The 70,765-nt window shown below is 47.5% G+C and overlaps 1 protein-coding gene and 2 long non-coding RNA genes across 5 annotated transcripts in view; 2 read left to right on the top strand and 1 right to left on the bottom strand.

Annotated features, from left to right (window-relative positions):
• LOC308067460 overlaps positions 1-24,056 on the top strand; it is a 24,583-nt gene extending 527 nt beyond the window's left edge. Inside the window, exons 1-2 of the long non-coding RNA XR_013929625.1 lie at positions 1-4,008; positions 4,048-24,056. The exon at positions 1-4,008 is cut by the window's left edge and continues 527 nt beyond it. This is a non-coding gene — a long non-coding RNA (uncharacterized lncRNA). The remainder of the gene's footprint in view (positions 4,009-4,047) is intronic.
• Positions 24,057-37,722: 13,666 nt separating this feature from the next.
• Positions 37,723-53,282, top strand: LOC308067461. The gene is made up of 2 exons (XR_013929626.1): positions 37,723-41,896; positions 42,337-53,282. It is a non-coding gene; the product is annotated as an uncharacterized lncRNA (long non-coding RNA).
• NR2F2 (nuclear receptor subfamily 2 group F member 2) lies at positions 52,468-67,206 on the bottom strand. 3 transcript variants are annotated; one of them, XM_080396334.1, is made up of 3 exons: positions 65,601-67,206; positions 57,186-57,713; positions 52,468-54,069 (listed from the first exon to the last, which is right to left on the bottom strand). In XM_080396334.1, exons 1-3 carry the CDS (start codon positions 65,641-65,643, stop codon positions 53,795-53,797), a joined length of 846 nt encoding a protein of 281 aa, XP_080252460.1. In that variant the 5' UTR covers positions 65,644-67,206; the 3' UTR covers positions 52,468-53,794. The 3 variants fall into 3 exon arrangements, with proteins under 3 accessions (XP_080252460.1, XP_080252459.1, XP_080252458.1); XM_080396333.1 differs by lacking the exon at positions 65,601-67,206 and adding an exon at positions 60,532-61,129; XM_080396332.1 differs by lacking the exon at positions 65,601-67,206 and adding an exon at positions 59,555-60,127.
• Between the last annotated feature and the right edge of the window lie 3,559 nt (positions 67,207-70,765).

The following is a 70,765-nucleotide window of genomic DNA, read 5'->3' as shown; positions in this document are numbered from 1 at the left end:
AAATGTCACCCTTCCAACCTGTGCCTGTCACCCAGTAGGTCATCTGTTTCTCTTACACCTCCTTCCCCCCCCCCCCAACTTCATCTCCAATTAGGGGATGAGATTATTCATTTGGTGGATTCCCAAAACTGCTTCATTTTTTATTTTGTTAATTAATATTAATAACATTTCTCCCTTTGTATTAATAAAAAGGAGCCCTCATAAACAGTGAGGAGATAAGGAGCAAATTGCAGGCACCTGCAAAACAATGGGATTGGAGAGGGGTAATAAGGCGAGTGGAGATAGAGAGAGCAAGGTTTAGGTCATCCTCTCCACCCATTTAGTTGATGCAGGGTTGAACTCAGCATGGAAGCCTTCAATGTGCTCAGAATATTAGAGTCACCCCTCTTGGCTCCGGCATGGGAATTGGTGACAGAATACAGATGCTGATAGGTGGTGTTAATGGAGGGTCAGGCTTGGACAATAGTATCCATCACTTGCCTCATGGCTCTGCTGTCAGATGGAGTCATTTCTGACTGCTCTATCACCAAGATTTGGGAGAGATTCAATTATTACCTTCAGCTTGGCAGCGGAAGATACAAATCTATGCCCAAAGGACCGGAAAGAGCACACCCCTCTCTCCCAGAGTGGGCTTTTCCCCTTTCTAAAAAAAATTAAAAAACGAAATATCTGTGCCATTCAATGTGCCCCTCTGCTACAAGTTCCTGGAAAAAATCAGCCACCGCATTGCTTGGCCTGAGAGTTGCCGGGCAGTTACACAGTCCCTGTGAAACTTTTGTAGGGAAGGTGATGGAGGAGCCTCTAAACTTTGAAGCCTGTACGGAGAGTTTGTGCCCTTTCCCCCGCCAGGACTTCGGGCTCCGCATCCCTGGCAGAGATAAATCTTGTCTCTGGGTGTCGAGGGGCTGAGCACGACCCACTGCTGAGCCCTGCTTCACGCCGGGCAGGGAGGTTATTTATAAAGTGTCCTCAGTAACTTTAAGAACGGGGCTAAAGAACAAACTTTAATCGCGGAAAAGCTCTCCATTTACCCCTTCCTACTTTTTAAAGGTATTTAAGTGGTGATAGTCGTTTTAAATTCAGTCCGGATTTTATTCCCCGGCTCCCTGTGGCGAACTGATCCACTTCTAAAGAGGAATGGCTTGTTTTCTCTAACACGTTATCCACCTCTTGAGTGGTGCAAATGCTAAGGTGAAACCTGGTGCTTTTCAGCGCTAGTTCTTCAAAACTCTTATTCAAACGCCTCCCTCCCTGCTCGCTGCTCCTCCCGAAGCTTTCAGACACTGTAATTCCTGCAAGATAAATTCTCAGGTAATGGGTTCTGAGAAAAAGCAACAGAGGTTAGGAGTCAACTGCCTCCTCTTTAATAATTCACATGTCATATTTCTTCCACTTTGTCAAGTTGGCTAAAGAAGATGGGCAGGGCTGAGGTAGGCAGACACTTGAGTTTATTATCCGAGGGCTGGGGGGACCCAGGGAAGGGCGATGCCCTCTCTTCCTCTAGAAGAGGGGCAAATCCTGCTGTCTGGCTCCCGGGTTGCCATCTGCTCGCCCATCTTCCAGCGACTTCTCAAAGAAACCCTTGTTCTCCATCAGACGCACTCCTGCCTGGCTTTCCTCATCCTAGGATCGCTCATTCTCCTCTCCTGTTTTACCTTTAAAGATTTTAATCGTCCTTTCCTTCTTTTACCACCATAAAAAAAAAAAAAAAAGACAACTTACAAATACACCTGAGCGAAAGCCCATACTTTTTTTTTTTTTTTTTTTTACCCAATGCAAGGTGATGTGTCTTCCTGAGTTATAATATCCTTTCGCATGGAATATTTCTCTGTTCGTGTTTGTAAGAGTTTCGGGGCTCGCTAGCTCCAATCCAAACAGTTGCGGCTAACCAGAGGGGAGCTGGGGTTATCGGTGGGGTGAGGAAGCCAGGGCTGGGCTGCCTTCCTCCAAAGCACCAGTGCAGTCAAACACCAGCCGCTGCAAACGCCAGCAAAAATTTGTCGCTGAAGTGAAAGATGCAAACAGTTGGCTCTTTCGAAATCTGTCAGCCTTCCTTACGTGACACAGGTCCCCAAAAAGAGTATATAATTGATACATTATAATCCCAGGAGTCCCCGCTAATTTGTCTTTTCATACCGCTTTTAGAAAAACTTCCAGGATTTTCCAGTTTTTCACTGGCTTGCCCTATCCTTAATGCACACTTCCACCACATTCCCCCTAAACCTATCTTCTAGCGTGGGTGCGGAATAATGTCATATACCTGTGAAGGTGTCGGCTGCGTTTTGAAATAAAATAGAAGAAAAGGAGACGAGAAGCGGCTCCCTGAGCCACTCCGCCTGCTCTCGAAGGCTCAGGCACAGGTGAAAACGCGAGTGACAGCAGAGCGGAGAATGCCTTTATTCTTCTGGGAGCTGCCTTTTTCGTCCTCTTACTATATTACGATTTTCCTCATGCTACGGTTTAAAGTAAAACACTTTTTTTCAACAGTCTTTCATTGAAGCAGCAACACATTTTAACTGATCTTTTGCAGTGTAGTCTCTTAAGTCTGGCTCTAAGTCTTATCCAGAAACAGTAAATCTGTCTTATCTGTCAGATTTCGGTAACTTTATACATGAAACGGAAGAGCAAGCAACTTTGGGGGATTTAGCAAAAGGACTTATCAGTGTAAGTAAGGATAAGAGCAAACCCTGAGGCCCATGGGAACTTTGCCCTTGTGATACTGGCCGGGGTTTGTTACATTTTTGGTTAGAGCCTCATGACTTTCACCCTTTCTGCGAGCGTCGTTTCCAGAACCAGGCAGCTCCGGTTCGCTGTGCCGATTGCTCTGGGATTTTGTTGGGGTTTATTTTTCCTTCGGAGGAAACCCCTGATGTTACTGGGGGGTCAACCTTCAAAAATAAATATAAACCCAGAATAAGACCCATAAGCCAAAGAGAAATGCCAGGCGTCAGACAGTGACAGTGACCTGGCCGGCAGGCTAGAGGGGGCCGGCGGGAGCATCATCTGGGGGGGCAAAGAGGCGCGGAGGTGCTGTGCGCTGCGGTTTGTGCCCAGTGCTTCTGCCCTTGGCTCTTCCGATGGAAGCTTGTGTGGCTCACGGCTTGCACAGGGGTGGCAGGCTGGCACAGAGGTCATCCTGGGGCTCCTAAAATACACGCGTGTCCTCATATTGTCTTTGCGATTGTCTCGTTTCTCCCGTCCAGAGGAGGATGAGGGGCTCCCCGGGCGGTGCTCACCTGCCATAAGGCATAACGTTACCCCGGCTGAAACTCTGGCACTTCAAAACTTTTTTATTTTTCCAGACACAAGCACTCTTCCTCCCCCCACCCCCCTAGCCCCCCACTCCCCCCCGGCTCCCGAGATGTGAGTTTATTTTCCCGGTGCCAAACCGCTCCCAGAGACACCCGGCAGGCGCCGAGCGGGGCTCGAAGGGAGAGACTGAGCCTCCTCCATTGGCAATCAGCAATGAAACGCGCTTGAAAAGCTGCCAGGGAGAATTAGGATAGTAGCCTTATCCTGCAAAATCAGATGGTTTACAGTGTCCCTGAGCAGCTGTTAAGCTTGTTGGGTTGTTTATTATTATTATTATTATTATTATTATTATTATTATTCGGCGTATTTTTTTTAACACCTGCGAAGTTTGTCTATGAGGATGCCACTACAGACAGAAGCCCTGAGTACTTGACAGACTCCAGAAAGTCCTTGGCATCCTCCTAACGACGTGGCAGGTCCAAGGACTCAGAGGCGGGAGCGGAGCTGCGAGCGCGGCCCCGCGCAGAGCCTTTCCCCACCCGCTCCGCCGGGCACGGGCAGGCTGTCAGCCCCCCCCCGCGGGCGGCGGTCCCTGCCCTTCCGCCCCCAAAGAGGAAAGAGATGGAGGACTTGGGAGGGGAACCCGACTGCAGCTGGTTCCTCCTGCCTCACGCACAGCCTGCCCTGCGCGGCGCAAGGAGGGAGGGAAGCTCTCTAGACATTCAGACAGCCCCGGTTTAGTAGCGAAAACAGGACGTCTGGTGCTTTCTGCTCCTAGTTTCCCAAGAGGAGGAGGTCTGGTGCTTTCCGCTCCTAGTTTCCCAGGAGGAGCTGGCATTGGTACCCGGGCGCGCTGGCTCTGCCGGGGCAGCAGCCGCCCCGCTCCGCGCAGCGGCCGGCGGAGAATGCGATCGCACCAGGGCTTCTGCTCGCACCGACCACCTGCGGTCATCTTCGCTCTGTCTTCCAAACATCTAGAGCATCCCCCCCACCCCGCCTTGATTCCACTTGCAGTTTCTTCTTACTGAGTTCTCCAAGTCTCTCTGCAACTTGTCATAACCTGTAATAAAATGCCCTTTTCGTCAGGAGTTGAAGTCCAGAGGGCATCAGATCCATTTCCAGCTGACAGCAGAGAAGCGAGGCAGGACAGCGGCGGCAGGATCGCTTTCTGTCTGCCTCCAGGGCTTTAACCATTTCACTGCGAGGCTCCTCGAGGGCAGCCGGACCTCAGTGTCCGGGCTGTGTCCCCCCACCAGTCCCCCCGGGCAGTGCATTGCAGCCTGTCGTGGTCCCCCAGCATCACACTGGGGCTAGGGCTAGGGATCCTGGGCAGCCCCTGCCCTGGCAAAGCCCGCAGATCCCTGCCAGGGAGAGCATTAAACAGCAGGGCATCCTCATATCTCCTTGGCCCAGCCCAGCTATGTGGTGTTGTTGTTGTTATTATTATTATTATTATTATTATTACTATTACTGCTATTACTAATATCATTAGAGTACACTGGAAGAAATGCAACTGCTATGTGCTACACATACCATTATGCATTATATAGAAGGCAACATCAGATGTGATGAATATGTGCTCTTTTTATGTCCATATTCATATGCATTGAGAATAATGCACAACAATAAATATGAACATTTATAAATATGTGCTGTACGTGTATGTATATACATATGCGCATGTATAACCATACTGTATATATATGTGCATGTGTGTTTGCACGCAGAGTAGGTGTATGTACACAGATACAGAAAGACAGGTTTTCCGTGTTACACTACACGAAGCAGTGTGTGTCCTGCCCAGCCTGTTGCCTGTTCCGTGTACAGAGGTGTGTGTAGGACTGCAAAAGTACGCCAGAATATAAGGTGTGTGAGGCCAATGAGCCTTTAAGTGGCTACATGTGATTTTCTATTTTTTTAAAGATCAAGCAAACAAATAACAAACAGGAGCTGGGTTGAAATTAGGACCAGCAAGGTGCTTTGTAACCCCAGTGCTGCCCGGCGTGTCCTGGCAAGGGGTCAGGCTGCGGGCTTGTGACGGGGCTGCGCCTCTGATCAAGTATTTATGGCCACTGCATCTTTGCATAACATTTACTTTGCTTTCTTTAATGGTTTCCTCGACTCCTCTCCCGCTCCTCGCTGCAAACAGCCTCAGTTCAGCCCCAGCCCCTGTGATGATATCAAGAAAGGTTTTTCTTTTTTTTATGGTCAAGCCAAAGCGAGGTCATTCTAATAATACCCAAGGTCACTGGTGGGAGCCACCGAGTCTCCCAGTCATTTTTCATTTGCTTGCAACAGTTAATGACAGTCACAGGGATGGAGCTGGGAGCTGATGGCCATGTGATGTCACCAGCACATGCTAGGGGATTATAAGGGCAGGTACAGGGCAAGGTTGTGGATTAAAAATGATGGGGGAAAAAAATCACTATTAACTGCTTCACTCCAGCAGCTTGGTGGAAAAAAAAAGGGTGCAGACAAAGGAGGGGGATTTTTTCCTCCTCCCACTTCCAAATCAATCCTCCAAAATACCAGCTCAACTGCTCCATTTTTTTCCAGATTTAATGACTCAGCTGGAAAAGGTCTGCAAAATGTGCGAGAGGAGACACCGCTTACTGTACCAGCTGCTGGGCAAGAGGTTGTAAAAGCAACCTCGCAATTACCCGAGGGCGTTCCTCTCCCTCCCATCCAAATCAAAGGCCTCATGCCTTTCCTCCTGCTGCCAAGGGCAAAGCCTGTGGTGACACCAGCAGGAGTCAGACCTAGACAAGTTTTCGGACCTAGACAGGTATGTTGGGGAGGGGTTGTGGTTGTTTTAACTTCTTTCTATTCTAGCTGTCCACTTGGGGGAAAAAAAAAAAAAAGAAGAAAGAAAAGGAAGCAGACCTCCCGGTTAGATCACTCCCTGGTTGAGCTTCGGTGCTCTTTGGCTGGAGGAGCCCTGAGGGAGGTGGGTATTGATTTAACCATGTGCACCAACTGCGAGGTTCACACTGCAAAGTGCCCCTCACACAGCCATGCTCACACTCAGCCATGCCCCTCGCCTCCGAGGAGTCACCCCAGAGATCTCAGTCCTCATGTGTGGCCCATCACTTAAACCCATGTACTGTAACATTACACGCTGGAAAGCCAGGAGTTTCCACCAGCCTGCAGGGACCAGAGAAAGAAGCTACATAAATCAACTAGATTCCAAGGTTTCTTATAATTTAAAAAATATAATTATATTCTGCTCCAAAAGGTGCAGAGGTAAGAAGTTTTTAACCTGTAGGATAACTAATAGTTTGGACAAAGTACTTTTTCTCACTGGCAAACAAACCAAAAGAAAGATAAATTGCATTTTAATATTCACTCAGCCTCTCATCATTGCACTATTTTGTCTTAGTTGTTTCATCTTATTGCATTTATTTATGAAACATGACCTTCCCATAGCCTTTGTGTGTATATTTTTATTCTTTTCTGACATATTAACGGTATAGTGACCATTGGTTTAGTTGTTTATTATTGCCATCATATAACTTTTAAAAAAGGAATTCCATGAAGAAAGTTGGATATCAGTTAAATTTTTTTTCTGATAATGTGGGGTTTTAATCATTCAAGCTACAAGAGTAAAAAAACACCCATTGAAACGCGGCAATCCAGAATAAAACAATTAAGACAGAAAACAGGCTACCCCTAGGCTTGTTTCACAGCCTACAACCATTTATGAAAGTCTCGCTATTGAGGCCAATGGCCTTTGGATCAGCTCCTATTTAAGGCAGAACAGATCAATGGCATGAAGAGACAAATTCAGGCTGATGTAGTTGTCCAAAATACACTGGCACGCATAAAACCTGTACTTTCTGTTTTATGTGCCTGTTGTCTTCCCTTAATGCTCATTCCTGCAAATAACTTTTCCTTCAAATGCTGCATCTCTTTTAGATGAAAAGAGAGAAACAGATGCAGCTGGAGGCTGAATTTTTGAGCCAAATCATGCTGTTGTAAACAGTCGTGGCTGCAGTGAAGGCCTCTGAAGGCTGCTGAGCTATGGCAGTATGATACCTGCTCTGAGACACGTTGTTAAGGATCTTCAGGTGTTACCCGGTATTTACTTCGGCAGTTCTGTCAGAATCAAAGGCTGATTTATGCATTATTTTTTCCCTGAGAAGATACAAACCCACGTGCTGCTCCTCGGATGAGAAGAATGTGGTGCGTTCTTCCTATCTGCCTGTTTTCCACAAAAATGAATAATGTCCCATTTACAATTAGGCCTGACTTGATTTATCGTAGTTAATAGGATTAGAGTGTCAGCCTCTCTCAAGAATATTCAAATGCACGGGAAAAGTGGTACTGAGTTGCTGGTGTCTTTCTTCTCCTCCTGTGATGGGCATAATGACACACCTCCAAACAGAGGGGATTTGTCCAGTGGGAGCAGGCAGATTATCTGTATCTAGTGAAACAAGGCGTGCATGGCAACCTTTGCCAAGGCTCAAAGACAGAACCTACTCACTATAAAATAATTGTGTCACTACCTAACCAAGGCACTCTTCATGTTTCATTTATCTTTTGACTGTAATTGAATGGTTGAAAAGCAAAAAATGTAGACAAATTCCAGCTGTATTGAGATCTGTTTCTTTCTCTGCTACCATGGCCCATCATTAGATAGTTTCCCTCTCTGTACAGAAGGTCAGAGAGTATAAATATAAATTGCATTTTGCATTACTTCTAGATGAGTGAAGCTGTCAAAGCAATAATATAAGCTTTCAGTCCCACATTCTACCACTTCTTTCCCATTTTTTGGCCAGGAGGTCATGTGCAAATTGAACGTGACAGCCCAGACGACATGTCCAACAGACTTATATTGTTAGACTGTTCTGCCATGGCACTCATCACAAATTAAACCCGCATCAGACTTAGAGCTCTTCAGTAGCTGCTAACAGTAGCTCAGACTTCTTGCAAAAAAGTTTGTGTCCACATCAAGCTTATACAAGAATAACAACTCTTTGGGAGGATCTTGTTGAAAATGCAGAAAACAGGAAAAAAATATCACAGGCAGGCAAACCTGAAAGAGCAGATCATAGTAATGCAAAATTTCAGTTGGTTGAAAGCTGGATACATTTATAGTGCATGCATATGTGTGTACTCTTCAATACCGTAAAAACTTACACCTCCATGAAATTTAGGTGAACATTCTATTATCTTATAGTAAGCGATAATTCAGTATTTAGGGGATATTTTTGCTGTCAACATTCAAAAGGGAACAATCCTCTAATTTTCCACCTCTTTTTACACTAAGTTACCTTCATTTCTGTTGGACAAAACACTCTGTATGCCGGTTACTAACACTGATGATTTGGAAATAAATGTATGTTTATGGCATTGAAATATGCCTGGGCAGTCTCCACTAGCAGCTATTTGGATGATGTAGTCTAAATGAATTTGTGAAAATAAATGCTGCTGAGCATTGTATTTTATACTAACTCCAAGCAAAGTTTATCTGCAGAACACCAGAAGGGTGAGACTTCAGCTGGGGTAGAATCAGGTGTCAAAGTAGCTTTAAAAAGTTCTTTGTGCTGTGTACAATGTTGGAGAAAAGTTAATGCTGAATGACAGTGAAACAAGATGGCTCTGGGGACAGAAAAGCAGATTTTGAGCCCTTCACCTTCAGGTATCTAAAAATTCAGCACAGGTTGTGAACGACTGAAAATTCTTAGCATCTGGCAGCGGTATGCTGGCCTATGCTAAAGAGCTGGTTGTCTTAGTCCAAATCTCGGCAGAAAGGAGTTCACATTATAAATGACATTATCTGGCAAATCTTTGCAATAGTCTGAGCAGAGGGGCCAAGAACTAACTTGGCACAGAAACCCACGCCTTCCCTCATCGCAGAAATGTTCTCTCTAGATAAGGACTGAGGCATACATATGGATCAAGAAAAGTCCCTGCCACTCTTGCTCTACAAGCTTTCCATGAATTAACAAGAAGTTCATTTTCAAGGACTATCAGGCTTTTGCCTTTTTTTTCCCTTTCTTTTCTTTTTTTTCAGAAGGACTAAACTTAGAGCGAAGAGTTTGAGTCCCATCTGGTACAAATCGGTAGGGGCTTTGCAGGCTTCAGTAGAGCTACACTGATTTACACCAGATGATGCTATTAGAGGACTGAACTATCCAACAATAATTATAAAAAATGTCTTTGATTATGCATGTGCAACAACTATTTATGTTTACGTTGCAGAGATTTGCATGTAGCACAGTGGGGAGTATTTTATCTCTTCAAAACATTGCACCAGCATAAATAATCCACCGACATTCAAATGAGCAAAGAAATACCCGCTTTTTACCACAAGATGGACCATAAAGGTTTTTTCTTCACATGTCTTTTTCAAACAGATTTGTCAATAATCCTCAAATGCAAAGTTCATTCTAAAGAAAGAAACATGGAAAAAGAAAAAGAAAAAGAAGTTATGTTCTTTTCCAGGTGGTTATATTATAGATTGCTCTGAACAGCAAGTAAGTCTAGGTGCAACCAGATGATCCTGCATTTGAGAGAAGAGGATGGGGGAGCCAGGGGAAAGTACGACATCAAAAATGCCCCATAAAAGGCAGTACCACACCTCATCTGACAGTGTTCAAAGCAAATTGTCAAGGAATATGAACCAGTTCAAATCCAGAGTGAATACTTGAAGCAATTGGAAGCAAACCTATCAAAGGAGGAGATGGAGATAATCATGTGAAAACTGGGAGACATTCTGTTGAAGTACCCGCCTGGAACGGCACAACAGAAATTACCATTGGGGGAATTACACTGACATTTAAGCTTTCAAAATAGAAAATGCTTAAAATATGCAGTAATGTGTTCTACCTTTGACTCACAAGAGGAAAGGGAGATGAAAGCGCAGGTAATATTCCTTTGATGTTGGAACTACATACATAGGTCTCCTGCTTTGACTTCTGGTGGGTTTTTTTTCTATTTGCTAATTGAGCTTTGGTGGTGCTTCGAAGGCATTAAATATCTCAAATGAAGGCATGTTGCCCTACTCCAAATACAGCTTTCCTCTTGAGACCAAGGGAGAAAAGCGTTGCTGGCATTATAAGTTAGATGCCCAGCAGAGAACAGAAAGATGCAGAGACATCATTTTCATGGCCTGGCTCCCTTCATTCACCTTTGCATCATCCTTCAAATGCCCCGAGTGCTGGTGACAGTCGCACAGGTCTGGTATAGCAGCATGGTCATGATTGCAAGGTCATCTGGGCATATATCCTGGGGTGAACTCACTCAGCCCCAACTGAAAAAGCCCCTGGATGTTGCCGGGTGACGGCTGTATCGCTTTTGTACCCAAAGGACCTTGCTGCCTTTGAGAGCGACCTTTGCTTCTGCCAAGAGTGTTGATGCAACAGCAGGAAGTTTAATCAAAACATGAGGAGGAAGCAGAGGCTCCAAGACTTGATAGCTCCATGCTCTCAGCTGTTTCCTTTGTTGAATTCTGGAAGAAAGACTTGAGATAGCAAGGTATTCTTCCATTTACACCCAGAAGAAGTAGATTTTGCCCCACATGGAAAAACATACAGCACTGAACCCACCTGGGTGGTTTGGCAAGGATTCTGGTCTGTTGTCCTACGCAGATCACGTTGCCTCAGTTTCCCTATCAACAGAATGAAGATGTGATAATGATAATTCACCTCTTGGGAGCACTCTGAACAGTAATTAGTGTTTTTATTAGGTCTTCCAAGATGAAATGTGTCACATAAATGGACAGAGTTATTAAACTGAATTTAATTGGCAAGGGCTTAAGAAAAATGTCTATCATAAAAGGCATAAAAGGATACCTTTGAACAAGTGAAGGAGCTAGTGGACTTGATCCTGGCATAAGGATGCCCTTTTGTGTGACAGAACACGGGCTTGGGATGAGGGAAAGAAAGCCATCACACCCGACACTGGGTCCTTCAACTGGAGCCCAACATGAGGACTCATGTCAGGTGTATGCTCAGGATCCATAAGAGACAGAAACTGAGCTGAATTTCTGAAGTAAACAGGGTGAAAGTGAGCTTCTTTAGAAATCCTGCATGCTCAAAGCAATGAAGAATCAAAAAAATCAGGCCCAGGTCCTGGCAGAGGAACTTAACAAGGGGAGCACAGGCTTCGTTGGGAGCTTTCAAACACCACTCAGATGAGGTAACTGTAATTTTCTATCTTGTGGATCTGTTTTTCTCTAAAAGCAGATATCTCTATTTTCATTATTGTTTTGGAGGAAAAATAAGCTACTGTCTTTAAAACCAAGACTTTAATCCTCGCAAACTAGCCAAACCTCCAGGCACACTGCTTACCAGAATTGCCATACAGGAGAAATTTGTCACATTATCACTACAAAATGGGGCCAAATTTTCAAAGATGTCTCTGCAATGATACTCCGAAATCCGGTACTAAGCCATCAGGGGATTTGCATGCACAGTTTGGGTTTCCAACATTACAATAAGAAGTTTAACTCCAAACACAACTGTAGTGCACACGTGCATTGAGAAAAGCCTCTTTTCATTTTCCGGGACAAACAAGAGTAAACTAAAGTGAGACAAATTACTTCTGCTTTGCATGCAGGCTTCCTTTGATTTTTCATGAGAGCTTAGACACCCAGAAGTTATGTTTATAGGACCTAATCAGAAAAAAAAAAAAAAAAAGAAGTTTTAAAAGCTTCTGCTGTTTTAAAATCAATGAATGTTGAGCACTGAAGTCACCCAGTAGGTATTAATTTCATACCCCTGAAATTTATTCTGTTAATGATTGTAAATCTGTCTCTAGGTCTTTTGAGGACATATAGATGTCCAAGATGTCAGGGAATGTAGTGATAGGATGAGGGGCAACGGTTTTAAACTGAAAGAGAGTAGATTTGCCTTAGCTATTAGTAAGAAATTCTTTTCTGTGAGGGTGGCAATGCGCTGGCACAGGCTGCCCAGAGCAGCTGCGGGTGCCCCGTCCCTGGCAGTGCTCAGCGCCAGGCTGGATGGGGCTGGGAGCAGCCTGGGCCAGCGGGAGGTGTCCCTGCCCATGGCGGGGGGTTGGAACGAGGTGAGCTTTAAGGTCCTTTCCAACCCAAACTATGATTCTATGATTAAGATGGATCTGTTCTGAGAGGTTAAGTTCAGTCCTCTCTGTCAGTAGGGAGAGCAAAGGTAGAGCTGGGTAACTCTTGCCTGCAGCATCAGTGGAGGTGGCTGAGAGGCTGTAGTGTACAGATCTGCACAGGACTGAACAGAATCGGACAGTTTCGCTGTGGTTATAGACTTCTCTTCCTTAGCGGCACCAGCTATTTTAGGCTGGCAGACGTATTGAGTGTGCTTCTAAATCTGCTGTTTCTTTTAAAATTGATTTTATTCTCCATCATGATTTAACCAGTTAGGTAAGCAATGTTTCTCTTTCCAATTTTATCATTAACAGGTTTTGTCATGGCTCCCTTTCTTCTACAGTTCATGCATTTGTAAATCAGTAGCTGCTTTAATAATATTTGCAGTTAGTATGTCCCTTCCCTGAACCACATTCACCATACTTACAGCATTCGTTCAAGTACCTGTGTCAAGGCTACTGTGTCAAAGGTTTTCATCTTTTCTCCCTATCTAAAAGAGGAGTTTGGGATGGTCCATTACAGGTACTTGTACCGTACACTTCAGATCATCCATTTAAGTGTACTTCCTAAATTGTCACATTAGTGCAGTCCCAAAGCAGAGTGTATAATCATACAGCAGATGCTAGATGAGATGCTCTTCTGGGGTAAAGTGACATAGCTGTACAGTCTAGCATAGTTCAAGGTAAATTTTTAAGACTGGTCTCTGCTTTCTATTAGTCTAATATGGGTATGCAGTTATTCATGAGTTTATATGTATTTCATCATTTGCTTGCGTATGAATCCATTACATGTATTTTCATGTTATGTGATAAAATACAACGAAAACGGTTGCAAATTTATCAACTGGAATCTTTTTTCTTCTCTTCTTTCTCTCCTCTCTTCCCTTTACCAAATTACTAATAAATTAGTGCTTAGGGAGCCCATTTATGATGCAGAGGAAATGTGTTCAAATCTTCTATTTGTCTTTCTATTTCACTCTGTGAATATCTTCACTGTGGGTCCATTTGTTATTTTTATATGAGCATCTCTGCCTCAGAGGTTTTGACCAGAAAGTCATACCTAGATTTGAGAAGTCTTAAAGTTTAACTGAAATGGATGTAATTTATTTTTAAACATTTATATTTTCCAGTGGAAGAAATACATGCACATATGGGATTCAAGGTAAAATGTCTCAGGGTCTCTTCTGGCAGAAGAGTTTGTTAGGGCTGTGGGTTGGATGAACTGACTACAACCTCTTCCCTCCCCCAGGGATGGCATCTGCGAGGAGGTAGTGCCCAAGGTGAGAAGAGAAATGGCCAGTGCTCCTCAGCCAGGGGAAACTGACACTTTAATCAATTCACAGTCACTGTTTGCTTCCCATGTCATCTCCTCTGATACACAACTTTATACTGTCCTTGCTGGCACCGCCTTTTTTTTTTTTTTTTTTCATGGAAGGCCTGCAATCATTGGCATTATTTTCCGCAGCTCTAAGATCGGTAATATACACATACCATCAGTTTCTTACCCCAAAGCATTTACTGTTCAGATCCTCATTATCAGATATGCTATAACAAACTAGTATTGTTAATAGGATGGTTGAAAGCCAATGACATTTCTTGAATAAAATAATCCGTGATGTATAGCTGTGCGTGAGCAGGAATGGCCAACATTTTTAAAGACTCCTATTCATCCCATTGCTGGAGCAACTCAAAACACCAGCCCAAATTTTAATTTATGCATCAGATCTGTGCTGAGCAAAGGAAGTGCGGAGAAAATGAGGTTGAAGAGATTGATCGCTGTAAATATCTGTTCCTTTGCAGACATTTTGTGAGCAGAGTTCTTCGTCACCCATGTCAGGCTGTTGTTTTGGTGACGCCTGACATAATACAGCCAGCCAAAAATGAATGTGGACATCCTGAACGTTTGCACCACGGCTCATATCCTTGAAGGTCTTTAGGTGTCTACTCATTGTGGTGTGGCAGGGTAGCTCTACACCATCCGGCTGAGTGACACAGCAGTGCCTGAAGCCAGGCTCACCTGGCTCTGCAGGACTCCCCCAAAGAGGGGGCACCAGGTGGTGCAAAGCCACTGTAGTGGATCTGGTGCCATCTGCCCTCCTGGCCATGAGCACGGAGGCTCTTGGATGTGCCAGCAAGTCCTGGCTGCCAGAGCAATCCCTCGATGCCGCTGACAGCTTGTATGAGGGACAGGACTGTGTCCAGATGGCCCCAGATTTTGAGGAACTGCACTGAGAGATCAACACTGAACTTACCCCTCCCACGTCAGCGGTGGCGGCTGAAAGCACTTTCTTCTCCCACATCCCCCATATCCTACTCCCGTTGTCTGCCATCCCTGACAATATCGTCACTGACAATGCCACCCCATCACCATGCGGGCTTGGCAGCCATCCCTGGCTCCCCCTGACCTGCACCGCCTGTCACCTTCCCTCCACCACCCTTCTGAGGTCCAGCCTGGTCTGCTGTGTGCCCCTTTCTCCTCCTTTCTGTGTCTCCTTCCTCACCACAGCCTCCCATCTGTCACCCATCCCAAAAACCCAAGTGACAAATCACTTTTCTCAGCATCCTGTGCCTATCTTCCAGACATCCTTTACACTCAGTTTTTCCATCCTACAGCAAGGTCATACTTCTTAACCTCACTTCCCAGATGCCCATATGCTTTCTTTTTTATATATATTTCTTTCTTACCATATCTCAGTTTCTTTTTCCCCCAGTGATGCCAGCTTGGATCATCTGTTTACCCACATCTTATACAACTGCCTTTCTTCCTCCATTCCCCCTGTCCTCCCTTCATGGCACTCCTTTAGCATGAGTAGCCAATAGTTGTTCTCTCTTATCACTTAAGAAATCTTCCCGAGGTAGGATCTTTAAAAAAATTATCAAAGTCATAACAAATAGGTCAAACGTATCAGGCAATCTCTCTCATATGTTGTCATTTAATTTAAAATGGACACTGGATGCAAAGTATGTAACAACTGTGTAAGGTGATGGTGATGCACCCTTTCCTGCACCATTTGAAATTTATCTTGTAAACACTTCAGACTCCAAGGAGCATTTGCAGTGATGTGGACACCATTTGATATGGCACATGTTATCATGCAAAAAGGACCACCCAAGCAAGTAAAAAAAACCCCAGCCTTCCCTATTTACTAAGATCTGCTTTTATTGGGGATAGGTTTACTAGTAGGACTAAGGAGATTGCATCCCTCTTCCCTCACTAGCAAACAATCCATGGATTCCCAAGAGAGGAAATAGAGCCCCATCTCTCTCATGGTACTATTCATGCCCATTTGTGAAGAAAACCTGCTCTGTGCCACAAAACCAGCCCTTCTCGCTAATTAATCTCTTTGCTCTGGAAAATACAACTGTTGCTTCCCGACTCTTCTTTTGTCTGCCCCAGGCACACCACAAGCTCTTGCTAACCACCTCCCTCCCCTTCTCACCAGTCATCCTGTCTCCAGTGACCACCTATAATCACATCAGGCATCTTGACCCTTATCCCAAAGTTTAGAATAGGCCACTCCATTGTTTTTATTTTTTGCTCTCATCATTCTGTGTTGCCAGTACCATGCACCGGCTGATGGGCAGCTCAGTTTGCTTTGCCAACCAGCTTCTGAACAGAACTTTAGCTGTCTTGATATCGGGAAGCTCACCGGAGCTGCTCTGATGGTTACCCTGTCTGTCACTTACAGAAGACAAAGCCTGTATTTCTTCTACACTATGAAATAATAACTAACTGGAGCTCTGAACCCTGATCAGTAAAAACCCTTCAAATATTTGCAAGTTTTCTACTGTTTGCCTCTCTGTGTTCACTGCTCTTGGCTGAAAACATAATTGCTGAAGTAGGCAGGAAGGAGAAATGACACTAACGCAGTGGCTGGGGCCGCAGCCCTGCTTGGAGTGCTGGATCTGCAGCTAAATCTGCTCTGCAAAATGCAGAGAGGGGTCATGGGATATTTCTAAATGCTGTAGAGGAAAAAGTCACCCTCCTTTTCCCAGGTTTGATCTCCTGAGAAGCACATAAACCCCTCTTTCTGTTTCTCTGTATATTGACACATGTCTCTGTGTGTATGCACACAGACACATGTGCCTGCAAGAAGGTGACTTGTTCCAATTGCAAAGGTTTAAAAGCCAGACATGCTGATTTCTTACCAGGATTTAAGGGTCCAGAGCAAAACAAAAATATCAGAATTAATCAAACTACTTCCAAAGAAAATGTAAACATGCTAGAGATAAGGGAGGCCCAAGGAAATGTTAATACTTTAATATCTAAGCCAACTCTTCTTATTCTATATAGGACAGTGGTCCCCAATCCACAGTCCTCTGATGTTTCCTGTAGCAAAAGAAAATTTTTAAAAAGTTGAAATTGAGACTGGCAGGCAGAGCAAAAATAAAATGTTGCTTGTGGCACATTACTTGGTGTGTGTGAGTATTGTGCCAGGCCAATGACCCTGCAAGAGGCTTGTTCTGCTCATTCACATTCCTCCAAGCAGTAGTTTTCAGCCTTTGGCCAGGAGAGACCTTGTGGTCCATGAGGCAACCTCCAAGTGACCGGGAGAGGTAACACCAACTGGCAGGTCTGCGGTCAGCAAGAAAAATGGCAGAGGCTAGAACACTGAAATGGATTGAAAAATCCTGCCTTATGGGAAGAAATTAATTTAACTCTTTACTTCTAGCTCCATCACTAAGCCAGACCAGGATGAAGCCATCAGACAGGCTGCTAAAAAATACACCCAGAGAGATAATTATGATGATGATGTAAAAACACCCAGAGCACAACCTAAGTTTTATAGGTGAGAAATTCAGCTGCAAGTCTACCTTTTACCCTTTTAATTTTAAATGCAGTCAAGATGCCACAGTTAATAACATAATCTTCTGTGTTTTATGGGGTGTACAGGTAAAGACCAGTTGGTGGGTCAGGCGCGGCTGCTTCAATCCCATCCTCACCGGGAGCCTCAGGAAGCTGAAGCCATTTGCGTGTATCTGGACAGGCACACATGGAGTAAAGAGAAACCAGTTCTGCAAAGGCACCAGAGGATTCCCCTCCCCTCCCTTGTGCTGGTCAGTGATGGAGTTAATAAGAGCAGAGCTAGTTTCATTTGCTACAGGCTGGTTAATGTGATAGTCCCTGATGAAACCCGTGACCATGATGGACCAGAGAATGACATGCAGCTGGGGTCTGCAAGAGGCATGATTTTAACACAAATGAGAAAAGGGATAATCTCCCCCGTCGCTTTCAACTTCCCCTTTTTTCCTTTTGGATACATCTATTAAAAGTGAAAGATTTTTTATGCATATAAGTAGATGCTTGGCTGGCAAAAACCATCACAAGATTTTTGAGAAACTTACAACAATCTTTGGGACCTAGCTGTCACGCTCTTTGTAAAGCATTCAAGTTGGTACCTCATACCAATCTTCTTTCTAATTTAATCCAGAGTAGTTGAGACTGGGCTACATTTAGATCAGTGAAAATCTGGTTGAAGAGCCATCATCAAAGGCAAGGAATAAGAGGAACAAATTACCAAATTACCGAACTTGGTGCAGGCATCTCCTGGAGAAAGGCTGGGCTCTCCGTGAGCATCCTTTTAAAGGCTTATTTTGTGCAGGGGAAGGCTCTCACCTCCCCTAGTACCAGTTCTGTCACAGATTAATAGTCTCTTTCCATAGCAACACCTGACCCTTTCCTCCCCTTGCTGTGATTATACATACATATATACATATATATACATAAAGATATATTCCCTGTCTAGGGAAAGAATGGACAGCTGACAATTTTCTGTGGCATCAGCACAATTTAATGAAAGGAAGGCTTAAAAAAAAAAAAAAGAGACCTGGAATGCTACATCTGAAAAAAAGAAATATGGGGAGTCATGGGATCCGCAACCATGTCAACAGCACAACAAGCTGTTATCAGTAGCTTCAGACAGGGTCCTGCTTCCAGAAGAGACTGTACTATGACAAGTATTGAATAAACATGGGTGACAGCACTTTGGAAACAGGCCACTGCTGGGGCAGCTGTAAGGGATTGTCCAGGAAAAGGCAGTTATCTACTCTGAGGCAATGGACTTCTCGTAGGCAATGCTATGAAGTTGGTCTGCAAGTGCCTGGCTAAAGTCCCAACTATACTCACACCATCTCTGGTCACTGCTTTTCAAATGAAAAGCACATGTTTCGTGTTAGAAGCAGAACCATCTTTCATGGCACATTTCAGGCTGTGGTATGTAGGATGGGTTGGGTGGAGCTCAGCCTCCTGACACGTCTTGTAAGGAGGAAAGTACAAATAAAGGCAAGAGAGAGCTGCACCTAGAAAAAAACATAGTACCCAAGAATGGAGTAAATAGGAATTCTTTCCCAGAAAAATCCAGAAACAATATTGTATTTACAGGAAAAATAAGTTTGCACAAAGAACTGAAGAGTTCAGCTTGCAAGAACTGAATCTGTGCACAAACCCAACTTATAACCAAAGGGGAGAATGTGATCAGGTCCAGGAACATACCCTAAAACCATTCAGAGGCCACACACAGCTGCTAATAAAAACCACATGAATGAAAGGTTAACGGCTCTTGATAAAGCAACCAGCACACAGGAGTGTCACCCAGCACTGAGCAAGACTGCTGCAGATGATGGGTGACGCTGAGATGTTCTCAGTGTGAGAAAGAACAAGTCCTGCATGCCTGGCCCAGCACACTTAAAGGGTAGGGAAGCATTTGGAGGTGAACCCTACAGGACAAGCTCAGGATAAAAACAGATCTCCCAAGCATGTTAACAGAGAAACAAAACAGACTTTTAGCACTGGTATTGCTACTGACTTAAAAAACAATAGCTTGCACAGGAGAACATCATCGTATTTAAGAAATCCAGCACAGAATGGATCCACAGCCTAGAGATAAGGGAGCTTGCAGGTAAATTGAAGGCTGGCAATGACCCAAAACCGCTGAAGAGCGCATGGAAAAGCATTGAGTGCATGCTACTGATACTCCAGTGCTCTGATGTGAAGAAAAGGTATTATCCGGGGAGAAAAAAATCATTCCTAGGGGCCAACAGATTAGGTAGCGTGTTTGTTCCAGCTGTGAGGAGCAGGAGGCAGTCTATCAACATACTAAAATATCTTAGCATCTCTCATTAGAGCTGATGAATTTTTTTCTTTTTTTTCTCTGATGAAACAGATGTCCAATTCATTGTATCTGAAACATTTTATTTCATCCCAGAAGATCCACGCTCCTCACCCTGGCGCAGCCCCCTGCTGAGGCTGGCACCGGAGCTCAGGACCCTGTGAGCTCAGGGACTTGGGGCCGTCGGTCAGGAAGGATTCCTGCACGGCCCCGTAGCAAAGCCAACAGGCATGTTTCAGGGGAGGCTGAAACAAAGGGGTTTGAAATTCCCAATTTGTTAACCTTATGGACCCTCCGAGGCTGCTCACAGCCACAGGAATTAAAAAGGATGGGGACAGGGGAGAAAAAAAAAAAAAAAAAAAAAAAAAAAAAAAAAGACGCCAGGGCATTCCTTGCTTGATATTGTTATCCCAGGGCTCCCAGGGCCAGCGCGGGCCGGGGACCACTGGGGCAGAACAAAGAGTCAACGCAGACATCAGCGTGCTCAGACAGAGGGTCCTGCTTGCTGAATGAACGAAAAACTTTTGACTTTTTAATCCCAAACTCAGTCAGAAGGTTATTAGACCAATGACTGCTGAGCCTAAACCAACAGCAAGCCCCTGACTGACAATTTCTACACATTATGCTAATAAAATACAGGACTTCTTTGAAGCCGACGCATGTTTCTGCTCTTGCCATACACAAACCATCCCATAGAACCACATGTGATGCTTTCCTAGCGCTATTCCTCTGGTGTTTCTGTGCATCTCCGATGAAATATGGTCCCACTAAAATCACAGGCAAATTACATTCAGCTGTGTTTGAATAATACAAATACACTCACGTAAGAAACTTCCAAGCAATTGTAACTTCTTAAATAAGCCTGAAAGACTGAAAGCCAGAAAGGAACTGTTAGCGACAAAGTTTGATGTAGTAAAACTCTCAGTGGTGGGCCGTATCCTAGACCAGTGTTTACACTAGGCTCTCAACCCTGTGGCTGAGTTAAGGGTTAGCTTCTAGAAAGCTATCCAAACCTGCTGTTACAGACTGAAGTGATGATAAACTCACCAGGTCCTTCAACATAACAGTTCAAGATATATTGTTCACCTTTAAAATGCTGTTTATTACGGTACTTTTAAAACTAGATGCTAGAAACTCAGGGATCAAATTATAATCCCTATGTCTAGCTGCAGTTCTGATCCGCCGTCTGCTCTCTGCAAGTCACCTCGCAGACACACGTACTCAGTCTACACTGCCTGGATATTTTTATATTCTTTCTTTGGAGCAAGATGTCAAGCAGCAACTATAGGCATAAGTCAAGAGAGCAGGAGGGAATCACAGCTAATCACCTTAAAAGACAAAGCTGCCTTTTAATTTCTCTAATATTTTATCTTTTTTATGTAATTTATTGTGGTGAAAACAGGAAAGATTTGCCTACCTGTGTCAGTAAACTTTCCTGGGGTCCACATCAAGCTGATTTATTCCCTTTTGAAGAAGACTTCTGCAAGGGAAGAGTATATCCAGATTTACATCACAGTAAATGAGAACAAAATCAGAGTTCTCAGGAGGGTAAAATAAGCTTTGGATAATTGCTGGAATTGTCTTCAGCTGAGCCAAATTAACAAAGTTTCAATCAGAAAGAGACTTTAATTCTGTTTAGCATTTCCCACCACCCCTGTTAGGTGGAATCGTCTCATTTAAGAGCCTAAGAAAGTACCAGGTGGAGAGAGCTCCTGGTGACAAGTCCCAGAGAGATGCTGTGATGGTGCACTGCACCCCAGCCTAGCGGCGAGCACCCGTGCCCTGTGAACGCGTCCTTGCGGGGGCTGTATGGACAGCTCGAGCCGCGCCTATAGCCGGGCACCTATAGGGGGTACGCACAGAGTAGCGGGCAGCGGCCCGCTGGAGCCCGGCGGGGCAGCGGGCGGGGGGCTGCAGGGAGCGGGCGGCGCCCGCCGGCCCCGCCGAGCATGCCCTGCCCTGCCCTGCGCGGCCCTGCGCGGCCGGAGCCCCGTCCCCAGGACGAGCGCTTGCCCTGTAAACCCCCGGGCTCAGCGGCGGAGGGGAGCGGGGGTGCAAGCGGGGACCCTCGAGGGGCGAGCGGGGGTGGGAGGGCGGCGGGCGCGGATGCGAGACCCCCTGGCAGGGCGGCCGGCTGGGAGCTGCGACACGGCCTAAGAGTGCAATTAGTATTATCTTGATGAATTTATAGGCAGCGAGTCCTTGCTGTGCCTTTCAGAAGTCGCAGGGCACTCTGTCCCCATCTGTTCCTTTATGATTATTACTTCACTTCTTTTTTTCTTTTTTTTATACTAATCGTTGACCTAATATATATGGCTGGGGGAAAGGGGGAAGATGCGGCTCCTACACCGTCAATCAAAACTCTTCCTCAAGCCCTCCCCACACGAACACTCTCTATCTCCCAGCGGTGCTGGCAAGATGTTCTTAGCCAAATACATGATTCTATTAATGAGCACTTATATTTGCTAAGGAATGCAAATTCTTTCTCTCCGTGTATTATTAGCTGTATCAGAATGTTTGTCCTTTCAGTCCTCTTTGAAGTTGAAGGAGGAAAGGCTGTTATGTGGCACTGAGAAAGGGAGGGGGGGGGGCGGGGAGGGAAAGGAGAGGGGGAAAAAGCACTTCTAACTCCTCCGGGTTTTTATTTGTTCTCTTGCCAAAAACGCCAAAGGTAGTAAAAGTTACAGAAATTATTTAAAATGTGTGTTTTTTTTCCTCCAAATTAGATAGATATTTTCCAACTGATCGTCCCCTTTTCATAATAATGGGATCTAATGAACAGCCTGCTTTGAATTTACTTTATAAACTAATCTCTCTGATGCTCTAGAGAATCTATTACGAGTTGGAAGGAAATAAATCCAATTGCCTCCCCGAACAGGAGAACGGCTGTTCCCGGCGCTTGGAGCGATGCAGGAGCAGCCCCCCCGCCCCTCCGCAGCCGCCGTGGGACCGGGCAGCGCCGGGGGTCCCACCCGTTTCAGCCAGGAATTCCCGGCGGGATGCGCGGAGTTTGCGCGGGACGCGGCGGAACCCAAGAGCCGCTTGCTGCGGGTGTGCAGCGCGGGTGCGGAGGGGTTGCCGTGCCCCTGCGCGGGGGCTGGGTCCTCGCCCACCCCCGGGGCAGACACGCGTGGGGGCTCTCTGCAGCGAAGTTTTCCTTCCAGATAAGCGGCGGGGCGGGAAGGGGGGCTCTGCGTCGGCTCAACTTTTGTCATGTATCACTTTTCCTCTTGAAAGGTGTTATAACAGCAATTCAATTACAGTAAATAGTGTACATCATCTTCACAGCTGGAAAATTCTGTAACTAACTGTGACCAAACGTTGTAAAGGAATATAGCTTAACCAGTATTACTTTTTTTGTTGCTGACCACAGGTTAATTAATTTCAAGGAGCTTAGTATATCTAAACAGAAACACACTGAGATGCTGGCAAGAAATCATAAAATATAAAACGTGGAATTAGGAAGATCATGTGAAATCTCCACAGCAGTATTTGGTGCCTGGGAATAATTCTGGCGGTCCCCCTCAGACAGCCGCCCGCCACAGCCCCGACCCCCCAGCCCAGCGGAGGCACCGAGCCCTCCGCAGACACCCCAGGGCACACTCGGGTGCCCACGCGTGGGTGCTCATCCCCCGTGGGGGTGTGCGGGGAGCGCACCCACCCGCGCCCGGGGGTGGATGCGCCACGCACTGAGGCTCGCGTACACGGTCCTTCCAGCAAACCCCGCTTCCACGGCAGGCGTGCACCGAGCAATAGAGACATCACAGGCCATACGGCTGCGGCTAAGCGCCCGCTTCCAGCCCGGTGCTGGGCGTGCAAGAAGGTAGAGAGTGTTTCTGGGCAGGGCCGCAAGGTGTGCGTAGAGCGCTGGTCTGATAAAAAAATACATGGTCAGAGAAGCCCCGAACCACCCGTGTAAAAAAACCGAGTGAAATTCCCCATCTGTCAAGCGCGGCTCTCATTTCAATTAATGGTAATATGAGCTGCCGTCTCCAGTTGTGACTGAGAAGATTTAAGGACGATTTCATCTACTGGGGGGTATACGAAAGGGTGCTATGTACCGGCGGGGGTGTTTTCAGCCCGGTGGGTGCTGTTTCCCCTCGCCGGGGGAGCGCGGTGCCCCCCCAGCCCGCACCCGGCTGATCCCGTCCGAGGGCCCCGCAGCGCGGCGGGGTGGGACGGGAGGGGGTGCCCTGCCGGGGGGCAGGATCGGGCCCGGGGAGGCACATCCAGAGCCAGCTAGGAGCTGATCCCGCTGCTGAAACTGAGCTCGTCCTGCGTGGTCGTGGGCAGCGAGAGGGGGAGGTTGGGTGCTGTAGGTGGGGGGGTAGGGGGGGTCCCGATTTGGGGAATTAAAAATAACATACACATACCCCCCACCCCCCAAAAGAAATAGAGAGAGACTGGGATTAAAGCTAGGTGGATTTCCCTGAGAAAGGGAGACAGGATCGGGCCCCTTCGCCTGCTCCTGCCCCGGGTTAGGGACGCCCTCGCCAAGCGGGCTGGAGTCACCAGAAGCGTTTCCATTAATTTCCACGTTTGTTAGCAAGCTGTTGGCCACGCTTCAAAACAAAACAAGTAAAAAAAAAAAAAAAAGAAAAGAAAAAAAAACCAATCCCACCCTCGATCTGTGAAAACTTTATTGAGCAAAAATTCTCCAGCCACGGACGGTCCCGCTTTGCTTTAAAAAGGAAGAAATTGTAAGTCGCCACCTCCAAATTGCACTCGCCAGCCCCAGAACAAAGGTCTGAGCCCCCACGTTTTGCAGTTGTCAGGACAATCTTGTCCATCTCTAGGGTGAAAGGAATACAAATTCCCGACCTCCCCTCCCTCAGCCTCAGCGAAAATCCGCAGGAGGGGAGATCACCACTTCAGCCCAGCGCCCACCGCCCTTCTCGCAGGACAGCTCTTTACTATTTAATTTTTTGACTCTCCCCAAGTAAAAGTTGGAGGCTTAAACTCCTACCCCGCGTCCTTGCCAGGATGGTAACGATTCCGTCCTGCCAAGTTCGTTTGCTGCTTCTCCTCCCCTCCCTGCCCCCCGAGCAGGTACGAACTCCCCGCAGCGGGACGGGACCTTTTCAGAGATTAAAAAATATCAGCGCGATACGAGCACAAACGTGCTGGTTTCCAGGGCAGCTCGATGACAAAGGCATGGTCAGGACTTGCATCAATTTTTTTCTACTTTTTTCCCCCGAATACAGTTTTTTCATCTCAAAGCGGGAAATTCGGCAGCAGCTGAAATTTCTGATATACATGTGCAAAAATAATTGTGTTATTTCCCCCAAGGAGGGAAGTAGTTCTTATAAATTCTCTTACACTTATTTCTGTTTCCCCCCACCGTCCGTCGAATACCTTTAATCTTGCGTCTTTCTAAGTCTTTCTCAGATTTTCCTGTCTTTATTTCTCTATTTCTAAAGTTGCACCCGAAAACATGGACCGCAAACGCATCACCATCCAGACACAGGTAGAAAAGTACAATACCCCGAATCCTCCTAATTCTAGTTTATCTTTTCCGGAGGGGAAAAAAAAATAATAAATCGCCCCCCAGAAGATGTTTTTGATCATCCTTTAAACTGACCCATCACTGCATGTTCAAATTACTTTATTTAAAATTCTTTAGCCTTGTTTATTTTCTTCAGGAAATTGCTTCCACTACCGCGTAGGTTCATTTTTGTGACACAGCCCAGAAATATTCCCAGCAGAGAAAAAATACACCGCAAACACAGCTCTCCAAAGTTTTTTTTCTTCACACCCTCAAGTTCTTCGATAATTTTCTTCATAAAATTCTCACCCATCATTTAGAAAAGGTGGGTCCGCGCAAAATGGGGGGTGTATTTCTTAATTAACTGATAGCTTCAGATGGCAAGGGGGGAAAAAATGGATGTTATTTCTATTATTGAGACGTCATTTAGCAGAGTGACCACTGTCAGATCCGGGGGGGGGGGGGGGGGGACGACACGGGGTGGGACGGGAAACTTTGGCGGGTTTAAATACAGGTTTTCTTATCATAACTTCAGCAATGCAAATCTCATCATTTCAGGCATTTTGCAGAGGTTATTTTCTGCTTCCCAGCGTGGCAGGGCAGTTATTTTTTATTTCGAGAGAAATTTTGAAACTCCAGTTACTCAGTGGAGTCTGAATCCTTTTGCATCCCTTCCAAGGGGAAAAAAATGTTCATCTTCCTTGTTAATATTTTTTTCTTTCATAAAGGTATATATAGATATATATAAGGTCAATTATCAAAAGCACATTTTCTCTGCTTCCCTGCCCTATCTTTACCTGAGGAAGTGCACTCGGCGCCAGAGAGGTTAACTGAAAATAAAATTAAAAAATATATAGATATATATATATAGAGAGAGAGATGGATAGATGGATAGATAGATAGATAGATAGATAGATAGATAGATAGATAATCTCAAATAAAAAGCCATGCAGGTTGTGAAATATGGGGGAATTTTTGCTATTTCTTAGGATTTGGCTTGCAGAATACCTAGGAGTAAAATGCAGAAGAGGAAACTTTCCCGTGATCCGAGGTCCCCAAACGCTCGCCTCGGAGCTAATTAGGAAAGAGCATCCCGGCAAGTTCCTATTTCCAAATCCAGCTCGTTTATTTCGGAAAGTTACCAGGCACCGCTTCTTTTAGCAACCACAATAATTAGACCTGAGCTGCGTTAACTACTCTTCCTCCAGGTCAACAAATCAATAGCAATTAATTTGAAATAGCTGAGATGATAAAACACTTCCTATTGCGTCTGACCTTTCCAAAAGAGTTATAAATAGAATATAGTGAATATATGTTTTAACACAATTCCCGTTGCTTTAATCCGTCTTTGGCTGTTCCTCGGCTCTTAGGACACTTTTTAATTTTCTATTTCCTTCCGTTTTTCCGACTTCTTTTTTAGACTTTAAACAAATGTTCTCAGAACGATTTAATGTTTTCGACAAAACAATAATGGCATGAGATTATTTGTAGCAAAAATAATCTCTTTACATTAAGTTCGAGGACAACATGCAATATATTTCAAGTAGGCATATACGATGAATGATACAATATTAGGCATGAATATACATGTAGCCAAGATTGTATCACTTATGCACACTGTCTCGGAGGACATGAATTGATCTAAAATTGAAATTGTAGAGGAGAAGAAGGTGATGGGGTGGGAGGACTGTAAACGGGAGGGATCAGAAACGTTTAGGTGTGGAATATTAATTATAAAACACAGAACTCTCTTTACTTTTCTTTGCCTGGTAAGAAAGCCTCGTCTTCCCCCACTCCCCCTCTTGCTCCCTCTCCCTCTCTTTTATTGGAAAGAGGATCCTAAATTCCTTTTGACTGATAGGAAGTTACAAGACAAGATGCTATTTTCTCTTTCTTTTCTGACAACTCTGTCATCCCAGGGATCATAGTCATGTCAGAGTGTCTGTCTGGGAGAAGAAGAAGAAGAAAAAAAAAAAATCAGTGAAGCCTGTGGCCATCTTTGCATCAAAATTTTCCAGACCTCTATTTTTGATTGTGATCCCGCTGATCTGAGTTTGAAATGCGAACGCAGCAAAGCCCCTAAGCCTTCAATCGTGTGAAATTTTCAAAAGATCTCTAGAAGCAATCTCAGGCTGTCTGACCCCTGACAGGCGGAGATCTCTTTATACCTCTCTCTGCCAGCACTTCATTTGTTGGAATATCTTTCAGATTTGCACCTCCAGATGACAACCTGAGTGTTTATTATGTGTATGAATCTGAAATCTTCACTGCAGTACAAAGGAGACATCTTAAACATCGTATTTAATTTCAGATCATAATTACCTGCTCCTCTTTTGCTTCTAATTATCTATTCCTCCTTCCTCTCTGTGGCATGTTGATATTTTGTTGATTCTCCCTTTTAATCAGCCTTTCTTGCTTTCTTTCCTTTTTTAATCGTATTAGTTTAGTCCACGGGGGAATTAAACATGTCACGATGGACACACATCATGCCTATGTGGAGAGAAAATTCTAGCGACGACTGTGCGCTCCCTATGGCTCCCTGTATGTATGTATGTGCTCTGGAGAAATAATAACTATTCCTGCCATTATAATCCAGGTTGTTAGTATGCTTCATCTCCCATTAATCTTTATACATCAATTTAAATTGGCAGCAGTGTTTATGTTTTGTCCCGTGACGTAGCAGCAATGTCATTTGGTAGCAACCAAAGCAGCCGAAGCCCTTTAGGGTCCCTCCTTTCAAGAAAACAGAAGGGGGAGGGGGGGGGCGGCAAGGAAAAAAATGTGAATAATTTTTCAAAACCGCCAACACCTCTAACTTTTTCCCTTTTCTTTAAGGGAACGTGTCTGTCTCCCTCCTGCCCTCCTGTTCACCTGGTTAAAAGAATCCTCTCTCGCCCCAGACTCTTTGGAGAGAGATGGAGCTGGTCACGCCCATCCTGGCTGTTTTATTTTATTTTGTTGGCGTTAATTTCTCAGGTGAAATAACCGTCCATTGAACAGCATGATAGGTGTCGTCCCAAGTGCCCAGCTCATTTGCAACCTGTTTGCCAAGGTGGGATCCCGGCTTGCTCTGCAGCTCAAAAAGCGGGGAGAGAAGTGACTCCAGTGGGCTGCGGGAAGCCCGCAGAGGTGGGAGGCGGGTGCGGGACCCCCGGAGCCCAACTCCTCCGCGGCGACCTCCCATCTCTGCCCAAGGTGCTTAGGAGTTGAAGATTTTTTTTTTTTTTTTTTTTTTAGTAGGGGTTTCACATCATGTCTCCCTACCCCTATGCTATAGATCCGGGGTGTTGCTGTGATTAACTTATTAAAATATCTAGTCATTAGTTGAAGTTGTCCCGAAAACGCTTGCCTATGTGGTCAGATGTTTCTGTATTTACCCATTTTTTCCCATAAAACTTGTATTAAAACAAAATGTTACTTTTCTTTCTCTCAGGAGCTGTATATAGAGACCCTCCCTTTTTGAAATAGACCGCAGGGACTGTCATTAGATCAGATGGCAAGCCTTTATAGAAAGTGTTTTGCATAATTACATACCAAAGCCAGAATAGTCACCCTCACATTTTATGGGTCACAAACCATCAACAATTGGCACATTATTGTCCAAGAAACCCCAGTCCATTCACTGATAGAGAAAACTAGACTGCCTAATCTAGAACTGAAGAAGATTGAAATTTCTTCTAACAAGAACCCAGAGAAGATTATTTTCAAACTGACAACGTGTTTACATATAGTTATAAAGTTCAGAGGATCGGTGGGGAGAGAGAAAGGGTATAAACCACTAAACATGATTAAGAATCGCACAGTGGCCTAATATAGATGGTTCATCAAAAAGGAACAGACTGAAAGCTCCCCCCACCCCACCCCCCCGACAGCCCCTCTCCTTTTCAGATCTGTTCCCTTTTCTACCGTTGTGATTCAGTAATTAAGATATTCTTATTTGGACAGACAGCTCCTCTGGTAACTGAATAATATTAGTTCCCTTTGATGTCAAACTTTTGACAGTTATCACACTAGCATTGGGCAATTTAGCACAAATGCCCTCTTCTTCTTTTTTTTTAAAGGGGGAAAAAAAAGTCTTTGAAGAAAAGTAATAAGTGTGATCGCTATCAGCAAATGATGTAAATCTCAGTGGACAGGCATCCCTGGGTATAAATTACATTTTGTTGTATATAATGAAGCGAGTTTTGTTTTTACCTCATTCGCTTATCATTGTCCAAAATTAAGGCAATAATCCCACTTCCTTCACACCAATTCACCACAGTCCCTCTCCCCTCTGATTATTTTCTTTTCTTTCACAGGAAAATTGGACGGGTTTCCAAGCCTTCCCCCCACCCCCACCCCCACCCCCCCGCCCCGCTTCCCACCCACCCGGCGCAGCGCGGAGCCGCCGGCGCTGCGGAGCGGGCGGCAGCTGCGGGCGGAGCGGGGCTGCGGCCCCGGCTTCACCTGAGCCCCTCCAGCCTCACCCTAAAGCCCCTCCTTGTGCCATGGTCAACCTCCCCCAGCCCCAGCCCTTCACCTGTGCCTCTGGGCAGCACCGGAGCCACGGCATCATTGTAATAATAATAATAATAATAATAATAATAATAATAATAATAATAATAATAATGGCAGCAGTAGCAAGAAACAAGGTGCATCCCCGGGCTGGATTTGCGAGGGGCGTGGTGCCCGGCTGGCTGGGAATAGAGCTGGTTCCTACCAGGAGTGAGGAAGGGGGTGGGGAGGTTGCAAACATTGCAATATCCAGTTTGGGACTCAGGGAGAAGGGGTCTCCTGGGGGCTGCTCGCCTCTCTCCAGCATCGTACACACCCCCTCCTGCCCAGCCCGCAGATGCCACCCGGCCAGGAGATTTTCCCTGCAGCGTTAGGGACGACACCCGCACCCCCCCCCCCCTCCCCCCGGCCCCGCTGCCCCCGGCCCGCTCCGGGCAAGATGCCTCCACGGTACCGGGTGGTGATGGGGTAGGGGGAGACTTATTTATTCTGCTTTTTTCATCACAACTTTGGGGGGCGGGGGGAGGGGAGAGGCAGCTCTCGCCAGGTTTGCCTTATCGCGAGATCTGGGCAATTAAAATAAAATAAAATGAAATAACATAAAATAAACCCACCCGTCATGTCTTGGAGTTGGATTTAGGGGGGATGATGCAGCTCCCCGGCTGCAATGTCCTCGCTAATCCCGTGTTCCCCGGGACAGCTCGGTGGAAGCGGTGTGTCCCGTGTCCCGCCCCCCCGCATCCCTCCGCTCCTGCAAGCAGCGCCCGCCGGCACCGGCACCGCAACGTGCCGCCCCGCCGGGGGCAAAGCACCGACCCCTGGCCCCTCCCCAGCCCTCAGCCCCGGGGAGGGGGGCGCAACCGCCGACTCCTCCTGGCGCGGCGCAAAACCCGCGGCCGCGCTGCCCGCCGGCCCCGGCCAGCCCTCCCTTCCCTCCCTACCTAATTAGTAGCCGTGGGGAGCTCCCTGATTAATTTAAATGCTTTTTGTAACACTGTAAGGGCGAGAGATATGTCTGCGGCCGCAGACGGGTTATATTATTTTCGGGCTCACGTTTCGGCGGGTGCCGGGTCGGGAAGGGGGGAAGCCGTGGCTGGACCGCGGAGGATGCGCTTGTGCTTCCCGGGAGATAACGTCGGCCCCAGCATCGCCCCTCGCCCCCAGGGAAGCGGCCAGGCTTTTCTGGAAACTTTGCTCCAAAAGGGCATCCTCGTGTTGTGTAACATTTTCCGAGGATTTTCATTACACGTTCAGCCAAAGGTAACACAATCATAGAGGGGAAAGTTTCTTTCCGTGGCCTTTTTCCCCGCTGCCGGGCACCTTGGGGCTGGCCGGGGCAGGGGACTCGCTCGGGCCGGCTCTGGCCTCAGCCGGCGGCAAGGGCATCGCTGGGTTGGTGGCCCGGGGGGATGCAAGGGAAGCTGGGCCGAGGTCGTCCCCACAAACTCCTACCGTAAAAACAAATCTTCGCCTGCAGCTGCTTCCGCATCTTCCGTGCAAATAAACCTCGGGGACATCTCCCCGGAGCGCCTGGAAAACACACGCGTGGTGGCGGGCGAGGGGAGCGCTCCCCCCCGCAGCAGAGCGCCGGGGCACGGGCAGGGCCGGGCCGTGCTGCCGGGGCGGGCAGGGTCCCCATGGCCACGGGCGACCGGGGGGCGGCACTCACGCACCCCCGCTGCGAACCGCTGGATTCCTCCGGCAACGCCATCAGCCGGCTCACGTCGGACCCAGCCCGGGGCCGCAGCCACCAGCTGAGGCTTCATACTGGGAGGACACTGGGAATTGGGGGGGAATCTGCACTCAGGTACTTGCAACAGGTATGGAAGTGTTTTACCTTTCTCGCAAGCTCGTCTCTAAAGAGAGAGGTTATTGTTTTTTTCAGGAGAGAGCTTCACGCAGAGGGATCAATTGTTTTTTTTAAAAAAAAGGGAAGAAAAATGTATTTGCGCCTCAATCTTTTCCAAGGATAAAGAGACTTGAGAAGAGCAATGTAAAAGACAGGTTCAGCTTTGGAGAGAGTGTAGGCAGCCAAGAAACTTCAAATAGTCCTTGAGCGGTGAAAGAGAAAGTGCGGAAACTTTCCCAAAGGTCACCTTCGCAGCAGCGGAGAAAGTTCTCTCTCCAGTTCTCCGCTCTTGCGGTTCTCGGGGAGGGGGGCCGGGGGCGCCGAGACTTGCTAAAATCGGTAACACCGTATAGGAGCCGCCGGGGTAACACCTTCCGTCCCCCGCCCCAGCCCAGGGAGCGTTCGTGGTCGCTGGTCCCGAGGTGGGGCCGTGACCGCCCCCCGCACCCGCTGCCACCGCCCGGAGCCTCTCGCCACCCCGGGCGGGAAATTAGGAGCGCTGGAAACACGGAGGCAGGCGAACTGCGGCGGGGCAGGGGCAGCTCTCGGATCCGCAGAGAAAGAGAAGGGGAGCAAAGCCAGTGAGAAGTCTACCTCTGCCCTAAATCACAGACGGGGTCCCCGTCGTTTGTTTTCCAATTTACCACTTGCTTTAAAACCATTTTACAACCTAAAAAAAAAAAAAAGGGTAGAAAAATCCGAGAAGCAACCCTGTTTTCCAAGACCAAAGGGACCCCCGCTGCCCACGCCGGGTGGCCCGGGGTCGGACGGGAGCCCTGTGCCGCCGCAGAGCGAGGCCGGGATTTGGGGAGGGCGAGGGGGGAGCCTGCGGGAGCGAGCCCTCCGCACATGTAATCACAGTCATTAATTCATTCATAATAATTCATTAGAAAGGAGCGTTAATTACTTCCTTTGCAATACTTTTCGGGTTGCAGGCGAGCCCGGGAAGGGACGGGAGGGACCGGCGATGTCCTGCCCACGCCTGCACTTGGAAGGGAAAAAAGCTTCGCCAGCGAAAATTGTCTCCCCCCCAAAAAAAAGAATAGACCTTTTCCTCCTCTATTATTCCTCCTAATTTCTTTTTTTCTTTTCTTTCTTTTAATTTTTCTTCCCCACACCGCGCCTGGTAGCACGCAGGTATTAATCAGGTAAAAAGAGAGGAAATGGCCCATATTTATTTTGAACACGTTCCTGCATGCATTGCCCGGCGGAGGTGGTGGGTTCAGGACTCGGACCAGTTTGGCCTTAAAAACCAGCAAAGCGGCGAGAGTTGCGCTGAGAAGGCCTCTAAAAATGAAAAAAAAAAAAAAAAAAAAGAAAAAAGAAAAAAAGAAAGATAATAGCAGATGCCTCCCTTTCCCAGCTGGATGTTGGGGATCGTTTAATTACCCCTTTTTTCCCTTCGAGGGTCCATAATAAAAGCGGTGAAAATGACACTGGGTCCCGTACAAGGTGGGATATTTGCTGCTTTAACATGGTTATTTTTCGCTGCGGGGAGAGGCTTGGGAAGGGCTGCAGCACCCAACGCCGCCGCAGCTCCCCGCCGCTCCTAATGCGACACTGTATTAACTCCTAGTTAAGCCAGCAAATAATATTGTTCATTCATCTTTTTCAAAGTTGATTTATAGCAATCGACAGGTTAAAGCGTCATCTGACTTCATTACTTTTAAAAGCTGTCTATTTCAGAACTGTCACTTTTCATCACTTAAACCGAATAAAATGGTTGAAGAAATGAATTGAGAGAGACTTGGAGATCGTGTTTATAATTCTTTGTCTCGACGTTAACATTCCTAATGACCTGACCTGCATGGGGAACCTGTGTGCCTAACGCGGGGATTAAAAACAATAATAAAAAGAAAATAAACACTCCGGGCTCCGAAAGTTACAGACAAGGTGAGAAAGTGGCAGGGGACAGAGGAAGAGCAGAACAGAGATGCTTCACACGCACTGAAGAAGCACCATGCATGATCATGCATGTACTGCCCACGCCCAGAGAGGTGGAAGTTAGCACTGGCGTAGCAGTAAATAATTCTCTCCGTTTCTTCATCGCACTTCTATCACAGCTGTTTAAAATACGGAGGGGGGGGGGGGGGGAATAAAAGGAAAAGGTATTTCTGAGTAATTCAGCTCACTGAATATTTTTCATACGCTATTAGGCTTAATTTTTTTCTTTTTTTCTAATCTACAACCGATCATTTCGGAGAAGGTTGCAGGTATTGTAGGGAAAAGATAGAGCCATAAAAGACTTTTTCCACCATCACAACCACCACCACCACCACCACCCCCGTCTTTTAGAGATGTTTAAAACACTAAACAAAAATCTAAATCACAGAAAAGCAATCCGAAATGACAGCAGTCGTCAAAGCGTTCAGGAACTTCCCTGACCAGGTAAAAACTGGCTAGTCCGCGTTTGCGTGCCATGCTGGGAATTCACCTTTGCAGCAGTTTTCCTGCCTGCACCTTCAGGTTTCCGTGGGGTATTTTGCTCTATAAAACTATTGCCAATAACAGGCGGTTATTAATAAATCCGCACCCGAAGTGCAACGGTAGCAACTCGCTGTCGGGGGGCAAAGCTGTGGGAGAGGAGGAATTATTTTAAACAAACTACACAGGTTGTTGCCCTGCGTTTGCTTTCACTTAATGCCGTGGGCGTGATCGCTTGCCTGCTAAAATAATAGTGTCCCCCCGTAAAAACGGAGCAGAGGTGCCCGACGGCGCCCCGGGAGGAAGCTAGCCCCCGCGCTCCCGGGGCCCTGCGGAGCTCCGCGGCCAAGCAAGCCGGCGGGGTGGGAGGTGGGGTGGCCCGGGGACAGGGTGAAGTTGGGGTGGGCAGGGACCGCGGACTGTCCGCGGGTGCGGAAAGTGGGTGCTCCCCGGCTAGCGAGCACCGGAGGGGGGGAATTCCGAGCGCGGATAGCTCTCGCCGACCGGACCGTGTTTTTATAAAAACACGTTTTATTTATTACGCTGATTCTTTCTGGCGGGGTTGGCTCCCCGCTGCGCACCCACGGGGCGCCGCGCAGCCGGCCCCGCGCCGCTGTCGCGCCGGGCCGCGGGCGCCGCGCTCCCTACCGCCACCTTGCTGCGCAGGGCGCAACTGCAGGGCGCGGGGCGCCGCGCAGCCGGCCCCGCCGCCCGCGCACCTGCGGGCCCTCCCGCGGCGGGGCCGCGCGTGCGGAGCCGGGGGCACAGCAGAACCGCAGGGCACAGCTTCCCGGGGTACTGCAAGCTGCCAGGTCTCAGGGAAGCTGTAAAACATAACAGATAGTTTTCCTCGGCCTCCCTGGAAGGTCCTTTTTTTTTATTTCTTTGTGTTTTGGGGTTTTTTTGGTTTTTTTTTTTGGTGCCTAACCTCTCCGGGAGTTTGAACTCACAAGTGTCCTGTAGCACAAACAACTACGACAGACTTGTACATTCAGTTAAAATGAGCAAAATCGAAGGATCACTTCCCGCCAGCTATGGCACGGGCGCACAGGCAGCGCCTGCCGTAATTTCTGCACGGGAAGGGAAAAAAAAAGGCATTTAACTACTTTGTTCTGGATTATCAAAATGGCACGTAAAAGGCAGAGTAATTTCTTTAACTACATGGAGCACGTACAAGTATGACATTTCTCGGGATCCCTTTACATTTTTTAATCTCTTTGTTTTCCCCAGGAAAAAAAAAAAAAAAAAAAAAGTACATGGTGAAAAAAACCCCACACCAGCCTCAGCTGTCACAGTCCGAAATTCTCGCATCGTTTAAGGGAATAATAAGCAGTGAATAAGTAAATGTAAAGAAGATGAAAACGTAAGGTCTCGAAATAGTTTCAGTACTTGGAAGGTTCTGTTGGGAAATTATTTATAAAAAAAAAAAGAGAGAGAGAGAGAGAGAGAAAAGGAAGAGAAAGACCCCCCTGCAGGCTCACAATGGGGACAGTGTCACATGCCCGTTTGAAAGCGCTCCGCGGATCTCTGCGCTGGCCGGCTAGCAGTCAGGCGGTGCGCGGGGACGGGGTGTTTGGGGGGTCCCTTTCGGCTCCGCTGAGGAGGGAGCAGTGGCACGGGCAGGGAGGAAAGGGGCGATGGAAAGGAGAGTCCTCATCTCCCAGAGCTGGCTCTGAGTGACAACGAAGGGCAAATGTCCCCCGGTTCCCCTTCGCCCTTCTGTTTACAGAGAATTCCTGCCCACCAGCGCACATGGTAGTTGTTTAGCATGAAACGTGCTATTAAGTATTGATTAAGAGCTTCCACATGTTATTCCGAGAATATAAAGAGCTATTAAGAGCCATTTGACTTTACCAGAAAGTAGCGAATATTAGTTAATGAGTAATGGAGAAAATAGAGGTGCGGAGCAGCCGGGCCCCCGGCCGGCGGTAGCACAATTGGATTATTTCAAAGAAAGCAGAAAAGAAGAGAAAAATCGCTCTATTTTTTAATTCCAGCGAGAATTTCTACCGGGAACAATATAACCCAACAGCTGCGACAGGTGGAAGAGAGATAATTGAGCAAAGGCTGCTTTTGACAATTAATATTACGGGGAGATAATGTCCCTGGTCCGGGTTTGTTAAGACCAGGGGGTGCGAAGGGGCAGCGCAGGGGGATGCAACAACACCCAGAAATTATGAAAAATACTCAGAATTATGCGAAAAGGGAAAAAAACCCCAGGAGTTAGAAAAGATTGCAAAGAAATTCCCCCTGCCCTGTGCAGACAGTGGATCCCACGGGCTGAAAAGTTGCCTCGTTCCCCCTTGCCCCCCCCCCCCCCCCTTTTTTTTTTCGGGGGAGGGGGTTAAGAAAAGAGTATTTCAGGTAGACGACTTAATGCTCGGAGTCTTTTTTTAAAAATGCTTTTATTGCTATTGCACTTCCTACCACAAGATGCAGAGCAAGTCAGCGGAGTTTGTATTACAACTATGTCATAATGTTTCACTGATGCAAAACATGTAGCCAGAGGGGGTTGCTAATGATTCCTGGATTAGAGAGAGGGAGAGCGAGAAGTGAGAAAAAGAAAACCTGGTTCTTTTTTTTTTTTTTTTTTTTTAAGCTACGTAAAACCTACCCATTAATATCCAGCACTTGCAACATTTCAGTATCTCGCACAGGCACGCGGATCTGCCATGAGCCTTTTAAACACCGCAAACGTTTTGCATATTCCACCTATTAATTATGTTTGCAGCCTATTAATTTCAGGAGGCTTTTTTCTAGAGAAAACAACTTCCAACTTTGTAGCGGCGGGGTGGGGCGGGATGCTCTGGGAGCCTGGAGTTTCCGCTCGGGATGGAGACCGCTGTAATGTGACCGTGCCCCAGTAACCCCCCAAAATCTCTCCCCTCGCCCCAGGACACGCAAAACCTGTGCCCCCAACAGCGGGCTGGCTCCTCTCGGGGTGTGTAGCTCCACTGGAGAAATGAGGAGGGAGGTAGGAGAGGGAGATGTTGCCGGGATTAAGGAGCATCCTGCAGAGATGCCGAGGGCACTGGGGGCTTTCCTCGCCCTCCTCCTGCGCTGGGCTCTAGGCCCGGTGGTAAAGGCTCCCCCCGGACAGCGTGGGAGGTTTGGAGGGAGGGATGTGAACAAAGTGGGGGGACAGAGCCCTTCTGCACGGGGAGCAGGGGTTCGGGTTAAGCCCCGGCCAGGGGGGCGGCCGCCCCGGAGCGGAGCGGGGGCCGCGGGGCAGCCGGGCTCTGGGTGCCCGCTCCCGGCCGGCTCCCAGCCGTTTCCCCGCAGCCTCTCCGGCGAGGTCGCAGCTGCAGCTGGAAAAGATTTTCCCCTTTTGACAAGACATTTTTCTTTCTTCCCCCTCCCCTCTGAAAACCGTGCGGGGAACGACGGGGGTGCCGGGGAACCGGGCATCACCACCTCCTTTTGCCCGGCGCTCCTGGGCTGGCGCCGGGTCCAGCCCCCCCCGGGCCCCGGGTGCGCTGCCCGCCGCCGTGCCCATCCTCCTCCTCGCCCTCGGGGCTCGGCCCCTCTTTCCGGGGTGGCCTATTTCCCGGTGCGGTCCCTGTCCCTTGGCCCGGCCTGCCACCATCCCTGCCGCGAGGCAGGATCGGGCCCGGCGGGGGCTGGGGAGGGACCTGCGGGGCAGAGGCGCTGCGGAGCCCCGGTGGGAACGGTAGCGCCCGAGATTTGGAGCGTTCTCTGGAAAAGGCAGGGGCGAGGCACCGGGGGAGGAAAGGGCTGGGGTCGTGGTTACACCCCCGGGGACCTGCCGGCCAGGGCTGAGCTTTGCACCTAAATCCTGCCTAAGCAGGACCCGCGGGCAGCCCCCAGCCCCGGAGCCCGACCCTGACCTCGGGGCTTCCACCAGCCTCGGGCACCCCGCGGGGCTGGGCAGCGGCAGGAGGTGTCCGGCCCTTTAATCTCCAGATTTCGCTCAGGAGAGATGAAAAATAAAAAGTTTAAAATGTGACCTAGTTCCATCTCCCCCTCCCCCTTCCCTTTAGATATTCACGTCATCTATTGGGGGGGGGGGGGGGGGAGAAGGGAGAAGCTAAATTTACGAGGTCTGGTGGGTTCTGGAGTCTGGGTGCTGGGAAACAGGTGTTGGCAGTTCGCTAGAGTGTCAGTCAACTTTTGGAGATGAAGTCATTAGGGAGGTAGTCTCCTCGGAACAATCTGGTGGTTTCAGTCGGAGTTAATTTATACCGAAAAAAAAAAAAAGGGGGGGGGGGGGAGGAAGAAAGGAAAGAAAAAAAAAGAGCCTGTAGAAATACCGAAGGGGACAAACATAACGAGAACAGATTCACACTCCTACAGATTATGCCACTTGGAAGGCACATCCTGAGAAAAATAGCCGGCTCCTGCACAGCACCGGCGCGGGGCGGGCGGGGGGCTGCGGGCGGGGGACTGGCTGGGGCTGGCTGCCCCCCAGGCCCGGGGGAGCGGCAGGAGACTGCGGAGGGCAGACCTGGGCTGAGAGGGGGGGGTCCTGTCCGCTCCGCCAGCCGCTCCGCACATCCACCGCCTCCCCTCCGGCTCCCGAGTCCGGGAGGCGGCTGGCCGGGGTCACCTTTTGCCTGTGCCCCCCCCCCCCCCCCGCCACCGGGGCTGGAAATTGCCAGTGACCCTGAACTGTTTCTCGGCTGCGTTTGAAAAGGCCGGTGATCCGCGGGCCGAGACAAAAGGTTTCATGTGCACAAATACAATCAATCTACTTAAGGCCTGAGCACGGCGCTGCTCCGAGCTGATGCCGCATGTCTGCGGCCGGGCTCGCCGCCGCTCAGTGCCCGTGAGCCGGGGGCGGGGGGGGGCGGCGGGGGGCGCTCCGGGGTGGAAGAGCCCGGCAAAGGCGTGGTGTGAGGCTCTGCCTGTTAGGCAGGCATCATGGCATATCATTTGCTTCAAAGAGGTGCCGGTGGGGTGGGGTGGGGTGGGGGGAAGAAAGGACTGATGCTCATAGATCCGATCGCCCACCCCCCTTTGGAGCTGGGTGACAAATCACCTCCGTTGTATCAACCACTTGTTTCTTTTAGTATCGCGGGGAAAGATTTCATTAATGCTCCTCCGGCCCCCCCTTCCCCCCCCCCCTCCCCTCCCTCCAAATCTATTTTCTTGCTCAGAGTGTGTCTTCTAATCATAATTAAAATCGTCTCATATACATCGGCGTCTCTTGTGTGCATATTGAATTGCAGGTGACTGGGCGGAATGTTATTTCACTCTAGTCTCTCATTTTTACATTTCCACAAAAAAAAAAAAAAAAAAAAAAGAAGAAGAAAAGAAAAAAACCCCAACCACAAAACCCCAACCCAGCAAAACCCACCAGCCCCGGCGCTACTACCCCTCCGGCCGCAGATAAGGCGTATTGTGAATATCGATAGAGAGGAGAAAGGCGATATTCGCAATCGATCATTTAACAGGCAGCCGTCGTGCATCATGTTCAATTCCATGGCAAACCCTCTACTTCACTTAATATAATTAAGATTAAAACTCAAGTGGTGGCGGAGGGAGCGGCTATTGATGATTTGCAAGGGCAGCAGCCGGGATCTGATGCCCGAGCTCAGACGGGCAGGGGTCACTTTTATATATAGTGATTCCCACGTTATATCATATATACAGCTTGGTAGGTGTGGGGCACGCATATGCGCAGCGGTGCGCGTAGGTTCGGCTACGGCACTGGGCAGGAAGCTCCCCCAGATGACCTTTTCTTTTTCTTCTTCTTTTTTTTTTTTTTTTTTTTTTTTTTTTCTTAAAAGCAGAGGAAGATGATCGCGCCGTTATTTACAGTCACATAATTAAGCCAACGTGATGGTTTTGAACCAGAAACCCCAGTGCCACTCGCGGTGGAGCAAGAGGGGCTGAAGCCAAGTTTATTGTCTATCGTTTCAAGAGGGGGGGGGAAGGGTGTAATTTACACGCTATTGCTATTATTATTATTTCTGTGTGTCTGAGGCCACAAGCAAAACATAAATCGAGGTGCTGGGTGCTTATTCCAGGCGATGTGACGGTCTGGAGGCAAGGCAAGGAGGGACTGTGGGAGAGTTCAAGCGAGGGCTGAACCAGCCTCGCAAGCAGGGCTGAAACCCGTGTTTTCTTCCAGGCTTACATGAGGGCTTGTCATTCGTTTCTTTTTCTTTTCTGATTCTTTTCGCCCCAGTTTTGTTTTGGTGTGTTTTGGTTGGGTGGTGGTGGGGTTTTTTGTGTTTTGTTTTGGTTTTTTTTGGGTTTTTTTAACCAAACAGACACGCTTGGTTCATTTTATTTCCCGACACCGTATTCAGCCTCTGCGCCTGAAAGTCCTCTAAGCGATAGGTCCGCGTTTACCTCCTCTAGAGCAATCGCAAAATACACTTCAGCTTAAGGGCTGGAGAGAAACCTCCGAAAGCAGAAGCTCCACACAGCAGCCTGGTGCTGCTGATTATATAGTGCAACTTGAAATGATCTCAGCCGGTGGAATATTAATCAAATCAATCAGGGTTGACAAATGAGAAATATTTGAGGGAAGGTGGTAATTTACAACTTTGTTATTAGTTAAGAATCTCCCGCCTTGTAAGAGTAATTAATAACTCCTGGATGGGAACAATTTGGTAACGGCAAGAAGACAGAGTCTTGAAATAAAACAGGATAAAGAGAGGGGTTGAGAAGTGAACTGCGCCTCCGTGAAAGAGAAATTGCAAATGATTTTTTAAAAAGATGTCTACAGGGGGATTATATATATAATATGTATATAATGTATACACACGTATAAATATGGCATAATCAGCGAGAGGGCGAGCGAGCGAGGGAGACTAGACAGGAGATAAGTACTGAAAAATAAATCAAAACATTGATTCTCGTGGTCACATCTCCCATCCAAAGATTAGACGCAACGCCAGATTTCAAAGTACTTCAAAGAAATGATACCCTATACGCAAAAGTGCGAGTCAGAAACCAAAGGAGCGACTCCAAACTGATTTGAGAAATGTATTTCCCCCCCTCTCCCATTCACACCCACACGCACCCTCTCCAATGCCTGATAAATGTGAAGACCCCTTTTCTCCCCAACTCCCTCTCAGATGGGAAAACTCAATTGTCTGTAATGTTTATAGTGTTAACCCTACTTATCTGCAGAACCCTCCCCTCCCCACCCCTCCCTTTTCACTTTCCATAGACACACATTGATTATTAGACTGTATGGACCCCCCTCCTTTTCCACAACCCCACCCTCAACAACTGACCAAAATAATGACTTGTTGGAAAACTATAAATCATTTTCGTGTTTGAATCCCTGAAGACTCTATTTAAGTAAATAGGCTTACTGTGAAACAATGCATAGATCCAAGTCCTTCTCCGGATTGCTTCCAAATGCTGCCATCTCAAAACTTTTATTTACGAGAGAAGAAGAGGAGGAAGAAGGGGAAGGGAAAAAAAAAACCCAACAAACAAACTTTGGCAAACTTTATCTCTTCTTTATTATAAGCTTCAGCCTTGCCTTGGTAAGCCCCAGCCCGTTCTACAAAAGGTGGCTAGAGATTGAGATTTATTGGTTTCCAAATGAAAAGATTCATTCGATATAAGAGGTTAACTCAAAGTTCCTTAAACCGTGACTAGCATTGGCAAGGAGCTTTGCCTAGTCAGCACAAAGGCAGTTCAAAGAAACCTTTAAAAATACACACAGATATACATACACACAAACACACTCTCACACTTTAGCCTCAACTGCAATTTTCTTTTCATTTTTGTTTCTTTCTGCCATTACAAAGCCCTGAGCCCCTTTGTAGGTAGCTGGAGGGTGGGTTTTTTTTTTTTCTCCAAGCTGAACTTTGCCATTTTGGTGTTGACCAACCCCCTTTTCTTTTGCAACCAGTGAATGAAAAGACTCAAGGGGAAAAAAAAAAAAAAGATTAAGAAGTAAACGGGGTGAGCAAAAAAAAAAATCCTTCTAATTTATAGCGAGCAGAACAACTTTTAAAAAATAATAGAACCCCAAAGAAACCCCCAAATACGTACAAAGAGGGGGGGTCAGGCAAGGTGACGGGGGAAGAGAAAAGCAGCGAGACGGCCGCATGCTGCTGGGGGTGCTGGAGAGGGGTGCGAGGCTTTGGGGTGCTGCCACGCCACTTGCGTGTCCCCGCGGGTGTGCCCGGCCGGAGCCGCACACGGCGGCAGCCGGGGCTGCGGGCTGGAGGGCTCCGTCCTGCGTGTGCAGGCAGAGCTATGGAAATGGTAATGAGGGAAAATTAACCCGGCCGTTTGTTACATTGCCGGGAGATCAATGCCTGACCCAGGGCTGAGGGATGGCTTACTTCTGTAGGAGAGATATGAAATAATCGCTCTGAAACACGCCGGTGGCGGAGACAAACAGGGACCCATTTGAATATCGCCTTTAATAATAATAATAACAATAACAGTAATCCCCTCACCAGAGCGTGCGGGAGATAAAGCGCGGAAGGTGCCGCCCGGCTGCGCGGCGCTGGCGCGGTGCGGGGCCGGTGCGGGGCCGGTGCGCCGGGCAGGCGGGGAGCGGGGGGCGCGGGGGGAGCGAGGCGGCCCCGCTCTCAGCGGGAGGGGGGACGGCACCCCCGGGCTGCGAGCGGGATGCGGAGATGCTGGAGCGGGGAGAAGCTGACCTTTCTGGGGTTTAATTTTTTTTTTTTTTTCCCCAGTGAAACCTCGAAATAAAACATGAGAAGATGAAGGGGCTGGACAAATTCAGCTGGAGGAGAGAGAGCAAGCTGCTGTCTTAAAAGCAGCCAGCGGAGGCTAATGAGACCTTTGGGGTAGGAATAGTGTACTTTTTTTTTTTTTTTTTTTTTTTTAAGTAAGACATCAGTAAACCCACAAAATTGGAAATGGTGACAGTGCAAAATGAATCATCCTTCTGTAAAGGGAATAGGAAATACTAAGTACGAAAGAGGAGGGGTTGTCTATCAGGCGTGGAGCATAATAAAAGTATTTTTTTTTTTTAAAGGCAGCTGAGGAAGGTGGCAGGGTTCTCCCCATGTTACAGGAGACAATATGGGCAGTGTGATGTGCTCTGACCTGCCTCCTATTGTACAAGTTCGCCGTTGGCTTCAGAGAGGGAAAGATGGAGCTTCATCTGAATAAAGTCCAGCAAACTTTGCTGGATGGTAGCCCTTCTTCTCCCTCCTCCTTTAAGCCTCCTTCAGAGTCGATGTAAAACTACTCTGGATGTCAAATGTCTCTTTTAAGGCTTTTCCCGCAAGATATTTCGCATAGGCTTCTCCCAGAGTTGTTTATTATTATTACTATTATTATTTATTTAGTGACACCCCTTCTTACACACACACCCCGTTTCTTTTTAAGGCTAAGTGAAACTGTCAGCCGAGAAGATAAAATTTTAGGTCACCGTACAGTTAATTTCCAGGGGTCGTTAATTAGTAATGTTGCAGGAGTTAAGGGAGAAACTTGTTGGCTGAGATTAGATCCTGTAGGAAGGAAAACCTGCGAGTGGACTCCATGACATCTACGGCCGGGGACGACTTTCTGACCAGAAAAAAATAAACGTTGCAAAGAATAGGGAAAGACAATGATCTTCCCGGGAGAGATGGAGGGCGGTGGGATGGTTTGGGATGCCCGGAGCCGACCCGTGTCCCAGCCGCTGCGGCCCCAGCGCTGCAGCTGCGGCCGGTGGGGAGCAGCCCCGGTCCCAGGGAGAACCGCAGCTCCCAGAGATGTGGCGTGGAAAAGGATCTGGGGCAAGGCGAGAAAAAAATGGGGAAGGGGCGAAGATCGCACTGAAGATGACTGAACACTTTGTGATCAAGGGAAGAGAGCGGCTGGTGAAGAGGCTTTCTAAAATTAGGATTATTTTTAAACCTGGGAATTAAAGAGTGGCTGAATCTGGCTTCGCCTGCGAGGAGGGAGTTTGTGGGTAGCGAAGGACAAAGTTTTACCCCGAGTACCTGACAAACAGAAATAATCACCGGAATAGTTAAAAAGACACTGTAAAGAATCAAACGGGGGTGGGGGAAAAAAGCAAATCGCGAAGTTGCCCGAAAAGCCCGAAAGGGAACGAACAGGGCAACGCACGGGAAAAAGGAAAGAAAAATGATTCTGTGGTGCCTGGATATTCCGACAAGAGTAAATGGAGAATGAGAAATCGGAGAAGCGGGTCTGCGCAGCCTGTCTGGTCTATATAGCAGGGACTTAAAAATTACATCTGGAGCAGAGCTGTCCTTGGCTGGCCTTTTTTTCACTTTGATATTATATATATTTTTTCTTTTTAGCCACAAGTATCCAACGATCTAAACTAATTGATTCTGGAGTTTCTTGGAATTTCTCCAAAGAGCAATATAGTTTTAATTGTATGTTGCTTAAAACTCCATTTCTCGAACAGTGTGAAACAAGTCATAAAAGTCATAAAGCGTATCACTGTTTTTTCCCCCCACCCATAAATACTCAGCCGACACTCGCAATTCCCTCCTAATACTCCTAAGGGGTGCAAAAATAATTTCGAAGACATGTAACTACACCATAAACTTGGAAACTGTTAATCCGTGCTAACTGATTTAGAAGGCACTTCTGATTTTATTTTTTAGGGGAAAAAGAACAAAAAAAAATTAAAGACACCCTTCCAACTATTTCTACTTACCCATGAGCAAGAAAGATTTCGAAATCTAATCTTAAACCTGAACACCAATGTTCCAGCCCGGTTAAGGGGGTAGAACTGGGTTACTGTGCGAAGTATTTGAGTGGAAATAAAAAGGCCTGTAAAGTTTATATAGATTTCTGTTTTCCTCATCCCTCATTTGGAAACCCATCCAGCAGCATCCCTAGCTAATCAGGCATAACCAACCTCAAAAAGTGAACTTTTTTTTTTTTTTTCAATTAACAACAATATATTTTCCTCATTAGAGGCCATGGCTATAAATATCTGACCATTTCTCTTAAAAAAAAAAAAAAAAAAAAAAAAAAAAGACAGAGTCGTCACTGCCTCCCCCCTCCCTCCCCCACTTTCCCTGCACACCCACACTTTTCGTGTCTAAAATTAGCAGGAAAACTATGCACTGGAGAGAAAGTGCCATGTAGCTAAGGCAGGGAGGCTTCATTAGTTCCTGCAAAGGCTTGGGTTGGAGCTGGGGCCGGAGAGCCAGCCATCAAAGGAAGCCAACTGCATCTTTGCAGATCATTTTGGCGCTTCAGAGAGCGATTCAGGCTGGAAATCTGTAAAATCCGCGCAAACCTTTCTCCTCTCGCTACTAGGCACCCTTTGACACAGCTGTATTGAAGTTGGGGCTGGAAGGTCCTTGGAGGTCTCTGAGTGTGACAGTACTTAGAATAGCGGGTAGATGGCACAATTTTCTAACATTTAGAGAGAAGAACCCACGCTGGGAGCAATAAGTCCATTTAAAAGCCCTTTATTTAAAAGGAACAAAGATAACTGACAAACAAAGTACAGAGACATCTCAATGAAATTTCTAGAGAAGAATAAAAAACTCTCTGCAAAGGAAAATACAAGTTCTCGGGTTTATTTATAGTTATTTTAAGTACAATACCGAAATTAAATTAAATTAGATTAAAATATAGATGTATCTAACAAGCTCCTAGAACTGCGGATGTTTAAATCGGGGATCCAGGATAGTAAAATACGAGCAGCTATTTGAAAGGAAGGAAATTCAGAAAATAGGGTTAATGTTTCAGAATGAATACAGCTCTCGCATGCTTGTTGTTTAAAGGACTCCATCAAATCAGCACGGTTTTATTTTTTTGTTGTTGTTGTTTGGTTTGTGTTTCTTTTTTTCTCCCAAGGCGAATCGGAGAAAGATGTGGTCAAGGGGGGAAATAAGACCAGGGAAGGAGGGTGTGTGTGTGTGTGGGAAATCCGAGGTTAGGAGCTACTTTCTAGGAAAGGGAAATAATCTTAAGGATGCTATGTGGCTGCATTTCAGTAATTCTTTTACAGTGCTTGAATTCAACAATGAATGGTGGTCCTTTCTGAGTTCATTCCTTTTATTCGCATACAGGCTAATGGGTAGGGTTCAAAGGAAGGGCTAAGAAAAAGGAGAGAGAAATTTCAGCAGAGGTAGACAGCATCTCTCCCGGGCGGTGTGACTCTTAAGAGCCGCTCGCAGGCATTTAGGAAGCGACACACAGATAATTCGGGGACAATTTCACCACACACACACACACACACACCCTTTAATCACTCATCTTGGACTCCGCAACTCGACGACTTTTTATAGCGAATACACATATCGTCGACATTTTGGGGCTGAAGGAAAAGAAATAAGTAAAGGGGGTGGGGAGGGGGAAGAGAGAGAGGGTGATGTTGAGAAATTAGGCGTTGATCCGGGTTTGTTCGAGTCTGGGAGCTTCCACTGGCAATCTCCCGAACCAGACAGACACACGCTCCCAGCTCCTCTGATTATGTTAAAAAGGGGGGAAATAAAAGGGGGGGGGGGGGGGGGGAGGGGGAGAAAAAGCGAAGGAGAAAAAAAAAGAAGGCGATAAGCGGTATGTTCCCTCGAATCTGTGGTGCTGTAAAGAAATCAGTTTCCGTATAAATGATTGTATTTGGGTGGGTGCTTTTCCGACTTATTTGTTGAGTAAATCTCTCTCACTGCGCTGAAGGCGAATCCCTGTTGATAAATCCATCATTACCGTTTGGATACAGGGAGACAGCAGCGCCACTAAATTTATCTTACATTTGTAGCGCTTTAATAGACATTTATTAAATGCTTTCAGAGAGAGACATGGGGCGCCTGATTACATCCTAGTTATAGATAGAACATAAAGACACACGTTAACAGCAATTTACAAGAAGGGGGGAAAAAAAGAATAAAGAAAAGAAAACAAAAGAAAAGGCAAAGTTTGGGAGTAAAGCTGCTGGGAGACAGAGTGCGCCGTTCTGCATGGCCGCTAAATACCAGTTTTTTCTCCTGCATTTCTCAGAATATTAATCGTGGCCTATATATGTGTGTACATGTATACATATAGAGGGTATATGACATACACCCTCATACATGCAGATGCGTGCGTATGGATCAAACAAGGCGACGCGCATTTCTGTTCCGTTCACTAACACATAAGAATACAGGAGAGCATTTACAATAGATTCATCACCCTCTTTCACACTCGCCCTCCACCCCCTTACCCCGCCACCCCCCACCCCCCCGCCAGCTTTTAACTCTAATTTCAATCTTCTTCAACTGGAGAATCTCCAGGGACCTGGGCAAACTTGTGTAAAATAGTTAAACCAAGCGTGTTTCAAAGAGGATTGCTGAGTTCCTCTTCCTGCCTTAATAAACCGAAAGGCCCAGTTCAAAGAAAACACACTGGAATCAAAATTCAAAATATCTCGCGACTCAGACGGATGGAGCAGGCTCCGAGCAGTGTGCGCAGTGTCATGCGTTGGTGGGCACGTAGTGACAAACATTTCGCCCTGCTTTCTGTGTGTGTGGAAATCCTTCCTTTGGGCTTTTTCTCCTTCTGTCTTTCTTTTTAGAAACCTTTCTATTTAGCTTTTTAAAAATCCCTTCTTCCACTGTCTCTCAGGTACACGTTTAAAGCCACCTCTTGCTTTTATAAAGTTAACCCGCTCCTGCACAGAGATCTGATCAAATCCGCTCATCCAGCCCCCGCTCCGCACCGCAGCGCGCCCGCACCGCGCACCCTCCGCCGCAGGAGCAAGGATTTATTTGGGAGGGGGGGATTCGGGTGTCTTGCGAGGATCACCTCTGCGTTATCTTCCCACCATCCGAGTCCTGCCAAGGACAGTGTCGCCCGGATTTCACACCAAGCTCGGAGCTTAACCTCCTGTAATACCCCGTGGGTCGCCTTTCGCGGGGGACAGGGACACACGCGCACATCCACACAAACACAGACTTGATCCCCGCACCTCAAGGGAAAGAAAAAAAACCGCACCAAACCACAAACCAACCACGCAAAACGTTCTCCCCACCTCTGCCCTTTCTCAAGAACACTTCTTCTATCTAAAAGTTTCCAAAAGAAAATAAATACAAGTGACACTGTGCTGGGGGAAAGCTCATTAGTTCGTTGTCCAACTCTAATAAAAGAACAGAAGTGCAAATTATAGAGTTCAGCTTCAACACACGCTCTGTCAACTAAAATCAACCGAGTGCAGGCTTGATTCAAATAGCTGCGAAGTTGGTCCGCAATTCAAAACCACCTTCCCCCTCCTCCCTTCCCACCCCACCTCCACCCTGCCACAGGGACATTTGGTTGGAAAAATATTGTTCCAAGGAAGGTAATGATAAAGCTTAACATTAAGGAAGAGGAGTGCGCAAACTCATTTCCCCATCGGTAATCCCAATAAAACGAGCGTGGTGCTTCGCTGGGAAGGGCTGGGATAGGGGCTGCGTGTGTGTGGATGAGGGGCAGGACTCTTGAAACAACATCTTCTTTGCAGCAAGGTAGAAGAAGAAACGGCCCCTTTGTTTTGATAATTAGCTAAGCCCAAACTAGGAAAGCAGATGTGTTTGCTTAGCTAATCATAAGACAAGTTTCTTTCAAAGAACTTCATTGAGCGATTGCAATTGTGAAGGAAGGAGAAGGATTGCGTTTTCCTCTCCCTTGTCTCCCACCTCCCCTTTCTATTTTTATTATTTTTTTCCCTAAGCTTCTTCTCAGATGATATAAACGCTTCCGATTACCTAGACGGGAAGAAGGCAAACCCTCTTCAGCACAGCACCGGGCTCGCCCCCGGAGCCGCACAGCCACCCCGAGCTCTCCCTGCTGCACGTTACCACGCCAGATCTGTTGACATTTTACTTGGGGGGGGGGGGGGGGGGGGGGGGTGTAGGAGAGGGGGGGATGGGATGGGTAGAGAGAGGGGAAGGAAAAAAAAAAAAAAAAGAGAAGAGGGAAAAATAAAGTTTTAATGACATGTATGACATTAAATTAGGCAGTTTTACAATTGGGTTTGAATGCGATGCTAACTGATTACAACTGTGTTATCAAAAGGGTGATAAGATTTATAACTTCGTGAGCACAAGCCTCTCCTCTTAATGACAATAGATGTTCAATAGCAGAAATCTGGTTTCTATTTTCCAAGAAGAGACGCTGTGGGTCTCCGTTGCCCCTTTATTACCGCAGGATTCAAGATCCTCTCTAAAACAGCTTGGCACTTGGAAATCCACAGGCCAGGAATACCTTTATGGTCCCTATTAACTACTGTGTTATTTACACTTTCGCTGGTGCTTCTCACTCAATACCCGTATCACATACGATGGATAACACAGCCCCTCTCCTTGCCGTTTGCTGGGTATTTTGGGTTTATATTTTGCATTTTTTTGCTTTACAAAAGGGGGGTGGGGGGGGGAAGGGGGTGGGGGGAAGACGAGACCAAAAAAACCCCACCCCACAGCCCTGCTTTACACCCCTCGCCTCCCCAGCTCCCTAAACCAACACATTAAGCAAACTTTAAAAACTGGGTTCCTATTACAAAGCAGCGCCCAGGACTAACTGCTTTAAAATTACTGCATAATTAGATTTAGTTGAATTTCACCATTAATTAGGCAGCCGCACTGCGGGGAGCCTTTGAAATCTGAGAAAATGGGAAAAATCATCTGAAGCACGTTTTTTAAACCCAACTTCAATAAATCCTGACAAGGCCTGCGTTTCTCCGTGTATCTCTTTCCATTCTACAAAGCAAAGCGAAGCGAGCGCGATCCCCAGGACCCACTAAAGTTTTAATTAAAAAAAAAAAAAGAAATAAAAATAAAATCCATCTCTATTTCCACATCCCGCTCGTTATCAGCGGCGGCGGTTACGGAGCGCCTCGAAACATCCCCCCTTTCTCCTTCCCTTTGCCTTCTCTCTCCCCCACTCCCCTTCCCCCCCCCTTTTTAAGGCACCTTCCCGAGGATCCCGCTGTCTCTGCAGGCGCAGACCCTAAATATAACACCCCGGGGTAGGTCGACTCCGCTTCAATGGCCATTGAGCCGCGCTCGCACGGGGGAGATGCTTCCACAGGTCATTTACATGCAGATGGGATACGAGCTCCGGGGGAAGCAGCTACACCGCCAGCCGCGGCCGCCGGCCCGGCAACTCTTCCCGCCGGCCGGCCCGGCCGCTTCCCCCCGCGGGCCGCTGCGCGGAGGGCGGAACGCCCCCCCCCCCAGCCCCGGCTCCGCGCGGCGCGGAGCGAGCAGGGCCGGGGACGCCATGTTGGCTGAGCTCATCGGACCCTGCGGCGGACTTTCCCACGCATTGCCCCCGCGGCCGCGCAGCGCTCCGCGCACCCCCGGCCCGGCCCTCCCCGCCGCCCGCCCGCCCACCCGCCCCTTCCCCGGCCGCCGGCGGCGCGGCCCCACGGGCGAGCCCCGCGGGCTGCGGGCGCTGCCTGGCCCCGCCAGCCCCACACGCGGGCTGGCACCGCCCGCCAAGCGCCTCCTCTCGCCCCAGCCCTCCGCTTTTGTCTGAACCTGGGGGAGCCGCCTCCCCTCCGCGCCCCCTCCGCGCCCCGCGCACGCACCGCGCGGGCGGCCCCCCCGGGCCCCGCCGCCGCGCTCCCGGCGGGGTCGGGGCTGCTTCGGGCGAGCGGCGGCGGGGAGGGAAGAGGAGGAGGAGGAAGGGGTGGGGGTGAAGAAGACCTTTCCCGAGATGTGGTTTGCACCGCGGGCGGCTCTGCAGCTCGCGCTGTCGTTCCGGGTCGCCTTTGGGTCTTTCCCCGCCAGTCCCCGCGCCGGTGGCAGGGGCGGTGGGGAAGGATACGGCGAACTAAGATCAGATTAGAGAGAAGAAAAAAAAAAAAAACAAACCACAACCAACAAATAAAAGGGAGGGTTGGGAAGGGGGGGAACCGCAAGGAAAAAAAATAAATTAGAGACTTAAAGGGAAAGAGTCGCCATGTTTAGCAGCTTTTTTTTTTTTTTTTTTCCCTTAAAAAAAAAATCTCCTCAACTCCACATAGAACAAGCTTCTCGATCCCAACCCTCCTCTTTTGTCCAATTCAATCTTTGGATAGATCTTTTGTTCTAACTCAGCATGAAAAGAAAAACTTTCTTTAAATGCTATAAACTTAAAACTAACTGAAGTCCCTAAACAAATCCTCCTCTGAGCATTCCAAACATATATACATGGGGCTGGTGTGTGTGTGTGTGTGCGTGTGTGTGTGTGTGTGTGTGTTTTTATTTAACCCTGGTGCATTTTCTGTTTACTATTATTCTCTGTGAACCAAAGCTCGCTGCAAGAAACTTATAAATACAGAGATAGCTTACAGGCTTTAAAACATAAAAAGCAGAGAATGTTTTGGATTTGAAAATCATAAATTATAATTTAATGCCAATAACAATTTACAACAAATGGTTGTTTACAATAAACTAACACAAAACAAACAAGTCAGGATCCTGTGTTCTTAGTAAGCATAAAAACTTCACACACACACTCACATGGATAGCACTTGCAATAGAAAAAGCTAAATCTAGAGGTCAGCAATCCCCTGCAATAATAGTATATTTATATATTTATATATATTTATATATTTATAGAAAAGGAGCCACGATTCAGATGTAAAACTCTGCTCAAATTCACAGTCATACGCCCCTCAGCCCCCAGTACAGATGTGTCTAACTGGAACACACTAAAGATCAGGGTTTAATCGACTTTGCAGAATGATCTCTCTCCCTCCCTCTCCCTCTTTTTGTGAAACCACAACATGGTGTAGTTACGTGTGGTAAAAAGGGAGAGGGGGAAGCCTCAGACAAGAACAAAATTGCAAGCTTTCACATACTAAGCATCTGCTATAGACCAAGGGGAGGGCGGGTGGGGGGGGTGGGGGGGGAGAGAGAAAAAATAAATGACACACACACACACACAAAACAAAATATCAACCCCTTGCAAAACCACATCATCTTGCCTTCTTCAGATTTGGGGTGTTTTTTTGTTTTGTTGGGGGGGGTGTCCCTTTTTTCTTTTTAGCTTTTTTTTTTTTTTTTTTTTTTTTTTTGCCTGCTCGGGATAGCACTAAATTCACAAATGGTGTGTCCAACCCTGTGCCACTCGCCCGGGCAGGTCCCCGCCGCATCAGTGGGAACGGTGCCGGTGCGAGGGCTGCAGGAGAGGGCCCTGCAGCTACACGGGAGAGATGCATGGACGCCTACGCATGTATGTATGCAAGTATACATACAGACATATATCCCATATGTAAAATATAGAGATGACCTGTGGTCATGCTTTCACAGTCTAAGGTAAAAAAAAACCACTTGAGAGTATATATACATTAAAAACCGACTCCTCAGTGCTAGAAGCTAAAGCCACTCCATTTGAAGACCTCTCAATGACAACGATAGATGGCAACTACGGAGTATTATAAAAAATCACACATACTTAAAGAAAACTCATTGCAAACAACTGACCTATATTTACAATACTGCTATTACCTTGCTTGAATGATCTTGTGCGCGTATGTCAGACATTTACAAAAGATTTTTCGCCCCATTCTGATCATAAAATAGATACTGATCTCCAGATTTCTAATACTTTTTCACAACAATACCTTTCCTACGCAGGCACTTAAGTGTGACAAAAATAAGGGCCTTTTTTTTTCCAGAAAATCCATTTTTAATTAACAGGAGGATTAGATGAATGGGGGTTGATGGTTTACCATTTCAGCATAGTACTTCCTAAAACCAGAGATAAACCACGAACTTAAGTCCTCCACCCCCATCCCGGAATTAAACAGGTAAATACACTACAATACATCTGCTACAAACTTACTGTGACAAGTAAACAAATCAATTGCCTATGGACTTAAATGACTGCAAACTATAGAGAAGTAATGTGGTTTCTGAAAGACATTTATGACAGCCAAACAAGTTTCAGATATCAAATAATATTTTAATTTCTGAATACTTTCAATTTTCCTTGGAATATAACACACAAAGACTCGACCAAACAGTTCAGTTATTATAACTTTTACAGTATACAGAAATGTTGCACTTAAAAAAAAAAAACCTTCAGTTTTTTAAAACACAAAACTGTAAACTCTAAGATACTGAATCAATCACGTTATCTATAAGTGCCAACAGTGTTATTTTGTCATGCTGATTTCAATGGTATTTTTTAAAAAGGGAAAATATCAACAATTATTATAATACAAAGGGCTTGCAAATATACAAACAGATAGAGGAGTTTAATAACAATTCATGATGAACTATGTGGAACCCAATTCAAATTACAAAAGTTCACTTTGCTTGTTTGTTTGTTTTTAAAATCAAAACCGTAGTGTGTCTTGGACACAAATTCCTTCTACCTATAATAAGTCCCCACAGTTCATTTTCTCTCCAAAATATCAAAAAACCTAGATTTGGGGGTAGTTATATGACACGTGTGGTTCATTCGGGTCTATATAATTATAGCTCTCTCAGCTTCAAGCTAGATTTTGGGTCACCACCTTAAGTGCGCTTCCATCATTGTGTTGTTGAGGTTTTTTTTTCTCTTTTCCTTTCTTCCTATGATACTTTCGTGGACTCAGTTTTAATTCTTTCAGAACATATATTTTAAGGATACACAGTTGTGTTTTTTTTTTTAAAGAAGCCAAGGTTATATCAAAAATTATTATAGAACCACAGAATAAACTGGTTTGAAACCAGAAAAATACAAAAAAGAACAGCTATAGGTACATAGACACATAGGACAATTAATAATTTGGAAAAAAAAGACTTACTTTCTTCCGTTCTGCTAATTTTCTCCAAATTTCCTTTAAATGCACTTTAAGCGAGATTTTTTTAAAAAGTTTACCCCAAAAAAAGAAAAAAAAAGAAGAAAAAAGAAAAAAAGAAAAAGCCCACTATCGTTTCTTTTCTTCTTCTTTCTTTTTTCTTTCTTTCTTTCTTTTTTCTTTCTCTCTTTTTTATTTTTTACAAAAAATGATAAGTAGCAAGTTTTTTTTTCTGAACAACACGGGAGTTTTTAATGCATTCTGTAAAAGTTCATTTGACAGTCTCTTTTTTTAATTCACAGTCCATTAATTTTTTCCTGTCTTCTCTTAGCAAACTTGTAACATCCTTTTACATCCTTTCTTAGCAGAAGGAAATTTAAGAAACAACCAGAACCCAAATGTCATTTGCTTTCCTTTCACTCTCTTTCATCTCCCTTTTCAATTTTAAATTTTTAATTTTTTTTTCTCTCTCGAATATTTTATTGAATGGACATATAAGGCCAGTTAAAACTGCTGCCAGACAGTAACATATCCCTGATTAGGGTTTCTATGGGGGTTTTACCTACCAAACGGACGAAAAACAATTGCTCTATGACAGAAGAGGAGACAGTGCGAAGGGAGGGGAGACGTAGTAATAGCTTCCCGAATCGTGTTGGCTGGTTGGGATACTGGCTCCTAACATACTCTTCCAAAGCACACTGTGACTTCTCCTGTAAACTTTCAACATGGGCTACATCAGAGAGACCACAGGCATCTAGAAGAAAGTGTATTAAAAAAAAAAAAAAAAAAAGAAAAAAGAAAGAAAAGAAAAAAAGAAAACAATCATCAGATTAAAAAGTTGTTGTTGGTTTTTTAAAATTTTTAATTTGATCTTTTTTATTGCTAGAATTAAGTGTAGATCGTGCGCCATCACCTCGCCCCCCAGAGTTGAAGTAGGTTTTACCAAAAGGGACAATCTCTCTCTATGCATGTGTGTGTGTTTGTATTTCTCTCTCTTTTCTGAAGGGTCTCCTTTAGGACAGAGCACAGCTCCCAGAGTCGAGATTTCTAATGGCCCGACAGACCTGAGGGACTGACAAGGAGGTGCTGGCCAAGCATAATTTTGTATATCTATATTTTTAGGGGGAAAGGCTGGGGGGGCGGGGAAGGGTTGACTCGAAAGGGGGGAAAGGGAGCCACTATTTCTCCTCCCCCCCCCCCCCCCCCCTTGGAAAATAATTGGGGAGAACTTAACCATGTGATGAGAAGAAACACTAATAATAGCGATAGAAATCATAATAATAATAAAAAACTGGCCCAGCCAAAGATAATGGCGCCCCGGATCCAGCAACAGATTCTCCCCCAAAGAAGACAACGCGTTTTTCTTCAGTCTTTGAAACTGATTTAAGTGGCCCTTTAAAACTGATCTTGTCAGTTTAGCCTATTCAGAGGCAGCCATGCAAACTGTGATCTCTCTGTTCATTTGAGCTGTTTCTTTTCCCCCCTCTTTTCTTTTCTCTTTCTTTCTTCCCCCCCCTCCACTCCCCCCTCTTTTTTTTCCTCTTCTTCTTCTTTTTAAACCTAAAGGCCCTTACAAGAAGAAAACTCCCTGATAGGGTCTGGACATTTTTTTTTCCTTTTTTTTCCTGATACGCTAAAATACAATAAGTTCCCTTTAAATCAGAGACGTCTGTGCTGAAAGAGCACAGGTTGTGACCTGACCTCCCTGTGGCTTTCCTAGGCACAGGGCTAACACATGCATATTCTGCGAGTCATTAGAACCCAGATTTTTTTTTTCTCTTAAAAGAGGCTGCAGCAAACATTATATGCATCTATGTGCGTCTGCTTTACATCAGGGAGCGTTATTGGGGTGCTGCAGAAGCTGCACGCATCACCCTATTTTTTTTTTTTTTTTTCTTTTGCATGCGGCTATCTTCCCCTGAATCAGATAACAAGAAACGTTTATCTAGTTGGGAGGCAATTTACACGCCAGGCCTCACATTTTGAAAATAGTAATAAATTAAACAGTTACGACAGGATCGGACGATTGTTTTCTCAGAAGGCTAAAAAATAAAAAAATAATAATAAAAAAGTGATTTGGGAGAAAAGGCAGGATTGGAAATAAACTCCTCGGTGTGGGTGTGATCTGGCCAGGGGCTGGGGAGGGATGTGAGCGTGTGTGGGATCCTTACCGAGTGTTTGAACGAGGGAGAGGAAAATACATCCTAAGAAAACGATGGAAAAATAAAATAAGCACCCCCAGTACACCCCTTCCCACTCGGGATCCCTGTCTCCCTGTGGCTAGATGCACCCTGCTCATTGATCACCTTAGGACTTTAGCATGAGTAATTTGGGGGGGAGGAAAAAAAAAAAAAAAGAGAAGTTTTTTATGTGTAAAGCAATAATATATAAAAGGAAGTTTAGGTCACGACCCAGAACCTGGACAAAGTCCAGAAAATGACTTCGTTCCCCAGACCCCCTTTAACACAACAAGGAACGGATTGTGAGCCCTTCTTTTCCCACATAAACTACATTTTTTTCCTGTTTCCTGATATCAGGCTTTAAAAAACTCCGATGAGTAATTATTTTACAGGTCCTGCTTCCATTCATATGTTTATCGCGTGGCCACTTTCCCAAGCTTTCAAATGAGTTATAGAAGAAATATAGGTATTTTTAAACTTAATCCCAAAACTTCTAGGGCTCCAGCACGTTGCCTTGCCAATGCAGCCTTAAAGTTAGCAATCTGAGATAACGTATTGCACAAATTAGCAAGCAGATTTTTTTTTTCCTCAAAAAAAAAAAAAAATTTAGCCTCCAGAGTTAATATCAGGATTATTACTCACCCAGGTTAAACTCTAGTGCAAGCTAATTAGATTTCACAACGCACTCAATTATTGCTTTATAACTCATGCACTATTTCTAGGCAGCAAAAGTTGACACATATCCCCCCCCACCCCCCCCACCCCCCTTTGATTATCTAAGAAACACCTCGAGGTCTTTTCCTCGGGAGAGGCATGGCTGTGCCACCCCGGAATTACACTGCAGAGCGGCAGCTTCAGTCTCCTCTTACTTTTTCATACTATCCCTGTCTACTTATGGTAATGATCTTTTCGCACCCGCTACTCGCTTTCGACTATGCAGTTCCTGCTGGGTACAAATGCAAACTTTTCCCCTTAGCTTAAATGACACAGAACTGCTCACTGCCACATTCTGTTTAAATCAGAGACAGCTCTTTGGAAAGTTGATTTATTTTATTTTATGAGATGGCAGGGAACATATTTTAAACTCAGCTTTGCGCATTTAACTTTTTTTTTTTTAATTCAATTTTTAATCCTGCAGGGCTTTTTTCCCTTCCTGGCTGCCCATAAAATGATCCTCTTTTTAAAGTGGTTTCACTGATAGGACGACTTGTATTTAACAACATCAAACAGATTTTGCTGCTGTTCGGATGCGTGTCATTAAATGCAACAACCCAGAGCTATACTGTTAAATAAAATATTATTTTCAATGGGAAAAGCGCAGTCTCTCGTGGCGAATGGGTGCCTCTCCCCGAGCACCCTCTTCCCCCATCCCCAGCATTGTTCAGCTAGGGTTGGGGTGTTTTTTGGTTGCCTTTTTGTGTGTGTGTGTATTTTATTTCCTTTTTTTTTTTTTTTTTTTTTTTTTAGTTTTGCACTCCCTGGAAGATGGGATGCTCAGATCCGAGGCCCTGAAGGGGAGACCACAGGGCACCGTTTCCTAAAAGGAAAGAGACCACACTGGTTCTCAGGGGGGCTAGGGAGCAGTGATGGGGTGCAGGCAATAACACTTTGCAAGAGCAAACAGTTCTCGGGGAGGCAGGGGCAGGGGGCCCAGGGAAGGAAAAAGGAAGAGCAAAGAAATGCTGCCTACCTGAGGTGAAGAGGACTATGGCCTTTAAACAGCTATATTCTGCAGAGTCGACATGCAATGCTTTCAGTTTTTCTACTTGCTCTTGGAAGATTCGTATGTGGTCCATAAAGGCGACCACTCGGTCAGCAGACATTGGCGAAGCGTGGAGGCCAGCAGCTGCCAGGAGCGGAGCTACGTGGAGGGGCATGGAGCACTGGGCAGCGTTGAGGACAAATAACTCGCTCCAGGTCAGCCTCAGGAGGGCCACCTGGTCTGTGATCTGGAGGTCTGGGAAGAAGGGGATATTCCTGGCCCACTCCACTGCGCTGAAGAGCATCCTAGCTGCCAGTTCACAAATGTTCTCGATGCCCATGATGTTGTTGGGTTGCATGCACTGACTGCCAAAGCGGGAGGTGGGGTAGGGCTCTGCTCTCAGAAGAAGGGAGATATATCCGGATAGGTAGGAATGGCAGTTGAGAGGGTCCCCGTTTGTCAAGGCGAACTGACCATGAGTTGGCTGTGTGGGTGGCATTCTGCCCCTCTGGACCGCTGCAGTAAATAAAGAAGAAACTACAGCTATTAATATCTGAATTGCGACCATCCGTTCAAATACAGCCTGCTTTGTGTGCTTCTGCGTGCGTGTGTGACACCGTACCAAGTCAGCTTAAGGGGGAACATGCATTTTTCCAGTCAGAGTTCAGCCCGTACCCCTGTTTTAAGGCTCCACAGTTCCCGGGTCAAGTAAAAGCAACAATAAAAGCTGAGCAATGCTGTCCGCTCGGCCAGCACTGCCTGAAGGAGCCCGAGATCCTCACTTCCCAAAACACACCACAATTCAGTTATTCCCCCCTCCACCTCCACCCCTCCTTCAATAGATGCAGGATACGTCTTTGTGTGCCCGAGTATTTTTCTTCATTACACCTAAAACAGCTTATTGATTCGAGGCTGGGGGAGCGGGATGGGGAGGGAGGGGGGAGAGGGAAGAAACACTTCAGTTCAAAATCCCCGGCACTGGTCCCACACGCGTTTCTCACCCCCTGAATATATTGTTGCTGCTACTATTATATACCACCCCACCCCCACCCCCCTTCTTAAAAAATATCAAAGGAGGCGAGATCACCCCACAACATCCCCAGCAGGTCCCCTGGTGAGGCTGGGGGCATTATCCAAAGGCACCTTCCTCAGCTGCCCATGGAAAGTGGGCCTTTCATTTTGTTAATAAATTTACACGGTGACAGCGAGAGAAAAAGGAGCGAGAAAAAGGGCTCAGAGGCAGAGAGACGGCGAGAAGGGAGAACGCCTAAAAATGTGCTTGATTTATATTTGTTATCGCATGTATTACAAGGTTAGTTACTCTTGCAGAAACACAAAGAGAGGAGCCCAGCGAGTCCCAAGCCCCCTAACCCTTAACCTACATAGCAGCGTCCAGACACAGAGCATGCACTGGAAAACTGCAGGCTCACATTTCTCGTCTAATTTTATATCACAAAGACTCGACTTGCAGAGACCCGAGCACCCCACACTTACTTCTGGGCTGCTCCTTCCCCCCCCCCAACCCGTCCCTTCTACCTCCTCCTGCCTCTCCCGGAGGGACACGAAAATAAGAAGAAGAGAAAAGTGAGATAATAACAATCAGGAAAGGCAGGCACACGGCAACGTGTAGCTAGAGATGCACACGCGCGGAGATGTGTGTATGTATATATATTTTTAAAGGAGGAAAAATCCGGCTGGGAATCCACAGTGGAGTGCTGTAGAGCCTCGGTAGGGTGAGTCCCATTGTAATAGTAATTTGAACCGCCTGTGTAAAATTGCAATCTAAGGCAGGGTGCTGGAGGATATATATATATATATTGTCTGTCTGTCTGTGTGTGTGCATCTCGTGAGGCTCCGTGTGTGTGTACACACACGCACAGGGACACACACACCACACACAGAGACAGAGCTGCTCGGGGGACGGGGGCTAACGCTGAACATGCAGGAGGAAACATGAAGGAAAAGTAACCGCACGTCAGAATAATCATCTCGCTCCTAAGCAGCGTGAAACTAAAAATCCACTTCCAATAAACCTCCATCAGCAAAATCAAAACAAACACAAATCAATTACGAGTGCAGGAGAAAGCATGCAAGAGCCCCTGCCTCCCCTGCCCACCCTCTCCAACACCTCTTTCTTTCATTACCAGAAAGTTTCTGTCTGTTTATTCGGGGGCGGGGGTGGGAGGAGGGGGGCGAGGAAAGGTTCTGGTTGGGGTTTGGGGAGGGAGGTGAAAAATAAAAAGAAGAATAAAAAAAAAAACCCAAACAACAAAACAACAACAACAACAAAAAAAAACAAACCAAAACCCAAAACGCAGCGAGTGAAAAAAATTGCAAAACAAATGAAATCCCAATACCTTCCCGTCTCATGCCAACTTTGAGGCATTTTTTGAGGCGGCAGTACTGACACTGATTGCGGTGGTGCTGGTCAATGGGACAGTTCCTGTTGGCACGACAAGTGTAGCTGAGATTCCTCCTTACACTCCGCTTGAAGAAACTCTTGCAACCCTCGCAGGTAAACTGGCCATAATGTTTGCCACTAGACTTGTCCCCACAAACCACACATTCAATGTGCTGCTGCTGCTGCTGTTTGTCTCCTTGGTTCTGCTGGCTTGGCGGGTTGGTCTGGGCTGGCGTACTGGGAGGGCCCCCGGGCCCCGGGGTCTGTGGGGTGTGCGGGGCCCCGGCCGGGGGTCCCTGCACCGGCGGGGCTTGCGAAGGCTGCGTTCCCTGAGCTCCGGGCACATCGTCCTGGGGGTCTCGCCACGCACCGACTACCATTGCCATATCTATTGGACACCGTTGCCAAACTTCCTGTTCCCCCTTTATTTTCAAAGTTTGTTTGCTTTGCTTTTCAGATCAGCTTTGCAGCAGTCTTTTTTCCCCCCCCCTCCCCTCTCTCTCTCTCTCTTTCCCCCTCTCTCTTTTGTTGTTTTGCCCCCCCCCCCTTTTTTTTTTTTTAGGAGGGTCGGGGTGGGGGGGATCTCCCGGTACCGGCGAAGGTGCAGAAGCACGGGGCGATGGAGGTGTGTGTGCGGGGGGGGCGAGTTGCGAGTCGATTGTCTGGGCTCCAGGAGAGCAAAGTAAAGGGGTGGTGGGGGTGGGGGAGAGAGGGGGAGAGAGAGAGAGAGAGAGGAGGAAAAAAAAAAAATCTCTTCAAAGATCTCCCTCTCTCTCTCTTAGAGCTGATCTGCAGCAGAGTAGTTGAAGGAGGAGAGGCGGGTGTCTGGGGGCCAGGTCCAGGGAAGCTCGCAGTCAGCCATTCAGGAAAGCCATCAAAATAAGAATGAATAAAAGGTTAAAGATTACACACACAGAGGAAAAAAACACGCACAGCTGAGGAGACTTTTCTCGGCGCGGAGAGCGGACGGTCTCGCCGTAGTTTTTGGAAGTCCAGCTTGCAGCAGCAACATCAACTGCGATCGCTTTGTTTTTGTGGGCTTTTTTTTTTTTTTTTTTTTCCTCCTCCTCTTTCCTCCTCTCTCTCTCTCTGCTCTGTCTCTCCTCCCTCCTTCGCTCGCTTTAATTCTTCCTCTCCGCCGCTCCGCCCGGGCGCTGCTCTCTTTCTCTCTCTCTCTCCCTCTTTTGGGCTCGGGGGTGGGGGGGCTGGCTGTTGGGTTTTTTTCCTCCTCCTCCTCCTCCTCCTCTCCTCGCTTTTTTTTAATTATTATTATTATTGTTATTATTATTAATTGTTATTATTATGATTGTTTATTTGTTCCTCCTCTCCGTCCCCGCCGCGCTGCGCTGCGCTGCGCTCCGCTCTGCCCCGCTCAGTCGGTTCGCCGCTCCCGCCGCGCCGTGTCCCCGCCGCCGCTCCCGCCGCCGCTCCCGCCGCCGCCACCGCTCGGGTGCTGCCGCCGCCGCCGCCGCCGCCGCCGCCGCCGCGCTGCCTTATGCTGCTTCTGCCGCCTCGCAAGTGGGCTCTCGCCTCCGCGCCGCCGGTGCTCACGGCGCGGGCGGGGGGAGGGGGGCCGCGGGGCGGGGGGGAGGGAAGGAGTCAACTCGCCAGCGCAGCGCCCAGCCAGCCAGGATGATAAAAGAGGGGAGCGGGAGGAGGAGGAGGAGGAGGAGGAGGAGGAGGAGGAGGAGGAGGAGGAGAGGAGGAGGAGGAGGAGGGAGAGAGGGAAGGATCATAACCCAGCGCGCAGCATCGCTCCTCAGCCGCGGGGGGAGAGGGGAAAATCACCGCGGGGAGAGCGGGGGGGAGAGCGCCAGCCCTTCCCCCCCCCCCCCCAAAAAAAAAAAAAAAAAAAAAAAAAGCAGCGGCCCCCCGGCGGCGGGAGGGGCGGGGCGGGGCGGGGCGCGGCGGCGCGGGCGGGCGGCGTGTGGGCCGAGTGGCGAGCGCGCTCCCCGCCGGCCGCTCGCCCCGCTGGCGGGAGAGTGAACTTTGACACGACTGCTGCAACTTAGCGCACGTTGCCATGGCGACCGCGCGCCTTATAAGGCAACCCGACCGGCGTTTGACTGGTCAAAAGCTCGCGCCCCGCCCCTCGGCCCTCATTGGGCCGCGACGCCCTGCGCGGCCTGCCATGGCCGCCGCCGCCGCCCGCGCGGTCCTAGAGGCAGGCGCTGCCCCGCCGCTGGCCGCCGCCACGGGGGCCGGGGCCGGGGCGTCCCCCCGCGCACCCCGCGCCGCGCTCCTCGCTCTCTCCGCTCCTCATCCCGCGTCCCCTCGCCGCGCTCCCCACCCCGCCGGGGCGAAGGGTTACGGCCATCCCGGCGAGCGGAGCGGAGCGCAGCGCCGCCGCCTCACCTGGGGGGCCGCCTGCCGGGGCACGGCCCCGGGGGGTCGTGAGGGGGGCGGCGGCGGGTGAAAATCAGAAAACTGACGCTAAACCGAGGTAAAACTCCACTGAATAAACCAAACCCGAGCGACCGCTGCCGCCTGGGGGAGGGGGGTGGCCGCCGTCTCCCCGTGAGGGGCAGGGCTGCGCAAGTACGGGGGGTCCCGCCGGGCGCTGCGGCCGGGGGCGGCGGTGCCCGAACCCCCCTCGGCCTCGCTGCGGAGGGGGCGGTTGGGCCGCGGCACCTGTGCTCGCCCCGGGCGCTCCGCGGAGTGCGGAGCTTCCCCCCGCGCCCCGGGACCGGCCACTCGCCCGGCCCTGGCGCGGCAGCGGGGCACGGCCGCTCCTCCCGACCTGCGCCCGCCGCGCCGGCGCCTCCTCTCCCGCCGCCCGCACCGCAGCTTCACAGCGGACACCGTCTACCCCTTCCCCCGGGCACGGCCGTGGAACCGACCCGCAACGCCTGCCGGCACCGTGACACCCGTGTCTCTGCCCTCGCAGCCTCTGCGGCATCGCGCCGGCGCGGCTCACCTCAGCCCCCGTAACTTTGTTTTGGGGATTCGGGTTTTTATTTTATTTTTTTTTTAGATCACACGTACCGTGACACGGTAACACAACCTCAGTGCTGTAGTGGGAGCACCGCTGAATAGGTAACCGATCTAAGTACGCGGGGATAGTTGTTTATTTCCCGCTGAATACAGCCACCGGGCAGCGGCACCGGGGCTTGGAGTTCATCTCCCGGTGAAATGGCCAAAGGACACCCGAGCAGGCGGGGGCACGGACACATACAAAGGAAAACACGTTAAAGAGCCAGCGGGGCGCCCGGCCGGTGCTCCTGCGCCAGCACAGCGTGCAGCTCACGGTCGAGCCGGTCATCGAGCGGGGCCGTGGGGACACAGACCTGTGCGCGACTCTGCGGAGGATTAATTGCCCCTCACCTCCTCACACACAGTTTTTCATGTTGCCACATGCACACCCCCTTCTGCCGCAGAAATAATATATGTGGCTAAAGCCGCAGGTGCTGAGGTGATGGGAAAGTTGTACAAAGCACCCAGACTTGTCAGTGTCCTGCCTGGAAACTCGGGGTGTGGAGACCCCACGAGCGAAGATGTGCTGCGGCTCAATTTCAAAGACAAGGCTGCGGCATTCCCATTGATCCTGACGGAGCAAATATAACCTTCCCCCGAAACCAGGGACCAGGAGGGACTGGGAAGACGGAAGGGGGGAAAGGAATCCTTCCCCGTTAAAATGTGGGCAACTGCCTCCCGATTTCCAAATAACCCAGAGCCGATCAGGTCACCTTTCGGGGAGGGTGGGAGAAGGTAGGGGTTCAAAATGCAGAACGGTCATAGATTGCTGCTGATGTTGAATTTCCTGAGGGGGCAAAGACCCCACCAAAACCCCCACAACCCCAAAAAAACAACCGACCAAAACCCCCAGCAAAACAAAACCAACCCAACACTAACCTTTCCTGTCTCGAACCTGACAAAGTAAACAAGATTAATTCACCATATGAAAAAACATTAATGCCGTCTTAACAAATGCAGAAATCAGAAGAGAAAGCGGTTTTAACAGGACGTGCAATATTAATAGTTTGAACGTACGATCGTAAAAATGAAAAGCCATTGATATACGCTTAAAAGCCGCCGTATACGCTGATTGCTCAAGCATTAATGAAGAATGCCCCAGATTAACTATTTGCTCTTCGAGGGATGCAGCAATATAACATCTATTAGCACCATTAGATGCTTTGCTATTTATTTGAAAACACCCGTGCGAGTGGGTTGAGGCAGAACAGATGAATGTAAAAATGAACTGCAGCTAATTTCGCTAAATAATGCTGGAAACCTGAGCGCCTCGCAAAGAAGGGGGATATTTTCAACTGTCCTTCCCCGAGCCTAATGACAATAGGAATGCTCTGTTTTAAAAGTAAGACCGTATTGGTTTTCCAAATAAACAGATGTATCCCTCCTGCCATTTTACTGCAGATGTAAATTTATTTTAATGAGAGGGAGTGGAAGGATTTATTTTGCTAAAATAGAGTTGGGGATAGAGCCCGTGTAAATCTTTAGGTTTTAAAAAAAGAGGAGGAAGGAGGGGGAAGCTGCTTTCCTGGCAGAAAGCTGCCTAACAGTCCTCTAATTCTTTCTAGATTAAATCGCAATATGAATACAGCATCGAACAAATACCGAGTTTCGCTCTGAACTCAGTGGAAAGCAGTTACGTCTAACAGAATTCAATGAATTCCTCTTCTCCCTCAATGTAGTATGTGTGTGTTTTTCTCTTCCACCACACTGAAGTTCCATGAATAGGGAAAGTGGCTCCTATTGTGTGCCTCTGAACTTCCAAGTCAATGCAATTTTTAACCACTGGCTTGTGGTACTTTGAAAATCACCAGGGGCTGTCAGAGTTGGGTCCTCTGAAAAATTTACAGTGCTAAATCAGAGCATATGCTGGGAGAGAGGAAAAAAAATTGCTGAAGATTGGAGCAAGTACAGTATCCGGCTGCCCCCTAGTGTAAGTCCCTCATCTGCCTAAAATCCAACTTTAAAAGAAAAGGATCTCTTAAAGGGAAACGACTTTTGGCTCACGTATGCATACGAGAATGAAACTTCTGTACATTTTAATCTGATTAATTCCTAAGGATTTAAAATTAATTGGCTTGGGCGCTCCTAGACCGGACTATAAGATTTCTGCATCAGGGTTTCTGCGGGCGCTGTACTGAATAGGTATTTTTAAGGGACAGTGGTAAGGGACTGGGGGGGGGGGGAGGAGAGAATCCTGTTTTGTGATTATTTTTTTTTAAACGAGGAACCGTGCCTCGCATGCTGTTGTCAGAGCAAAACACTTTCGCTGCTTAAAGTCAGATCTACGTCTTTTGCAATAATACTTAAAAAAAAAAAAAAAAAGAAAGGATAAATAATTGCCTTAAAGCCTCAGCCGAACTGCCAACCACACCTTCGGATGGTGAGTATATTCCAGCTTCTTTCCATTGTACTTGCTTAGCCGGAGAAGGGACCGGAGGGGGAGAGGGGATCTCGGCGCTATACCTTCACCACCGACCTGTTTTTTTTTTTTTTCCTTCCCCCCTTCCTTAAATAAATGCTGCCAGCTGCACGCGGCGACACAATTCCGTGCAGTTTAATACCTATCACTTAAGTTAAGAGACTCGTCCTCCCCTCCCCACCCTCCCGAGCAGGTCAGTCCGCCGCTCCCCCCGAGCAGCCCGGAGCCCAGGCAGGGGCGGCTGCCACCGGGCTCTGTCTCCGGGACGCTGCTTTGGAAATGACTTTGAGGCGCTTTGCCTCGGACCTGGAAGCCGATTCCGGTCGTTGGGTTTGGTCGCTTGTTTGTTTGTTTGCTGCTTGCTTTATTTAGCTAAAGGATGTGCTAACTGATGGTGCTGCAATTACACATACTTGGGTCTGCCCCCCTCCCCTCTTCCCCTCCTTAGAGCAACCCACGTAACCTTAGAAACGATCGTTTAAGACGTACGTTAGCTAACATTTGCTTTTTTGGATTTTTTGTTTTCCTTAAAAGAGAAACACAAGAATCACAACACATTGCCCGAAAAAAAGTGTCAAAGAAGAAGAAAAAAAACTATAAGTAAACATACCAAAACCATATTTGCCTTGTTCAAGGTCCCAAATCGCTTGCATCTTCCTTTTTCTACCTCTCCTTTAGTTTGGCAGGTGAAACAAACAAACAAAAAAAAAATCAGACCGCTGTTTGCCCCCCAGAAAGATGTGCGTTGGGTAATTAAAGAGAAGTCTCCTTCTTGGTGTTTATCTAAGCGATTGTGCAAACTGATTAAAAAAAAAAAAAAAAGAGAGAGAGAGGAAAAAAAAAAGTAAAGTTACAGCCTTCAGGGGGGGAAAAAAGGAGGCAAGGTGAAGGGAATAGATTTCCCACAACCTAAAGGGAAGTGCTTTCGATGTATTATTAGCGATCAGCCTTGGGAGACAGGAAAAAAAAAATCCTGAACACACTCTAACTTTACACAGACAAGATTTCAGGGGGGGCTTTGTACATTGCTGCTTAGGAATGTGCGCCTCGCCTTTAAGAAAAAATCCCCAAGCCCAAGGTAGGAGATGTCTTTGAGTGATCCTTGTCTCTCATTTCATTCCTTAGAAGGAAGAGCGTCTCGCTACACCTTGTTTGGAGCTGGAAAGGCGAGACTTAAAAAAAAAAAAAAAAAGAAAAAATATTCACAACCCACCCTTCCAATTGGGGAGAAAAAAAAAATAAGAGAGGGAAATCTCCTAACTTAATGACTGTGGGGGTAGGATGGATGCGACCGGTTTCAGCGCCCCCCCCCCCTCCCCCAGCTCCCCCCTCCCCGGCAGAGGGAAAAAAAAAAAGCAAAAAAAAAAAAAAAAAAGCCAACCGCAAACAACTACAGGCTGAACTATCAACACATGCACCGAAGGGGAAAAAATATATAGTGTCCTGTGTAGGGTCGGCAGGGAACGCAAGCACACGCTAAAGCAAGTTGGGAAAGAATCCGAGCTAATCAGCAATCTCTTTCTCTCTCTCTCCTTCTCTCCCTCTCCCCCTCTCTCTCTCTTTCACTGCCCCTGAGATCCCAGCTCCAAAGAGGTACTCCACATTTTTTCATTACCAAAAATCCGTTGCAATAATCATTTGTTGCTAATTGAAACCCTTGGAGACATTTTTCCCCACCCCCTTCACAAACATGGCAACTTTTAGACATGGGAAGCACGTTTAGTTTTATTTTATTAAAAAAAAAAACAACAAAAAAACAACAAACAACACCACGGTTAGGAGGAGGCTGAATCTTTCACCCACGAGAAATATCAGCTCGTCAGCCCCCTTCCAGGGGGGTGTGGGTGGGGGAACGGGACCCCAGTACAGTGAGGGCTTGGGAAAATTTGGAATACATTATACCGCCTTTGGCAGGAGAATACTCTCCAACTAATGGATTCCTGCTCCTTTTTGTGTGTGTGTGTATCAGTGTGGGGGGTTTCTGGAAAGAGGGGTGGTGGTCGTGGTGGTGGGGAGCCGAGCTTTTATTTTAAGAAACTGTTAGGGTAAGAAGTGTGTCATACTTGACAAATGGAACAAACGCTCTTCCATTTCTTGCTTGTCCTTGCCTTAAAACAGGAATTAAGTTAACCACAGTGCTGCATGTTAATTGCATGTTTACTGGGCTAATGAAAATTACAAAAGGGTTTTGCCACCTCGATCGGTGATGGAAAAGTATGAAGGCGATTGTCATTGCAGCCTTCGGGGAGGGCCGGGGCGGGCGGGCGGGGGGGGGGCCGGGCACGAACAATATTGATCAGAAGAAGGATAAATCTTTTAACTGCTCGTTAATACCATAAATATGGTCTACACAAGTTTCCACTCTTGTTAAGTCTAATCAGTACATGGAAGATGGAGACATAGCCCACTTGAATGAATTTTTATTATTGCCAGAGGGGCAATTGCATCTGTGGGCTCCCTCCTCTCCTCGCTTTGCAGCCCCCCCGCCCCGAGCTCCAAAATCCCCCCTTGCAGAGGAGGATCGGGAAGGTGCGCAGGAAGCATGGGAGGCAAATTCAAGCTTTTCGTCCTTTCTCCCCTTTTCCAAACGCTCCTTTTCTGCAAAGCTGAAGGGGTCATGGTGGGGAAAGCCTAAAGGGGGGAGTACACCCCCCCACCCCCATTTATTCTTGAGATCCGTGGATGAAAGGATGACCTAGTAATTCAGTTTGATGATAACCATTTTCATGCTTGAAAACAATCTGCCAAATTAAACCTAAATGGAAAGGTAGTGGAAGCAGGGCATCTGGAGATCCCCCCCCCACCTTTCCGGAAGGGATTGTTTGGCAAAAGGAGGAGGGAAAGGCAATTAAATAGCCTAAAGATGATTTAAATCCCAACCAAAAATAATTCCAGGGAGAAGTTTCCCCCCTCCGGTGTTGCCCAGCCCTGGATTTGAAAACTTTGGCCCAACTTGTGGCGATAGCTACAACTTTGCTCCGGAGGGGTCAGAGGTGAGGGCTATTTTAACCCTAAAAGCCTGCGAGTGACCAAGGTTGAGGCCGGGCTCGCAGTACTAATAGCCATAATTACCTCCTCCCCTTCCAGGGACATTCCTCGCAGCAGCAGTGTTAGACGCCGAATTGAAGAAAATCCTGGAGTCGAACATATCTTGGGGGGTAAATAACAGCAATATGAAGGAATTTCAGAGCTCTCTCTTTTGCTTGGGGGGATTGAAGCCTTTTTTTTTTTCTCCCCCCCCTTTTTTTCCCTCCTTTTTTCCCCCTTTGCCAAGCATTCCCAAGGCGCTGGGTCTTTGTCTTAGAAGGAATGGAGTGTCTGAATGGTGTGAAAGGGACAGAGAGGGTTGCTTCAAATCGATTTTACTTGTCCTCTCTGTCTTTTCGGATCAACGCCCTTCAATGGACACATAGGTGCTCTTTCAACCAAAAACTTGTGCAACATTTTCTGCCTGTATTGGTGCTAAATACAATAAATGCTGGGCAGATTTTTTTCCTTTCTTTCCAAAGCAGAAAGCACCCTAATTAAATTGTTTTATATGGACAGTCAGGACAGACCAATTAAGTATGCATTAGTATAAAGATATATTCGAGAGATAAGCGCTCTATAGCAGCCCTGTCTAGGCAAGGTGTGTAAAGTGTCCCCTCGAAGAGAGGCTGTAAGCAGGGTTTCATATGGATTTTTCCCCTCCATTGCCTCCTATACTCGAGTAAGGGACTGAATAAGTTAGCGAAAAGCCATTAGTGAAAGTGGTTTCTAAACAAAGTTAACAGGTGGATGTAGCTGGTTTTAGATTTGAATAACAGTCGCACATCTGTAATATACAGCCATATATTTATGCAGCACGTATGCATGCAATGTACACTTACAGGGACAAATGCCCTCGCCCTGTAGCTTGTGCGCAAATGCGCGCACACGGAAATAAAATAAATAGCTGGGCACTTCTGTAGGCTACAGGACATGATGTGAGTAAACACACACACATCACAGATATATAACTGTGTATCTATTGTGTATAGGCACCCAGCCCTGCATCAAAGGCAGACACACGCACACCAGGCGTAGCTGTCTCGCCTGGGTGTGCTGCACAGACAGCTAGCCAGAGATCAGCGGACACACAGCACAGTCCTGGGGTAATTACAAGTGGAAATATTTCCTATTCGAGGCATAGGCTTTCCCAGGAGTGAAATAACAGATCAGGATAAAACATACACATACACACACGAACTTCTCTTTCTGTCCCTTTTATCACCCTGGGAAAGCTCTCGTGTATGGTTAACCACAGGAACCGGGCTTTAAGCTCTTCTCCATTTCCATTATTATTATTTTTTTTCTTCACTGCAGCTTTTCCGTGTAGTTCAAAGAAAAAAAAAAAAACAACCAAAAAACACCAAACCAAAACCTCTACAAATCAACAACCCCCCAAACCCCCTAAACAGACAAACAAGCAAAAAAAGCAATCAGCCCCCAGCCCTGCCTCAGCCTGATCCTGGGGCAGGCAGAGCTGCGGGATGCGAGAGGAAGGAGGAGGAGGAGGAGGAGGAGGGAGATGGGCTGGAAGTTGCTGGGGCACCCTGCATCCCTGGGCACTTCGTTACCCACCCGCCGAGGCAGAGCTGTGGGAGCGAGTCCAGAGCCTCGAGATGCTGCAGGGTGGGACCGGGGATTCGCCCCTTTATCGTGACATTGCACCGCAGAGACAGGACGTTTTTTTGCTGGAGGGGTCGGGGGAGAGGGGATGGGAGGGGTACAGGGATGCGGAGCATCCGTGCGACGGCTGCCCGGGTTGATCCTCATTTTCCAGCAGCGCCTGGGATGTGTTAGCCCACCAAAGGGAGGTGGGAGACGGGGAAGAATAAACCATTCCGTGCTTAGGCGCTTTAATGTCACGGTAAACAGGTTAGAAACAGACGGTTTTAAAGCCTCAATTTCTCTTCACTGGTTACCTTCGAGGATAACTCATAACAGACTGTATGGGGGGCAAAGAATTCATCTGAAGAAGATCTCAGCAAGTCACTACCCGGACAATAGTCCACCTCCTGTTGGGTTGCGTATTGATCAGGAGAGGAGCTGAAGATGTCGCCACACTAAATATTTACTGATCACACACAAATAGCCGCGACTTGAACGATTTTCTCCTGTGAGGAGAGCAGAGAGAGAAGGGTAAATCATTTTATTAGTGTGTATAAAGCAAAGAGCACACTCTGGCTTGGAGTGTTTTAAGATGTGTCTTCAGCTGGATGAAAAGAGTTAGGGAAATCGATATGGAGTGATTAGACGAGCCAGTCGTGTCAAAGAGAGAGGCTGTGAATTTCATGGATTTGGTTATACCGGGAGGGGGAAAATATATCGAGAGATTAAAGGGAGGAACCCATTGTAGCAGAGCCAATGAAAAAATAATATCTAATCAGACCCGGCAAAGGTAGGGACGGGATAAGACCCACATTTCTAAAGAATCACATCAGCTGGAGAGGGATCAGGGACACACATGGAGGAGGCAAACGGGGGGAGAGCTGGCGAGTGGGAGCCTAGAAATGCTACAGAGCAAATCCAGGAGAGGCAGAGAAAAGTCGTCTCTGTGGAGCAATGCTGAGACACCACGAAAACGGGGACAAAAGGCTCAGGAGCGAGGGGAAGGCGAGGGCTGGAGCAAGCGGGCGCCTGACTTGGAGGTGAAGTTGAGGGGTCTCCAGCCCCCGTGCCCACCAGGCAGGCAGCCCTCTAGCAGCAGGAGCGAGGGCACGTCCAGCTCAGATGCCAGGGGTTTAAATCCTT

This window comes from Falco punctatus (genome assembly GCF_963210335.1).
Source record: "Falco punctatus genome assembly, chromosome: 7".
NCBI lineage: Eukaryota > Metazoa > Chordata > Aves > Falconiformes > Falconidae > Falco > Falco punctatus.
The sequence above is the reverse complement of the archived record's forward strand: the minus strand, read 5'-3'. Positions and strand labels throughout refer to the sequence as shown.

What these genes read in the sequence shown, in the direction of transcription:
- NR2F2 (XM_080396332.1), bottom strand. Translation starts at nt 59,984, where the DNA reads ATGGCAATGGTAGTCGGTGCGTGGCGAGACCCCCAGGACGATGTGCCC. An exon ending in AGTTGGCATGAGACGGGAAG is followed by an intron (nt 57,714 to 59,554) that starts GTATTGGGATTT and finishes TATTTACTGCAG; the next exon opens with CGGTCCAGAGGGGCAGAATG. An exon ending in CATAGTCCTCTTCACCTCAG is followed by an intron (nt 54,070 to 57,185) that starts GTAGGCAGCATT and finishes ACTTTCTTCTAG; the next exon opens with ATGCCTGTGGTCTCTCTGAT.